Source organism: Arctopsyche grandis, chromosome 2 (assembly GCF_051622035.1).
Source record: "Arctopsyche grandis isolate Sample6627 chromosome 2, ASM5162203v2, whole genome shotgun sequence".
In the NCBI taxonomy this organism is placed as follows: domain Eukaryota; kingdom Metazoa; phylum Arthropoda; class Insecta; order Trichoptera; family Hydropsychidae; genus Arctopsyche; species Arctopsyche grandis.
In genome coordinates, this window is record NC_135356.1 from 36,675,552 (window position 1) to 36,747,640 (window position 72,089).

The window sequence follows — 72,089 nt, forward strand, 5'->3', positions numbered from 1 at the left end:
TTTATTCAGCTAAAAAAAGTTGAATGTAGCCGTGATTTATCCCTGAAAACCCGTATGAGGATAGTAAGATGCTATTCTCAGTTCTCTTATACGGAGTGGATGCGTGGACCCTTACTGACACTATTATGAAAAAATAGAAACAGTTGAAATGTGGATCTACAGAAGAATGCTAAGGATAAGCTGAACATATAAGGTTACAAATGAGTGTGTTTTGTCTCGAATAAAGAAAACAAAAGAAATCGCCGAGAGCATCAAGAGTAGAAAACTTGAATACTTTATTCACGTAATGCGACACCCTGAAACATATCAACTCCTACATCTCATTATCCATGGAAAGATGTGCGAAAGGAGAGGCCCCGGAAGAAGAAGGACATCCTGGCTGAAACACTTGAGGCAGTGGTTCAACCAAAATACCACTGCACTGTTCCAGGCGGCAGTCAACAAAGTCATCATTGTACACATGATTGCCAACGTCCGGTGACGAATAAGGCACTAGAAGAAGAAGACTATATGGATGTGAAACAGGAACTGTGAAGTTTTTTCTTTATGCCAATTTTTGCTACCCCTAGGCATATGCCCAGTTTGCCACCCCCTAGATCAAGGCTTAAGAGTCGGTGCATCGTTTCGTTAGTATATTTTGCGTGCACATTTTCACATTTCGTAAGCCGAATTCGTCGACTGTGTTTGTACAAAGTTCATATTTTGAAATTCAAAATATTGACAAAATGCATTTTTGGTACATTTTTTTAGATCAAAACAATACGACAGTGCATATGTCGATATTTTGCCATATATTCTATTATTCTCCTATTCTATTTTTCCAATATTTTTATACTTTAGTTCAGTTATGTAATGTGCTATTTAATCATATTATAGCTTTTATTCTTTTCCTTTTCATTTGTTTATTTTGTATTTACTTTTTTCATTTGTTTTATATTTGTAAATTTCAATTTCTTCTTATATTCTATTTTATTACCTTTTCCCAATATTTTAATACTATAGTTTAATTATGCAATGTTCTACATATTTTGTCATGCCTTTATTCTTTACTTTTTAATTTGTTTTCCTTATATTTATCTTTTTCATTTTTGTAAAAATCTATTATTGGACTCGGATTTTACATATATATTATTTATTTACTATTTGTTTTTTTATACATATCTATGTACATCCTGTCTGTTGATTTTTCAATTAATAAAATAAAATAAAATAAAATATTGTGAAATTTGCAACAATCGACATTTTTTCCCTATAAATTGCGTAGTACTTGTCATATCAATTCATTACCAAAGTAGCAGTCCTATCGTCTCTGAGGAAATTAAAAAGTGAGTAGCTCTCTTATACCTTTCGTAATAAATATACTTATATACATATATATACATTTAATAATATATTTTATTGTATTTACTTTAGATTTGGCAGTGTTCTTCTCTACCTGAAAGATGGGGATATATACGAAGACCAGATTCGGATCCGAAAAGTCAACTAAGAGTCTTATTTCTTTTGCAAAGGACCCGCCGCCACCCCCTACTGAAGATCTCCCTTGCCCTCCACCACCTAGGCCTCGTTTTATACTTCACCCCACAACTCCTCCTGCTGCACAGTAGACATGGATATATGGAGCCTTACATATGTTCGAAGAAACATTCTTCATTTTAATGATATATTTGCACATAAATGTATAATATTTTTCGAGGCTCAATAAATTTGTGAAAAATTTAAAACATCTATTTTTTAATTAGACCATCTACATACCTTTTCCACTTTTTTCGACACATCTGTACGTGCATATGTGCATATGTACATACTCCCATATACGTAGATAATAGATATTCGGACAATGAATATATACTGGGTACCGTATATATTCAAGTTACGGTGAATGTGTTTCCACCTGAAATATACACATTTTCAATGGTAAAAATATATTTTTGCTAAATCAAACTCGTCTAGAATGCTCATGCAGTTTTCACTGTATTTCGCAATATAATGGAAGGTGAAAATTTTCCAGCTGTACATATGTGGTCTCCATAATACTTTAAGCCTCTTTGCCAACCATCTTCAATTTTAAAAGATGCGCATATGTGATTTAAGAAACACTTGAAATACAATTTAAAATTCATATGTATGTACTTACGGGGGAGTAAAAAATTGAGATTTTGTATTTCTGAGAAATCATGACTTAGCCATCACTTTATTTATGTATTTGCGGAATATAAAAAGGTCACTGAAACCAAATTTGATAATTTATACACATTAAATATAAAGAAAATTAATATAATTTGAAAGGTAAAAATAAAATAATGAAATATTGTTATAAAAAAATACTACTTCCGGCTTACGAATTCTGACCAAAACCTTATCGACTCTAGACATAAAGAATATAAATATAAGTTTTCAGCTTGATACGTTCGGGGGTGTGGAAAGAATCGTGGTCACAGCATTTTTTGTGAAAGCATGTTTATTTAGTCTAAAAAAATAGTGGAAGAAAAATCGAACAGGTGTTACTGCCTCTTTATGCTTTCTCTTTATGCTTACTTAGTAAAAGTACCACTTCAGGTTTAAGAAAACATATATAAAAACTATGGGGGTATAATATTTATAATTTCTAGTACATGTAAAATATTTTCAGTCCGATTCGATTAGCGGTTTGGGAGATAATGGAATTAAAAAACTTAAAAACGAGGACACCTATAAGGGGAGGTACCATTTCCGGTCAACTTAAAAATTTGAAAAAAAACTACGTCATATGGATAAGAATTTTAGTAACCGATACTAAGTTTCAGTTCGATAGGACGAACAGTATTCAAAAGATCCCCAAATATACTGACACACACACCATCACAAAACTGCATGTATTGTTACTACGTACATACATACATATGTAGATAAAGTAATAACAATTGTATAGTGATATTTTTTTGATGATTTTTAAGTGAACATTTAAAAAGTATTCAATATTTATCACTAGCGTGAAATTTCTTTAAAAATTCTTTGTTATTTTTAATCGCGTAACAAAATACACTACTCACTGAAAATTCAAAAACTCATTTCGTAATTTTTTTGCAGCGCAATAAAGCTAATTAGTATCTGTATAATTTCATATTAATTAGTGAGAATTAGTATTCGTATAATTTCAGGGAGAAATTAAAAGTTGATTGAACCATTATCCCTCTTTAGAATTTTCTGACTGCGCGCTATTTTTTATTAAACTAAATGCTTACATTATTCTTCTTACAATATTATTATTATTACAATATTCTAAGAAGCTTTTTGCTTCTTGAGGTAGAAATTTATTTTCTCATTTTATCAAATATTAAACATAAATAAACACAAATACACACAAACACGTCTTTCTAGAATCTTCTAAGTGCGTTCAATCCAAAAACTGAAGTACGCATTTACACTTTATTAATAGTCCTTTGTCTTTTGTCCTTTTCACAATAATATTTGCATGTACCTGTTACGTAAATTGGTTGTTTGTTCCACCTATATGAAATCAATACAGATTACACTCTGATCTGAACACCTTTTCACGCAAGATAAAATATCTTTATTCGTATATTGAAAAACACCCAAAGACGTAAACATCCGTGGGCGAATCACGAGCAAGTGCTTTGAAGGTCATTTATGACCATTTAGATTATTTTTATCTTGCTTCTTCATGCTTAAGAGCATTACAGTGATATTACATAATATAAAAAACTGGTGTTGAAATATCATCGCATGAGTTACGAATTTGATTATAATTGTAATGAATTTAGAAAATTTTTATCGAGCAATAAATGCGAACATATTTTGAAACAAGCTATGCAAAATCTCGGAAATATACTTCTAATAAAACTGTTATGATTGCATATTTTTATTCATTTAAATCAAAATGTAATTCCTGTGATTGTACATACATACATACATATCTATTGTATTGCATTATTTTTTTGTTGATTTTTAAATGCTTTTTATTATTACGAAATTATGTTCACAATACAACTTATATATATTTTAATAGCTATTGATCTACTGATCATTTTCTATTTTACAAAGTAATTTGATTTGGTTAGTAATCATAGTATTATATTATTCTAATGTTAATGTACAGCATAATAGGAAAAAAAATCTCAAATACCTATTTACAATTCTTATAAATGCGCATCATACATCTAATACATAATTTTAATATTAAAGACTCTTTAAAGTCGATTACCTAAAGCAGATTTTATTTAGGTAATCTCTATTGTATTTTAATAACTGTAATTCCTGCGGATTATTATGCGACTATATTTCATATGTTCTCTTATATATACATATGTATTATACGTACATATGTATGTACATACATATGTATATGCCGGGTAAAACTACTAGTATCTTATATAATATATGATTTCGAAAAAGACTTCGTAAGGTATGCGTGGGAGCTTCAAAAACAAATCAAATTTTCTATGGCGATGGTTGAATATTATTGTTTTTTTTCGATTCAAATAAATTTAATAAAAAAACAACAAATGAATGTTTACTATTATATTAACCATGTTCAAGCCAGAGAAATGTTATAATAATAGAATTGCCCTTACGAATAATATATAATATAAAATGAACGATTTTTATATTAATTAAACTTAAACAATAGACTATTAATATAATAATAATTATAATTATAATTGAGTATATTTATATTTATAATTTTAATTGAGTATTCGGCGCCACCAAGAGAAATGTTTTTACATTTATTTAAAAATAATGTTACGTATACTAAAAAGAGCCGCCGAGTAGTTGCAATCGGATTAGCCCGTGTAGCATTCCAGGGACTGTGTGACTGTTATAATTGGTTTCGAGGATTATCGGCAAACTAAGTGCTGTCGGATAAACAATGAATGCGGCGATAGCGGTACTCTGTCGCATTGCCATGGAGTTCTCAGAAGTGACCCATACCGTGGGTCGGAGTGTCGTGGGAATACATATCCGAGTACGTGACACAACAATAGGTAAACAAATCGGAAGTCGAAGATGTCCTGAGAGACCTATCCCTTATAAGGTGATATCAGGACATTCTGGACTGAGCACTGCCAGTGTGTGCATCTCCTTAATCATCAATAAATGCTGTGACACGACTTTGGCCTTTTACTATGATCCTCCACCCACCTCTACGCAACAATAATTTTTACATTTGTCTGGTGCCACCCCTGAAATTTTATGTAGAACGCGGGCGATCACCATGACTAAAGGGCGGATAGGAAGCGTGCTTTTTCCAGGAATCAGTCTATTTAAAAAGCTAGAGTGCAAAAAAAAAGGTTCTTCATAAAATTGGACAAAGCACAGCGAATAATTAACAATGAACGGCACGCTTCCGGTCCGATCTCTAGCCATGACACTTTTAAAAACTGTCATACTACGATGTCAATTGAATAATATGTTACTTAAATGATCAATTTATTTATAAAAATGTATCCTATGTTGTTTATTGTGTGTTTTTGAATGCATTGTGCAATTTTTAACGATGCACCTGCCCATTGCCCTTGCCCGGAGAAGTTTTTATCGAACAAAAGTCGACCGCCAAGCATCTAATACGACTGATACTAAAATTATTTAGGAATGTCTGTGGACAATCGTCACTTGACATCAATATAACGCCTAAATCCACTTCTATTATTATAACATTTCTCTGGTTTGAGCGGTTTATATTGCGAGTTATGTATATTACAAATATCGATCGAAGCCGGGTAAAACCACTAGTATATTATAATTTATGTATTTTTTTTTTTAATTTCTTCCTTAATTCTATGACTTCCCTTTTTTGATCGTTCGAAAATAGTGAATGTTCCGATCTGTGATTTTAGAAGACTGGCAACTCTGGTTGCGACCACTATCAACTGGTATGCATGAGAATTTTATCGTTAGGTTGGTCCTATAACTATCAAACGTCAACTGTCATCTGTCAACTATCAGATATTTTGAAGACAACGCAATGGACCAATATTGGCTATCGCAATATCGGCTATCGACCACCAGAAGAGTCTTCCATCTTCATTTTTGATAACCTTGTCGTTGAAAATCCACAGAAAATCCACAAATGCAACTAATCTGTCAACACCTGTCAGCTGTTTCTAAGTTGATTGTGATCATGCGAATCTTATATGAAATTGTTGAGTAAATTCAATAAAATAGCATGCATTAAGATAGGGTTGCCAGATTTCATCCAATTCAAACCGGAACCCTCGTCCCCACCTGAAAAAATCAACAACATTAGACCACTTAGTTTGTTACTTTCCCCGACAATTTGGCTCGCTTTGGCTGCCATGTAGCTTCTACTTAAATTTTAATTTATATTACTTAAGAAAATAAAATCAACAAATTTTAACTTTAATTATTTATTAAAAATATATACATAGGAATAAAAACAATTTTAAACATCGATTTGTATATTTTTCATTAGATTTGGCCTTCTGCAAGACTGCTTTATTTTAAAGTACATAATCATATGTACATTTGGCAATGATTGAAATCCAATTTTTCAATTCACTGTAGAGTACTTCAACTAAGTCTATTGAACCTCCATTAACGAGAATATTCTCTCCGCATTACCATTATGCCATTGTATAGAGAAAATGTACTCGTACAAGCGATATAAATCTTTATATTGTTCGGGAAATTACATTTTTATTTGCAAAAATTTAGCTACCCATTTTTCCAATGCAATTTTGAGATTGTAATGCTCTAAAATTGATTGAACAAATATGTGTCATTTGTTATAATATCTTTTGTATTTAAATATTCAACTTTTTTTTCAATATCTAGCCATTCTGGTATTTCATTCAAGCTCATCCTGGAAAACACAGAATATTTTTTTGACGGTATTGTCCATTGTTTCAAATAATCAGTCAAATGTTTCATAAAACTTTGCAACATCTTTATTAAATCCATCAATTTGTCCCTTTGAAATTGCTTAAAAAGTATGCATTATAGAAACACTTAAAAATTGAGACGTTTGGGCGTCTCAAGAGGTTCGTTAAGGACACTGGGATACGAGGCTAAAAACCGGTGACAATTCCGATTAATCAGGACGGCTGGCAACTTTGGTTGTGACATCTGCTTATAATTAAAACACAAATGATCTTTAGTAATGCTTCAGATAACTCACACTGGATTAAGACAATTCAAATGTCAAAATCATCCAGGTTTGAGTATCTGTATGATAACCACACTGACTTAAACCCATTCAAGTGTGATACACTGCTTAAAACCATTCCGATGAACAGCTGAATTTGTTATCCATATGAATATTCACACTAAATGTGATAGCTGTTCAAAATTATATGTAAAAAGATCATTTTTAGCATCCCACCAGCGTATTCATACTGGGTTTAAATCATTTAAATATAACATCTGCTTTTCACAGAGATCTTGCTCGTAGAAGCTCGTGAACACCCATTCTGGTTCACGACCATTCCAGTACGATCTGTTTAGAATCATTTATTCGAAAGAAATGAAAAGAAACATGAGACCGACATTCACAATTTGAATGAATGTGCTGTAAAATTTTATTTATATTATGCAATGTCTTTTTCTAATCTCCATTTTCAACGTGATACATTTAAATTCAATGTTACAGATTATAATAAGCTTATTGATATTTTATACTGCGCTCTGTATAATTGAAATATATGTTTTTATATACTTATTTTTATTTTAATGATGTATTTATATATTCAAATTAATAAATCTGATGAATTTAAAATTGTCTTTTTTTTATATTATACCCAATTTCAAATGTATTATATTATGTATATTAGTACTATGCATCCTCAGCAAGTTAAAGTTATGAGAGTGTCCATTATTTAATCATTGAGAGGGACAGTTCAAAGAAGGACGAATTACAGATATCTACATATTATATATATATATATATATATATATATATATATATATATATATATATATATATATATATATATATATATATATATATATATTTGAGTTGTTAATATCATTGTTTAAATCACCCACTTACAACCAATACTTACTAATCTCCCATTAACTAAAAGTTCAAACAACTTCTGACAAACACACCTATTTATTTTACTAGTGTTGTACCCGATGAAATATCAACGCATGGGTGTTGGCATTTTAAGTTATAAATAAAATTAAAATTAAAATAAATGTGTCAGTCCTGTGTTAGATCTGCAAGCGGTCAATATTTAATATTTAATTGTTTAATTTAAAAAAAAATATGGTAAAACTACCTACTTACCTACATATAAACAATATAAAACACCAATAGAAAAATTAATTAAAAAAAATTTCAATAGATGGCGCCATTTGCTCCGAGACTAATTAACCTATAAGGAACATTGGTAGCAAACAGTATATATATGAGATTTTTTATTTCAATATTATATTAGTGTGTTAGCTGTGACGTACCGGTCTCCGTGACGAGACAGAATGTTAAATTACAGAAAACGCAAATATCGGAAGGCAAAGATCTTAAGTCGAAACATCAAAAAAAAAAAATGGTGCATGGTAAACGGTACATACTCACTTAATTTGCGAGAACAGGAACAGGCTTTTCCTCCCGTATTAATGTGCGCGCGCAGAATACGGGAGGAAAAGCATGTTCCTGTTGTATCCTGCTCGCGCAAATTAAGTGAGTATGTACCGTTTACCATGCACCATTTTTTTTTTGTTCTTTCGACTCAAGATCTTTCGATTTTCGATCTTTGCCTTCCGATATTTGTGTTTTCTGTAATTTAACATTCTGTCTCGTCACGTAGACCCGTGACGTACATATGTATGTATGTCGAATCGAAACGACTATTATAGTACGGCGAGCGTTATCACAGATACACACACAGCAATATTATATTTATATGATACTAACAGTGGCGGCTCGTCCATATGGGCTGCGGGCTGCAGTCCTCCCAATAAAGTACAAATGCATGTTATTTTTGTCGTCCACATGGGCTGCGGGCTGCAGCCTCCCAGTATAGTACATATTCAAGCTATTTTTGTTTCATTCGATCACCGGTTTGGTTACTACAGTAGTAGACCCCCCCCTTGGCGGAGCGCAGTCGGCGGCAAAATATCCCACTCCTGTCGCAATTGATCGGTCGATTGCATACACTTCAGTTAGCAGTTAGCTTTACTTTATTTTTATATGTTGTGATTTTATATTAATTAAATATAAAATATATAAACTATTTTGCCTTTTTTGAAAAATCCTGGCTACGCCACTGGCCTGAATAATATCTGCAGCCCCCCCCCCCCCACCCCCCACTGTGAAATCTCACGAGCCGCTACTGGATATTATACAACATGTAATCAGTCCACAATCGCTTAAAGTGCAACGCCGGGTAAATGCCGCTAATAATTTATATAACAGGCCAAAGCAACCAAATCACCTTGTAGCCAGCTGTTCTTGTTTGTTTCAGGGTAAAGAAGAATATTTAATAAAAGGGTAAACGGGTTACATCCCAAATGTGAATAACCGGTTCGGTGATTATTAGTCAAATGTGAACCGGTCACAGGATAACCGGTCGCTCTAGATCGGTCACACGTGATCACCCGTCACCCTAAAACTCGAATTTTTGGGTGTGACCAGTTTTTTCGGGACCAATTTTCGGGTGTGACCAGTTTTCTTGTGACCAGTTTTAGGGTGACGGGTGATCACGTGTGACCGATCTAGAGCGACCGGTTGTCCTGTGACCGGTTCACATTTGACTAGTAGTTCGTTTACCGAATAACCAGGATAACCGCCGCTACAAAAATCGCTCGGGCGAGACAGGACAGGAGACCCGCCCGAGCGATTTTTTAAAAAATATTTTGGACAGCTTTAAGAACAGATTCTCATTAATCTTCCAATGTATTGCTACTGATTCTTATCAATGATTGGTAAACTTGAGCACTGGTGGATTATTACATAAGCAGGGGAGGCTTCAGAGCCCTATTCTTACAGACAACTTTACTGCATGGTAAAGACGGTCCTCGAGTGACTATTGCAATTTCGCCTCATTCAGCTATACATATGTATATACAGGCGCGTATATGTAGCTGTACATACGTGCAGATATACATATATATTGATGCTATATATGCAAGCGCGGCTCGTGCATAGGAACATAGGAATGATTTTTTTGTATTTTTTCTGGGGGTGCTGCAGCGCCGCAGTTCCTATGAACGAGTTACGCTTGCATATATAGCATCAAATATGAACTTGAGAATGCCTGAGAAATCATTGTATTTATCTAAAGGTTAGAAGGTTAACTGATTCAATCTCACGGAGACGCAATCTAGAAGCAACGTGCGAAATTAGCCTCTCTTTTGGAATTTCTCTCTCGTAAGTCATAACAATTAACAAATATTACTAATTAATAAAAAATATTTTTGGGTTACACCCTCCTAGCAATGCTACTGCCAATATAATTATAATGTATACCCATTTAATAAAACTTTTGAAAAATGCCTTCGTGAGCGTGCAGTGTACGCATTCGCTGGTACATATATGTAGTATTTGCGCATAATTCCCTATAATAGAATGTGGGGTATCATGTGTAAATCGAATTTATTAGAAAGGGGAATATTGAATATTGAGGGGAAATGAAAAATCATTGAAATATTTCAGTAAACGTCAAGTGAAATAGTGCATGGACGTTATTTGTCGTCTTATAGCCATTTTATATGTCATCGTTTGACGTTTGATGTGAGCAACATCACAAATAAATTTATTTATTTTATTCGTTTGAACTTTCAGATATGTGATATAATTTGCATTTTATTAAACTTAATACATTTCATACAGATTCAAAGAGGACATTTTTATTTGAAAGTATCTTTTAATAAGTTTATAAGACTACAATTAAAAGTTTATAAACTTGCAAATAAGTAGTCTTCGTTGTTATTATATTTGTAATTGATACTATGTATATAGATACTTTTCACTCACTTTTAATTTGTACAATAAAGTTATACAAAATATTTTTTGTACAATAAAGTTATACAAAAAACTACAAGCGTAGACTCGAAACCCACTCAAACGAGCTGGCAAAAGCTCTTATAAAGTCTAGTGCAAAAGACACTAGACTAAAGCGCCGCAGAGTGCTCGAGTAATGGATAAAAAGCTGGCAATTAATGAATTGCCAAATCTTCCGATAAATAAATTGTTATAAAATCTGCTTATGACCGACGGGTCGATTGCAAATATTTTAAATAAATAAAAAAAACTCACTTTTAATTTGAATTTAATCTTCACTAAGTTCTTTATCCTCATCTTATTAAGTTTATTAGGCATTGTTTGTATGATAAAAATGTACTCTGAAAACTTGTTGAATGTGCTAAATATTTTTTTCTTTTTTCATATTTTTTGATGTATTTATATTGATTTTTCATAAGTATTAATTTTGGTGGTTTTTGATTTAATATATGTATACTGTGAATTTTCATAGTGGACGGGACAACAATCATCTTCACATATGTATTAGAAATGCTTTGTATAAAATTCATCATATATTAGTTGGTTTGTCTGCTACAATACACAAATCTTCAGTGTATATCAATTTCGAGATACTATCTTACGCTATTATAACGTAAATTGACAGTTTTCTGAGCCCGGGATCAAAGTTTGTTTTTCTACTGTGCAAATTTTCAGTTTTCTATTTAAAACCACCAAACTGAATGCACTACATATGTATGTATATCATTGTATTTTAACTAAGGTCGTGCATATTTGGGTTTTGAATGAGTTAGAGTCAAAGGTCTGGTTTCCATACAAAATTTTCTGAAAGAGTTCGACTTAACAAAGCTGAACAATTTTTAACACGCATAACGTCGCTTATTACCAAACATTTTATTATTTCTTTATATTTTTTCAAACTTCAGTATTTTAATTTGTTTATATTATATTATATTTTCTTTACGCGGATCCTTTTCATCAACTAGGGAATGGTTTACAAATCGCTCTGCAATATTTATCAAATTGATGACTCATCAGTCATGGCTAATCTAATAGTAAACGTTTCATTTTTTTTTTTTATTTAATTTGTTCGAAAAAAGTGAACACTTATTTAACGACAACCAATTAGAAATAGGAATTGGGAATCGAAACTCAAATCGGAACCAGGAATCGAAACTGAAATCAGAATCGGGAATTAAAACTGAAGTCGGAATCGGGAATCAGAATCTTTAATCGGAACTGAAATCGGAACCAAGAATCGGAACTGAAATCGGAATCTTGAATCGGAACTGAAATATAAATCGGGAATCGGACTGAAATCGAAATCGGGAATCAGAATCTTCAATGGTAACTGAAATCGGAACTGAAATAGGAATCGGGAATCGGATTGAAATCGGAATTGAAATTGATTTGTTTGTGTAAGAAATTCATACACATATACAATGTACTTCGTATTTAGTTATCTATTGGTTATCTAATTTTTTATATTTTAAAAATCAGTCCTTAAATTTTTTATATTTTAAAAATCGTTGGCAAGAAAAGTCCATCTTGCTAAAATCGTTCAAGTTGGAGTCAGATTTTAGAGTCGGAGTTGGAGTCGGGGTCGGAGTCGGAGTCGGAGTTGAATCATAAAAATTACCACTAACACGAAACCCATGTGAAATGCAAAGGAGGTATGTAAAAAATAGAGCCGGAGTTGGATTCGGTAAATTTTCATCCGACACCACAGTCCTGATTAGATATTCTAAACGGAAGTGATGTACAACATACATATGTATATTTTTTTGCATGGAAAAGTATGGAGATTTCAAAAAATAAATATTAAAATTATCGGAAGTTTATAAAAATGATAGAGATCGCACCGTGACCACTGTCGAAGATACATGATCATTTGTACGCGGACGGCGGGGAGGGCGTGTGGGGATGGAGTGAGGGGACAGCAATACGCAACACACTAAAAATATTATATATTGTACATATGCATGTTTATTTAATAGCCCTCAACATGAGGCCACCACCCCCCCCGACGAATACAGTCCAAGAGACCCTTTCGTCGGAGAACGAGACGGCTGTTCATGAATATCGCACAAGAACAACCGCACATCACTGTTCTAATAAAAAAACCACACTGTACATAACCAAGTACAAAATTAACACACTCACACACACACACATTCACAGAATATAATATAAAAAAAAAAAAAAAAAAAAAAAATCAACACATAAATGCTTTTGCAATTATGTAAGTGGAGTAGTAGCATCCAGGGGAACACAGTTTCCCAAAGCATTCCGCGAACTTTTCGAAAGCTCTAAACGATGCTTTACTCATTATTAGATCCCCATGATGTAGGGGGCCAATGAGAGAACCCCTGACGCTGTCCAGCAGAACCCTCCTCTCAGCCTCCATCCCAGGACAGGACCACAGAATATGATCTGCATCCTGCTCCGGAAAAGAACACGGACAAAAGGATTCAGATACCAAGCCCATAGATGCGAGCTTGCCGTTAAAGTGGCCATGACCAGTTAAAAATTGACTGGTCCAAAAACTAGGCGACAGCCAACCACGCTCAAGGCACGAAGTGACCCTCGGAAAAAACAAATAGGTTTGTCTACCTTTAGAGGAACAATCCCATCTAAGTTGCCAAGCCGAAATAGCACAATTTAAAATAACAGACTTCAAACTTTGCCAGAATCGAGGATCATCGCACTGTGACTGATTAGGAACACGGAAAAGGACGCCTGAGACGGAAGCATCTAACCCACCACGAAGTTTTTCTCGAGCAGCTCTTATTTGGACGACCAAGTCAAGTGGCAATGTACCCGCAAGAATCTGTAGTGAGTCTGTAGACGCAGTGCGATAAGCCTGGGTAAGAGCGATCAGAGGAAAACGCTGACCACTATTTAATGTACGACGGACCGTCTTTAATTCGACACGATGACCCCAAATGCTAGATGCATACGTCAAAGAGTTCACAAACACAGCATCGTATACCAAGCGTTTTTCATGGAAACATAAACCCCAAGAGCGACCACAAAGGCGACCAATACGACCAAAGGAAACCTTAGCTTTATCTAATGCTCTCCCAATATGACCATTGAATGTAAGCCTGACATCGAGAACAACACCTAAATACGTGTACTCGTTGACAAATTTGATCTTATAGTCTCCGAGTTTGATATTAGGGGCTCTTACAAGAGAACCCTTTAATAGTAAGCACTTGGACTTAGAGGGCGAGAAAGAAAGTTTGTTAATTATGGCCCAATCGTCTAGAAGGTGAAGTGCCGCAGTAATTGTGCTATTCTCCATATCCATAAAGCGTCGGAACAGAGGACAATCCGATCCACCAGTCCTATGTTTGGATTCACGTTTGCATATGCATATTCACGTTTGCATATTTGCCTATCACATATGCACGTAGGCTTAGTAAGCCTACATACAGGGCCGATGCGTCGTATTTTTACATACCTCCTTTTTACTTTATCTATGTACGTAGTAACAATAGATGAAGTTTTGTGATCATGCGAAAATTCGAACTCGAGATTTTGACTGATTCGAACTCAGAATCGATCACTGATCACGTTTTCATGATCTAGAAAAAATGTGTGTGTGTCTGTGTGTGTATCTGTGTGGGTGTGTATTTTGGGGATATTTTTAACACCGTTAGTCCTATCGAACTGAAACTTAGTATCGGTTACTGAAATTCTTATCGACACGACGTAAATTTTTTTCAAATTTTTAAGTTGACCGGAAATGGTACTTCGCCTTATAGGTGTCCTCTTTTTTTAAGTTTTTGAATTCAATTATATCCCAAACCACTAACTAAATCGGACTGAATTTTTTTTAAATATGATACAAATAATAATTTTTATAACCTCATATTTTTTAAATATTTCTATCTGTACCGGAAGTAGTACTTTCACTCTAGAGAATCGAAGTTTTTTATGTTTTTTTCAGAAACCTTTTGGTTTATTGAACTGAAATTTCATATCTAGAAGTTTAAGTTTAATACCAAGTTAATTATAAAATTTAGTTAGCATCCGTCAACCGGAAGTAGCAGTTTACTCTTGTTCGATTTTTCTTCCACTATTTTTTTCGACCCCTTAAACATGTGTGTTCGTCACAAAAAAATTCAAGTATAATTCTTGTATAATTCTTGTATCAATTTGATGAAAATAAAAAAAAAATATTATATTTTATAAACCGGAAGTGGGATTTTTTCCTCGTAGAAAGGTCAAAAATGTTGTGCCCACTACTCTGTCCACACCCCTGAACGTATTAAGCTGAAAATTTATATTTCTATCCTTTATGTACTAACTTAGAGCTGGTAGGGTTTTGGTCAGAATTCGTAAACCGGAAGTAGTATTTTTTTTTAAAACAATATTTTGTTATTTTATTTTGACCTTTTAAATTGTTTTAAGCTTCTTGATATTTATTGTGTATAATAAAAATAGTGGTTTTAAGTAAAAATAAAAAAAAAATTACTTAATTTAATGAACCGGAAGTGAGATTTTTTTCCTCGTAGAAAGGTCAAAAATGTTGTGCCCACTACTCTGTCCGCACCCCTGAACGTATTAAGCTGAAAATTTATATTTCTATCCTTTATGTACTAACTTAGAGCTAGTAGGGTTTTGGTCAGAATTCGTAAGCCGGAAGTAGTATTTTTTTTTAAAACAATATTTCAATATTTTATTTTGACCTTTAAAATTATTTTTATTTTCTTGATATTTAATGAGTATGATACTGATAGTAATTTTTAGTAATAAAAAAAATTTGAACACAATCAGACAACCGGAAGTAGAACTTTTGTTTTGTGCAAGTTTCCATACATTTGCGCTCAATTTGTATCGCTATCATAGTCATCAGTAAAATATCGAATTTTGTTTTGTAACCTTCTTATATTCCTCAAATACATAGATAAAGTCATGGGTTGGTCACACCCGAATTTTTTTCTTTTATATGCGGTTAGATTTTCGGCCCCTTTTCTAAAAAAAACTTTGTTTTTAACAAAAACTTAAAAAATGATGATTGTAAAATTTTACCAAAATCGTACATTTACTTAACTTTTGTTAAAATGTTTTCATCCAGCTTTCATTTATAGAAAACCCTGCCGCAGGATATCTAACTTTTTTGATTAAAGATGAAGTTTTTTTTTTATTAAAGATTTTTTTTATTTTGGCAATTCGTTATATTATCAAAATCATTGCAATCTGTAGACTCCACTGCATTTGTTGAATTCACTTTCAGACATTTCATCATGTTCAGTTGCACTTTCAGACATTTCATTCTGTTCTGTGTTACACTTTCAGAAATTTGATTCAGTTCTGTTACACTTTTAGACATGTCATCCTGTTCAGTTACACTTTCAGCACCTTGTCGCTTCACGCTTTTCACATACATATGTTTTTTTATACGCACCCATTACTCCTTAATTTATTGCGTAACTTCTCGTGACCATACAAAAAAATCAGACCCTTTTTTTGCATTATGCAAGAAATGCATCAAATGTATCATCAAAGGAATCTTCGAGTGATGAATGTATTCTTCAGTTCATGACACAAAGGCGTTTGTTTGTTAATTCATTTGAGAGCTATGTACCTACCTACCCTCATGTATCGATAGTACAACTGAAAATCCACCCTAGACAATGCTTTGAGCCGTCATAAACGAAAAAAAAGATCCAGAGTCCATTTATTTCGTTAATGGGTCCATGAATGGGGACCAATATTTAAATGTGCTAAATACACATCTGGTGCCTCACATGTGGTATCCTTGAACCTGACAGCATTGTTATACACGACAGCGCTCTTTGTCATCGAGCTTGGGTGAAAAATATATTTCAAAAGTTTTATACTATTTTGATTTTTGAAATTTTTATGGCGGGTCGCGTACCGGTGCTGATAAATAGTGGCGGGACGCCGTACCGGCTATTCTACAACCCTGGATGCAGAGATGAATCGAGCTCGTTATCCATAATGCAAACGAAAATAGCATGCATATGTAATATAATGTCCCGCTTTGACCGCACTGTCCCGGCTGCATTGTACCGAACCGCAACTTAATCTTAAACCTAGGTAACTTGATCTCATGGGAAGGAGGATGCCAATCTGAAATCCGCAGAAGAGTAGGAATGTCGATAATGGCGATGGTCAGTCTGATAAATATATTCAAGAACCACTATGTTATGATAAGAATGAAACTCCATCTGGTGCGATCTCTGGTGTTCTCCATTGCATTGTATGGAGTCAAGACATAAACCTGAAAAATATAGAAAGGGATGTTGGAGACAGACCGTGGACCGCAAGACGCACGAACATCTCCATCCTCAAAGACCTGGCAGTATTAGAGAGACTCTCCACAACATGTAGGAACAACATATTTCCTGCTTGGGCCATATGGCGAGGAAGAATGTGGAGAGTCTGGAGAGGAACGCTGGAAGGAAGGCGAGCGAGAGGATGCTCTCCCAAGAGATGGAACTTCTTCTTCTTCTTCTAATGCCTTGTCCGCATCCGGACATTGGCGACCATCTCGTCGACTATTTGTAGAAATCAGCATCGGTCTTCAGCGGCTTGGATCAGATCTTCGGTGCTCATATCCGTCCACATGTGCATGTTTCGAAGCCAAGACAACTTCTTCCTGCTAATTTATTTCCTACCGTCTATTTTCCCCCATGGTTATCAAACAGAGAAATTCGTATCAACAAAACAATAAATTATATATTTTGTTCGAAACGTTTTAATGCTGTATTAAAAGATTGTCGTATGTAATCTGTTAGCGAGTTGTCCCCGCGATGAAATTGTGGAACGGTGAAATTTTCAAGAATCAGGTCCCTGGGAAAAGATTAATTCCGGGCTCTATGACAAACTAAAAAAAAGATCTTATAGATATATTTTCAATATGCAAAAAATCTATCAGAACTATTAGGGAAATACCCACTATTATTTACTTTATTTAAAATAATTGAATAAGAAAGTATGATATAATTGAATAAGAAGGTATGATTTAACAACGTGATAAGTGATTCTAAGTTCGAATCAGTCAAAATCTCGAGGTTGAATTTTCGCATGATCACAAAACTTCATCTATTGCTACTATGTACGTATGTACATCAGTGTTCGCCACGCGAGCTATATTTGGGCGTGGTTCATTTTTATAGTCTTATCCTATTGGTCTCTTTTTTCTATAGATGCAGTTGACAACGGGTTTTCAATGTAAAATATAATATTTATTTTAATAAAATAAATACACAAGTGCATGATATATTGTAATAAAATAAATCATCAACAATGAAAATGTTTTTGATAAGATCTGTCTTTTTCTTGTTCTCTTTGCCGGGGAAGGTTTATACCTACTGTTGTATTTAGGCTTGCACTTATGTATACATATAACGACATCTGTCGTTATATGTATTCATTACTATTTTTAAATTAAATGAGCATCCCCTCTGGCAGCTAAATAATGTCTTGCTTAGAGAAAAAAGTAATCCATAAAAAATAGTCTCAATGAATGGGTATTAAATTCCTAAATAAAGGTACTAAAATTCCAGGAAAAAAATGTATTTTTTGCAGTTTTTTTTTTTAAAAGTATCAGTTTCTTGACTGGCATTCGTCCTTTTTAGTCGAAAAAAAAATAAGTCAAACATATCCGAAAACACCAACTTGGTGTTTGAAAACACCACTTAATCCGAGCACTGACGTGCATGGATTAAGTAAAAATTTGCAGCTCAGTGACGGATCACCTGCACCCGAATAATCAAGAGCACTCTTGTATAGGTCTGTTACCGAGTTCGGTTCAAGTTAAATTACCTCTTTTTTGCCTTCTAGGGCTTCGCCCTCGGTGCCCCCCTGAGCCTTTGCCTTCTAGGTCTTCGCCCCTCTGCACCCCCTTAGCTATTGCCGTTTAGGGCTTCGCCCCTCTGCGCCCCCCTTAGCTAATGCCTTTTAGGGCTGCGGCTACGCCCCCTTCGGGGCCCCATGGGGCTGCGCCCCATAAGGCTGCGCCCCCTTTGGGGCCCCATGCGGCTGAGCCCCATAATACTGCGCCCCATGAGGCCGCGCCCCCCTGCGACTCTTCGGGGCCCCATGCGGATGAGCTCCATAAGACTGCGCCCCATAAGGCTGCGCCCCATAAGGCTGCGCCCCATAAGGCTGCGCTCCCTGTGGCTGCGCCCCTCTGCGCCCCCTTCGGGGCCCCATGTGGCTGAGCCCCATAAGACTGCGCCCCCGTGGGGGTGAATCCATTGAATTGAAAAAAGTCAAATCGGTGCCTATGAATCGAAAAAAAAATAAATCGAATCATTTGTTCGATGACGGCTGCACCCCATGAGACTGCGCCCCCCTGGGCCCCCTTCGGGGCCCCATGCAGCTGCGCATCACAAGGCTGCGGCCCCATGGGGCTGTGCCCCCTGTGGCGCCCCTGGCGGGGCTCCATGAGACTACACCCCTTGCGCCCCCGCGGGGGTGAATCCATTGAATCGAAAAAAAACAAATCGACGCCTAAGAATCGAAAAAAAAAAATCGAATCACGTGTTCGATGACGTCACCGATCTACGGACGACGAACCAACCATCCAACGAACCAAGGATACATACATATATATATATATATATATATACAAAGTCTCTTTCCAAATTATATATTAGATAAATAATCAAAATTCCTAACTTTCTTGTGAAATGGAAAAAAGGAATAATATTTTTTATAGGAAAACTTTCACCAAATGGTCATCTGTTAAACGGGAGCGATGTTTGGTTTTGATTGCATTCATGGTAGAAAATGTTGCTTCGCAGAGGTAAGTAGACCCGAAAAAAGTTATTAACTTGCCGCACATCTCCAAAAACATAAATATTTTTTTTCACAAATTTAATTCCAATAACTATTTTGAGAAGAAGTTCTTGATTTCAAAAATATATCACATTTTAATTTAAGTACTTCATCCTCAACTAGTTTTTTGTCCACATCCAAAAAATCTTTTAATTTTATTCATACTTTTATTTGTATTTCATCATTGAACGGGAATGATACGAATAGTGTTAAACTCATTTCGTATTCATCATATTCGTGCGAGTTTCTGTCTATAGATATGGCAGCCATATTTTGGAATTGTTTTAAATCCTCTCTCCTCAATTGTGCTTCTAGGAGGGAAAATCTCCCCTTGAATGCATGTACATACGTCGCCAACGTTTTATTCTTTCCCTGAAGTTGCACATTTAATTCATTTAGCTTTCCTGTCATGTCAGATAGAAAAGCAAGACCACGCACCCACTTATCATCTTTCAATTGAGGATGTGATTTACTAACAGTTGCCATAAACTTTTTTATTTAAGGCAAAAGATTCAAGAATATTTTTAAAAACTTAGCACGGCTTAGCCACCTTACGTCAGTGTGTACTAGTAATTCCCCGAGATCAGATTCACATTCCTTTAGTAATGTTCTGATTCTGCGTCTTTGCGAACTGATTCCACGAATAGAATAAATTATTTTGAATGCGACATTCATCACATCGTCTGGATTTAATTATCCATCCAAATATCCATTTGCCATTACACTATCCATCTTTGAGCACAAAGATGGATAATGTAATGGTAGTTGGTAAAACTTGGAATATCATCATAATTTTTACAAATAGTTATAAATAAACCCATTATGATTCTCAACCATCGCAGGAGCTCCATCAGTCACCAGTAATTGACACCAGTTTATGTATTTGAAATTCTGTTTTATTAATAAAATACTTAAACGAAGTATATATGTATGTATGTATATCTTGACCTCTCGTTTGTTATCTTCATCGGTAAAATTGTTTACAGTTCTTCTCTAACAGACCAGTCGACCGCGATCGAAGCTTTAGCCACCCCTGGTGGCCAAATACATCTATATATGTATGTAAAATTGAATGTCTGTCTCTGTGTCTCGTATAGGCTCCTAAACCACTGAACCGATTACGATGGAACTTTCAGGATTTGTTGTATGCATGTCCGGGAAGATTACTGTGTAAAAAAAAAACGAGAAAAACCCTCTTAATAATAATATTCGTAATTACGATTTTACTGACGCGTAAGTAAAGCTATCCCATCCCGCCTTCAACTCGAATGTACTGACCATTCAGGGCTATATACCACAAACACAGCGGATGGCCCACGTCAACAAATTTATCTATGCCAATATATAAAATTGAATGTCTGTGTAAGGGGAACGATAACGGGAACGAGAATTGCACGCGTTATTGTGGAATTGCAATGCATGTCTGGTTCAGCTAGTATGTATGTACCGGTCTCCGTGACGAGCCAGAATGTTAAATTACAGATATCGATGGAGAAGTCTTCATACCATACTTTTTCAATGGTCTCTTTTAATGATTGATGGCTAGACACATTTGTTTTACTAATCCTATATTTAATAGCCATCCATACATTTTCAATTGGGTTTAAATCGGGACTATTCCCAGGCCATGTTAATGTATTTACACCCAATTCCTGCAAATAAACCCGAACCTAAAAAAAAGTAACAAAAGTATTTCAGTATTTTGACCGAAATATTATTAATTACATTCAATACCATTAAATAAAATTAATACTCACTAATTTAGCTCGATGACAAGGGGCAGAGTCATATTGGAATATGACATCATCAGAATTTGAAAGATGATTTTCCATTGATGGGATAAAACTTTCTTCTAGAATTTTTTATATGCTATTCCGTTAATGGAACCTTGCAGAAACGGTATTCCACCAATTCAATAATAAGAATATTCAATAAAAAGCTTCACTGTTTTCATGGTACATTTTTGGTCGAATCTTTCTCCAACTTTTCTTCGAACATACGGAAAACCATCGTAACTGAAGAGGTTGAATTTCAACTCATCAGAAAATATCACTTGTCGCCAATCCGATGTTGTCCAATTTTTGTGGTATTTCGACACTCTAATCGATTTTTCACCATTTTCTTCGTAAGTAATGGTTTTTTCGCAGGTTTCCGATCATACAGTCCAGCTTCTCTGAGTCGTCTTCTTAAGGTTACATCACTAATTTCAATTGAAAATTGATCCGAGATCTCTTTTCTTATCTCTACAGCAGTTTTGAACCGTTTCCGTAAAGATAATTGAGTTATCAGGCGATCTTGTCTCTCGGATGTGCATCTTTTCGGTCCCGTCCCCTTGTTACGAGCAAAACTTCCAGAATCCTTTTTCTTTTTCATTATTCTTGACACAGTAGATACAGAACATCCCATTTGTTGAGAAATTGATCGCAATGAATATCCAGAGTCTGCTAAAGCCGCAATTTTTATATTCTCCTCCAATGATAGTTGAGTGTATTGTCGCATGGTATTTTTATTTTCAACGATTTCGATCATACACCTCGAAAACTCACACTAAACTGAACTCAAATCGTAGAAAACAATCATATGTAAAAGACCCGATCGTTAAAAACCACACACCTAAAGGAACAATATTTTTATTGCCCAAAAATCGTAAAATCACAAGTGCTCCGGTTTCCGAAACCGCGACGGAAGCTTCTTAAGAATACTCAAATACTCAAATGAGAATCCGCAAGCCTATTTCTGTCAGTTCTAGGCTCTTCTTCGATTTTAATTTTCAATATATGGAATAATTCATCGGTAAGGTCAAGTGCATCGTATTAAGATTTTCTCAGAATAGAATTACATGTAACGATTTTCGCCAAACGCACAGGACCAATATGTTCATAAAACTTCCATGTTCTGGGAACGCGCAATTAGGGAACTGCTAAACAACAAACCTTTGAGAATATTTTGATTTATTATTTCCCTTCGTGCAGTCTTGAAAATGTTGTATATTTTCAAGATTTTTTTAATCCAATTCCTGGGATTCGAGATAAGAATTACCGGCACACGGGACAGCAAAAGTTTCGTGAATTCCCGGGAATGTTTGTCCCGGGCCGACCCGGGTCAGAAACCCTAGTATGTACATACATATATACAATTGAATGTCTGTCTGTGTGTCTCGTATAGGCTCCTTAGCCACTGAACCGATTACGATGGAACTTTCAGGATTTGTTGTATGCATGTCCGGGAAGATTGCTGTGAAAAAAAATCACCCAAAACGGGAACGGTCATTTCAAATGTGTTCGTTGTCTGCGTTATTGTGGCATTGCAAAGCATACCGGGTTCAGCTAGTTCAATAATAAATTTAAAAAATGACCACTGACACGAAAGCCATGTGAAACGTAAAGGAAAAAAAAAAGACGCACAGTTTCTTTCGCGAGCTTCTATGCGATTACGAAAACGTACCAACTCTCACTAATCTTACCAGTGTACATAATTGATCATATTTTGCGCTTTGACAAAATTTTACAACATATGCAATAAGCGCCCGACACAGAAGATGAACCCTGTTTCGCGCAATACAAAGCTTCAGGCATGCTCAGTGCGGTATCGCCACATTTGAGGGGGCATCATACATTTGCCACTAGGCATTCGTCACTTTGGTTTCGAACACTCAACAGTGCCGTGTCGTCTACTGGTGTTCGTCTACCTTGGAGTCGACCAGCTCTGCCTAGCCGAGAATTCGCCTCATTTGGTAAAAACTATTCTTTACTTTAAAATTTCAATGTGCTACAATGTTCATCGAGAGTTATTTTGAAACCGATAATATTTTATATAGTTGCTTTTATTAAAGGTGGCCATTTGTTGAAGAGCTTTTATATAGATCGACATCTAAAATTCGTTCGTCGTGGTTTTTCAAATTCAATACTAGGACATTTTTTCTAAAAATATTTTTTTTAATGCTTCGTTTATTATAAGCGCTAATATTCATTGTCTTGAACGCTCTTATAAAATCTTACTTTTTTTTTTATTTTACCAACATTTTCACGTTTCTACGTTCAATCGCTGCGCTGCATCACTGGACCACATATTGTTCATCAAAGACTTTAGTCTTATAGCATTTGTTCCTTGTTAACGGTGATAATTAGAGGTAGAATAGTCACAGTGTTATCCATTGTTCGGCAAACCTTTAACAATGCATTTACAACCTTTAAAGAATACACGGCCCCCTCAGACTCCGGTGACTAGTGATAATATTCGACTAATTTGCTGATAATTTTCCGTGGATTGATCTGCTAAATACTATTATTTAAAAAACATTTATTTAGTTCGACATCCAAATTTCGTTCTTTGTTGTTTTTCAAAATCAATACTATGCCATTTTTTCTAAAAATAGTTTTTTTTAATATTTCAATTATTAAAAACGATTATTCATTTTCTTGAACGCTCTTATAAAATATTACTTTTTTTTTATTTTACCAACATTTTAACGTTTCTACGTTCAATCGCTGCGCTGCATCACTGGACCGCATATTGTTCATCAAAGACTAAATAGCATTTGTTCCTCGTTAACGGTGATAATTAGAGGTAGAATAGTAAATGCATTGTTCGGCAAACCTTTAACAATGCATTTACAACCTTTGAAGAATACACGGCCCCCTCAGACTCCGGTGGCTAGTGATAATATTCGACTAATTTGCTGATCATTTTCCGTAGATTGATCTCGCTGAAGGCTTTAATTTTCCAAACCATCTGCTAAAAACTATTAGTTAAAAAACATTTATTTAGTTCGACATCCAAATTTCGTTCTTTGTTGTTTTTCAAAATCAATACTATGCCATTTTTTCTAAAAATAGTTTTTTTAATATTTCAATTATTAAAAACGCTAATATTCATTTTCTTGAACGCTCTTATAAAATATTACTTTTTTTTTTAATTTACCAACATTTTAACGTTTCTACGTTCAATCGCTGCGCTGCATCACTGGACCACATATTGTTCATCAAAGACCAAATAGCATTTGTTCCTCGTTAACGGTGATAATTAGAGGTAGAATAGTAAATGAATTGTTCGGCAAACCTTTAACAATGCATTTACAACCTTTGAAGAATACACGGCCCCCTCAGACTCCGGTGACTAGTGATAATATTCGACTAATTTGCTGAAAATTTTCCGTAGATTGATCTCGCTGAAGGCTTTAATTTTCCAAACCATCTGCTAAATACTATTAGTTAAAAAACATTTATTTAGTTCGAAATCCAAATTTCGTTCGTTGTGGTTTTTCAAAATCAATACTAGGGCATTTTTTCTAAAAATAGTTTTTTTAATATTTCGATTATTAAAAACGCTAATATTCCTTTTCTTGAACGCTCTTATAAAATCTTACTTTTTTTTCATTTTACCAACATTTTAACGTTTCTACGTAAATATTCATTTTCTGGAATGTTCTTATAAAATCTCAAGATCACGAGACTGGCTAGAATAACACTCATTGATTTTACAAACATCTTAACGATTCTACGTTCAATTGCGCTGTATCACTGGACCACATATTCTTCACCAAAGATCAAAGTTCATTTGTTCCTAGTTAACAGTGAAAATATTCTACTAATTTTCTTAGATTGATTTCGCCGAAGGCTTTGAATTTTCAATCCATCTGTTAAAACTACTATTAGTTAAAAAATGTGTACTGGTTTTATCTCAGCTTTGTACTGGTAGAGCCAGTACGAATGGTCGAAATGGACGTTTTTATCTTCAATAATATGTTACTGTTTAAATTGCACATAATGTAATCATCATTCTATCGTTCATATCCAAGCTCTATTTATCATTACTGATTAATTATAATTTAAAAATTTATGTATTTTAGCACAATTGTCGATTTGTCGATCAATTTCCGTCCAAATAAGGTTTTAGCGTTCCCCCCGTAATCGCGGAGTGTCCAATTTTTTTTTCTTTGTGGATTGCGTTTTTTTTATATTCAAAATTATTTATTAAAGAATTTTGAATATAAAATTTATCAAACTATTTTTTTTTTTTTTGATAAATTTACTACATCATTGATGTAATGAATTTTGCAAACTGTTTTCGATTGGTTTTAAGACCGAAAACATTATGTGTAAAGGCAGTGTTTAAAAGATTTTTAAAATTATTTCAATATTCGGAAACGTACATTGTAACAAGGTATACATAAGTACATCTCGATAGGATTAGTGATGTCTTAAGAAATGCCACAAATTGTACCTAAATTTAATCTTTAAAATATTTACCGTCAATATGTTTCTTATATGTATTGTAGTCAACTATAATATTTGACTAAAATTAATCTCATCGCGCATCTCCCCCGAATATATGTCTTTATATTCTTGATTTTTAGTAAGAATATAAAGATTTACTTGCTCTAAAACAATAATTTATCCCATAAAGTTGTTGTCCAAACACGCCTATACGTCATAGGTTAATTTGCCCACAGGTTTTTCAAAGTTGTTTTTCACAGTCCCAAACTTATATAAGAGCCCATTTAATATTTTAGCCTTCAAATGAAATTCACCTTTGCACTTTCCAGCAACTCTGTTGTTTGTATAACGGCCCCTACATTTTTGTAAGGATTCTAATACGATTCGCTCGAGATATTCTTATTTTTTAATTTAACCCCAAATCTCAAGACCAACTGGTCCATATGGAGGTGAGTCAACAATATTCGAATAATAAAATGCTGCCTGAAATTATACGTTATTTTACATTACGTTGCTTCGAAATAAGACGTTACTTCGCTGCCTATTTAACTTAAAAATTATCGTATATGTACGTACTTACATATATCGTACGATAAATGACTTTCAATAAAATTGTCAAATTTGGCAAAGTATTCGATACGACTTAAATGATTCCCCTTTCGATTTGACAATTCGACCTTTCTTTCTTTTAAATTACGCCTTATATGTTCCCAATCGATATGTCCAGTTGACAATTTAGTTTTTGCTTGTGAAAATAACTAACGCGCATAACAATACATTGATTTGCATTTTTCTGAAAATATCTGACAATATTGGAGGCCCCTTCCGCTGTGTCTTATTCCAGCACTGATAGTTTTAACTGATAGTTTAACTAATAGTTTAACTGATAGTTTAACTGATAGTTTAACTGATAGTGTAACTGATAGTTTGACTGATAGTGTAACTGATAGTTTAACTGATAGTTTAACTGATAGTGTAACTGATAGTTTAACTGATAGTTTAACTGATAGTGTAACTGATAGTTTAACTGATAGTGTAACTGATAGTTTAACTGATAGTTTAACTTATAGTGTAACTGATAGTGTAACTGATAGTTTAACTGATAGTTTAACTGATAGTGTAACTGATAGTTTAACTGATAGTTTAACTGATCGTTTAACTGACCTCCTCCACCTCCCCACCGCCACAATTAGGGTCGCGAAATGTTTTCCGTGATCAATTAACTATACTTTTCATTTTTGATCCATGTTCAGATGTTTAAATTATATTTTTATACATTATAAATGTATTTTTCAAATGAATTGGGTCATGAGGTCGTTCGGCTCTAACATACATACATATATACCAAAGGTGTTTCCACCCGAAAAACTTTAGGTACTCAAGATCTACATATATATGTAAAGAATAAAGAAATATGTAAAGACTTACATAAAACTACTAAATGCTAAAATGAAAGAAAAAAAACGGATCTTCAGCAATTACCTGACCACTCTATTGACAAAGTAGTTTGGTAAGTGTAAGTAAAATAAATATAATAACGTATGGAAATCGCCAAGGCTAGCTTAGTATTAAAATTTATTTAACGATAAATAAGTCAATTTTAAATCCGATAGTAATAATAAATATATGTATATAAGGATAGTGAATGACATCATCACGACTCGGTGGTAATCTTCTCTAGTTTTAAAATGCTCCAGCAATTATGTAGAGGGAATTCTGCCATTAGACATATACAAATAATTCCCCCCCGTCCTCCCACAAAATAAGACAACCATCTCGTATGAAGGAAATCTCATCAAAGAAAATGTTAATGCGCATAAACACAATATATGTTTCGTCCGTAGAATCAGCAAATCTACTTAACCGAAAAATGCTCGACAATCAGATTTACACGGGACCCCGCAAATACTCCCACCTGTCCACGGAAATGTCAGGTCCTTCGGTGGTCGGCTATTTCAGTGTCGACAAGGACATGGAGCTCGTGAATGACACGTCCCGGCTGAAGTACATGGTTGGCGCGACCGGTGTCACCCATATGGATCTGACCCACGGCACGTACCACAGAGTGGATAAATGCATCGAAGATAAGCGCTTGCCGTTTTTTAAATATCTTCTGGATCACAAGCAGCTGCTGGAGTCCGTCCAGAGCTCCGTATTCTACGATGTCGGTTTCGTCACCACTCGCAGCACCTTGGTGGCCATCGCCCAGATGCCTTACTCAAGACAAGCTGTGTTGCTGGGTGCCCGGATGATCAACGGGGCTATTTACATCTATAACACAGCTGATTACATCGATAGGCCTGTTGAATCGTACGCTACGAAGTTGTACTCCAAGTGGGGGTATAAATTTCGCCAGCACATCTTGTCAGGTGAGTTTTGGCTGTCTGTTATTATTACCTATGTATGTGTATTATCCCAAACTTTTTCTGCAATGAAACACTTGGCCTATTTTTTAAGTCGGTTAAATCATCATTTACACCCATTCACCATTCCTCTACAACACGTTTCCACTCGTTTCTGATTTGCGCAACTCTCATCACATTTTCCGAATTTCGTCTACTCATCTTCCCTGCGGTCTTCCTTTTGCTCTTTTGCATTCTCTCGGGTACCATTCAAGCACTTCTTTTGTCCACCTTTCGTCCATTCTTTTATCCACTATATCATACCCACGTGTTCCGCTTCCTGTCTTTCCTCGTTATTTATTTATTTATTTTATTCTAAACAGACCATTGTGGCATACAATGTATATGGCATTGTATGTCGAGCATACAGCTTTCCATACTTCTTTGAGTGCATTGGACTTTGTGTCTTGGCGTTCAGTGTCCAAGTTTCACATTATTTATTTCTTAACGACTTATTATTATACTCTTTACGACTTTGATTATTTTGAGTCCTTAAATCGCAAATCTTTTTGATATCAGACAAAATATAGGTGAGTTTAATTATTATATCAGCGGTGTAGTCGAGCCTGTTCCTGTACTTTGATCGCTGCAGCATAATAAGAAAATTCTGATTCGCATAAATAGGATGTAGAAAACGGAAGTAAAAGAAAAATAGCTTGTTTTTACATATTGGGTTATTCTTTTGAAAACTCGCTCAAAAATCGTTTAATTGCTGAGCTTTGTATTTGAGTCACCGAGTAAATCAATTAAATTTTCATTATCACTCGCGCTTAAGTCTAATGGTTTAGTCCTAACTCGGTTTGGGAATATTTTGCAAAAGAGTTGTTATCAAGTTGTGTAGGTGCTCAATGTTTTATCATTCATCTAAGGCAGGAAAACAATCAAAATTTTTTGATTCAATTGATGAAATCCAAAATTAAATTTTATCACTTGTATTAAAAATCATATTACTTTTACCTTATATTGTGAAACTTTTTCCACATTTTTTATTTCCGTATCCAATTTCTATTCAAACTCTCCGCCTGCATGTACTTAGATTCATGACGTCATAAACATCAGTGGAGATTGACCATCACTCGCCTTTCAATTTGAGGTAGAAGTTGGTTAAATGTGTTGCAGTCCTGTCCTGTTTGGGAAACCCTGCCATAGACGTTCAATCCAAGGTCTCTATGGACACAAACAAACAGCGAATCTTATTTGTTGGTTTGCGAATCGAAAAAAAATCTCACACCGATAATCCGCATCAAATATATGTACATCGGTATCTACCCACCTCGTTGCATCGCGTTATATTTTAAGATCGTGTTCACATTTTAAAATACATCATCTCTTTAAACTTTTATGTATGAAGGACCCAGAAGAGTGCACGTATAAATTATTAAGTTGGCATGCTTGAGTCAATGATGAGTCTCGTTGATGAGTCTTGAGTAATGATGAGTCTCGTTGACTACTGTACCGTATGTCCCTTCACGAATTGAATCCTACATTTATCATTTAATCCAGCGGTTTCCAAACTGGGAGGTGCGCCTCCCGGGGGAGGCGCGGACTATCGCCAGGGGAGGCGATAGTCCGGCAAATATAGATAGGCAAAACTTTTTAATAAAAAAAAAATTTTCATACCATAATATCTACAAATAAATAAAAATTCATATCGTAGCTTAACAGTAAAAATTCAATGCATGAATGTTTATTTTTATTTTTCTTTCATTTTTATATATACATTTAATTCCTATAAAAAATAATCCGGAGAAAAAGATTTTAAAAATTGCGCATTTGCATACGCTCTGTTGTTTGCTAGAGATGCCCATTTAATTGCATATGTTCGATATGTCGCGGATAATAATATATTATTTTGCAAATACATTCTTGGGAAGACCACATCCATTGAAATTTTTAATATAATAGACAGGTTTGTTGAAGAAAACGTCATAAAGTGAAATAATTGCGTTGTGAACGACATACAATAATAATTGGACTGTACCGACGGAGCTCACTCAAAGTCATTGACACAAAGAAGGTCTTAAAGGATTGATCAAAACGAAAGCACCACATGCTATCTAGACACACTGTATGATTCTCAGAGTTGCTCTATTGTCATAAAATATGAGCGAGAAACAGCATTTTTACAAAAGTTATAAAAATCATAAACAACATTAAGAATAGTCCTTTGAGAGCAAAGCTGTTTGCAAAGCTGTGTGCTGATATGGAAGCCAATTATACCTCACTTTTGTATGACGAACGATAATTTTATTGTTAAACTTACCTATTTGGTTGAAATTTTTGGGAAATTGAGCGGTTTAAATAAATCAATGCAGGGATCACAAATACACCCACTTGTTCGAAAAGACAAAGTTAAAGCTTTCATTAAAAAATTAAAGTTATGGAAATCAAATTTACAAAAGAATGGGTTGGATAGGTTTTCACTTTCCAAAGATTTCTGGGCCACAGCCAATATTGAAGCAAGTAAAAATATTTTTACCGACCACTTGGATGTTTTAGTGCTGCATTTTTCCAATTATTTCAAAGACCTTGATTTCTCAAAGTTTTTGTGGATACAGAATCCATTTAACTACAACGAAGAAGACGAATTCGAGCTGACAACCATCAAAAAATAAAAGTTGATAGAATTATCATGCGATAGCTCACTAAAACAAAAGTTTCAAAATGAAACCATAATTAAATTTTGGATGAATCCTAGTGGAGAGTATGAATCTTTGTATTGCAAAGAAATGCAAGTGCTGCTACCGTTCGTAACGTCTTATTTATGCGAAACGGGCTTTTCGGCACTAGCTGCAATGAAAACCAAAAAACGAGCCAGGTTAACAGTCGAAAAGGAGTTACGAGTGGCACTCTCCATATTGATAAACTCAAGATTTGATAAACTTTGTGCCAATAAACAAAAACATGCTTCGCATTCAATTTTGATGTGTTAGATGTAGTTTAATTAGTAATTTAATATAAAAATAAATATATGTACGTGTTCGTATAAATTTATGTTATAGCAAAACCTTTTTATTACTCTGTCTATTGTAGAGTTCAGTATTTTATTTTTCAATAAAGGTTTATTATTTAAAACGTGTCTATATTATTAGATCTATTGAAAAATAAAAGGTAGGGGGGCGCGGAAAAAAAAATTTTTTTTAGGGAGGCGTAGTAGCATAAAGTTTGGAAACCGCTGATTTAATCCAAACTAAAGCAATTAATAGGTTATTGTAAGAGAGATTTCAAACTGGCGTAGTATTACGCGTACTCGAATACCTGATGCAACAGGTGTTGACAAGATTACGATCGCATTAATTATAAATATCGCATTCTGCTAGTAAACAATAGCCAGTTTACGAAAACTTCTCGATCGACTCGATGTGTACGCTTTTTAATACATACATACATATTATTGTTTTATACAGACAGCGTGTTGAATGAGCCTGACATAAGCGTACCGATCATGGAACACGAAGAATTCGTAGGCGTGTTCAAACTGGAGTTGAAGAAGCACAAAATCCTATACAGGGCTGAGATTCAAGGGCTTCTGTCTACCGAAGATATACCAACCGGGTTGGATGAGGCTGGCAATATCGCCGAATTGAACCAGTCTGAAATAATCACCGTGAAAACCAAGAACCGATTTATCAACGATGTCGCGTTCAGGTGAAAGTTTAACTCGTATTATTCCATTTAATTTACATATGAATGTGCGAGGCGCTGAGATATTTATACTTTTACACGTCAATGTCTGACCTTTCCCGAGTGTGTTTTTATCTATTGTTGTATTTGAACTGTCTTCCTATTGTTTATCATTGTTTAGCAATTGCGCTTGAATGTCGCTGCGTTATGTATTACTATTTTTTTGATATTTCCCTACATATGTATGTACATATGTACTCCTGGCGAAAGGATGAAAATCAGTAGTAGGGGGCGCGACTTAGAGCCCGGCCACACCGGGTGACTCTGTGGGTGCCTTTGTTTGCCGCGACCAGATCAAATGTACGCAGTTGTATGGAGCGTGCCACACCAGGCAACTCACCGGTTGCCTACGTTCGGTCTGGTCAAGGTGATTTTATTGCGATCCCTCAAAATGTATGGCGTTTAGGGGTTTCAAATCCGAATATTCGAATACTTTTTATACGAACTTATTTTAATATTTTCAATCTGCAGCACATTTAGTTCCATTTGATGTTCCAAATTATGATTTTCTTCAAATTTTAATAATATCTTGACCTTCTTAAAACTACAAATAAAAAATTTAAAGCTCAACTATTCGATATTTGAATATATTCGAATATTTGGAATCCCTAATAATAGCGTTGTATTGAGGGGTGCCACACACCGGGACTAGTTGCCGGCGACTACATAGTGAAAAAACTATCACTGTATCTTCACTTATTGAAAACTCTTAGGCCTTATACACACTTGCGATTTTATCATTTAGTCGCAAAAATAGATCATACAGTTTTAAGCGCGACTGCGCGAATATGCGACCAAATAATCACAGCCACTTTCTATAGGTTCTGTTGCACAAGAAAAGATCGCGCGATCGAAAATCGCAAGTGTGCACGGGGCCTTATGGGCATGGGAGGCTTTAAGTGCAACCGGGCACTTCCCCACACACATATTGCTTTTTGTGAATCGGCAAGAAATGTTTCTTTATCCCATATTTATCATTTTTTTGGGGAAAAAATATGTAGGAGGGGGGGGTGGTGACTTAAGCCTCCTTGTGCCCCATCTGTTTTTAAAGTCACGAGTCGCCCCTGATTATAAGTATTAGTTGAGTGGATTCTTGGTAGTTTCTGGTTGCCCGAGTTGCGTGATTCGACACTTGGGGCCGAGCCGCACCGTGCAACTTTGTCGGCCGACTAGTTGCGCGACACGAAAAAATGTATGAAAATGTGTGCAACACATGTGAAGTTGACGGGTGTGGCATGTCCCATCTACCTGCATGCATTGGTCTGGTCGCCCTCAACCAAGTCGTACGGTGCGGCCCGGCCCTTGGGCAACACGTCACTTGAAAGTCACCCGGTGTAGCCCGGCTCTTACATACAGCATGCGGACTGCAAAATTTTAACCTTCCTTTCTACTTGCACAGTAGAAGTGATGTATGTACCGATGTATATTGCAGTGGCGTAGCTGAGAATTGTGAGCACTCATGGAAAAATTATGCAAACTTTGATTATTCCTTTTTTTTAAATATGGAATTGAATTATTCAAATCAGTTGTTGTGTCTAGGTATTCGATAGAAGTTTCCGACTTTCTTCTTTTGCAATTTAAGATTTGCAAAAACACTTACTTTAAGTGCTTGCGTAACCATTGCTAGGTTTTCTGCATCGCAGTCTATTCGAGAGCGAGCACGCCTCGTTGCAAACGGTGCACACCGAGTTCTGTAAATATACCCGGTGAAAAAGGGGATCGGTCACGTTTTATGAGAATTATTACATTGTTTTAAATTTGAATAAACACTCGGAGGCTTTAACAGCGTCCCTCCGAATGCCTGCTGCGCGTGAATATCATTGAAAATCGAACTACTGCATGCATATGAGTCGGGGTATTAGTTTTATTTGTTCTCGGATAAAGCTCTGTCCAATACATGCATTTGATGACAGACCTGGGCTTTGGGGATGCACTCGAGTGGTGAGTCGGTGTACAAACATACACTGGCAGCTTAATTTAGCAAAACAAACTACAAAATATGGTGCTATATGACATGTTTGGCCTCGAAGTGTTTTGATATGTACCGTCATTGGCATTGATGTATAATACACTAGATAGGCCCTGACGTGTGATTTTGGTCGGAGATCTTGTCTTCACTAACTGAGGGGTGCGGGGGGTTTAACTAGCGGGGAAGTTGGGAAAAAAAATCGGATCTATGTGTATTATATACCTATGGTCATTGGATTATTAGTCACTTTGCGATCGCCCAAAAGACAATTTGTGTCATGAAAATCGCGAATACGGAATATTTGGCACTCGATTTCTCTTTAGTATGATGGATTTTTCTGCTGCCAGATCTTCCGTTGTAGATATTTTAATGACTTTTAGGCGCGCGCTTTGTGACCATACATACTGCGGCCATATATTCGCAATATGCAGGCTTGCTTATCGATTCAAGATTTGCAAAACCACTAATTAAAGTTATTCAAGCTCCACTTCCACTTTTTAAACAGCCAATACGTCTTACGAACATATTTTCACTCTTTTGAACATATGTACATACATATATTCAAAGACGTCACATTTATAGCCTAATCACAAATCCGCTCGGAAAAAAATCCTCTGAACAATCAAAGCTTAAGCAACATAATATTTTTATATGCTAAGAGTGTGTGAGTGCGATTTAGCTCCTTTGGGCTCTGAAAAAATGTCGTAATAGATATCGAAAGAAATCCTTCCTTTCTTTCTGGGTATAATAACTTTCCATTCGGTTCATGCTGGATAGGTATGAACAGGCCTCAAACGATGCTTTGATGCGCATTTAATTTATTTTAAGTTGCTTTATATTTCTCTATTGTAAAACTAACTTGTCAAATGCCCACATTTGATATAAAAATGCTGACCTATATAATTAAAACAATGGATTTGTAGTTTTGCAAACGATACCGACCGCTATGAACAATGTTGAATTTCTTGAATGCAATGCGAAACTGAAACGAAATGTAATTGGCTATCCGCTGTAGGAAGACACTAAGGCAAAGCGCACATATTATCCCTTGTAACCTATTTCGATCAATTGCATTTCGCACGTACAATGTTCTACTGTCTGTACGAAATGCCATTCGTTGGAGGCGGTGTAACGGACAGCATGTACGTTTTTCTCAAGTGTCTTCCTAAGTGGATCAACTATAAATCTTCATTTTAATTTTTATTTCAATGAAAAACTGATTGTTTTGTTTGGGTTGTGACGGTTAGTGGTATTGTTATATTTGTATTTAGCGGATTTTGATACCATTTTATGAGCATGTGTGTATACATATATATACAATGTAGAAAGTTTCATTATAGTATTAGTCATTATATTATGGGGCGTATGGAGTGAAACGACGGATATGTTAAGACACGACTGTTTAATCTGATGGGCGTGAAGAAAGTAAGGTAGCAACAGATAACTTGGCCGAGTTGGTCCCAACTCGCAAGGATGGTGACCGAAACTCGACCATGTCGTATAGCCGCCACAATATTATATTTCATCGAATGGCTACGTCCACACTACCGATATTTGTTCGACATCAGTTCATATCCGTTCCTCATATTGTCCGATATCAGTTCCCATATTGCAACCACAGGTTGCAATATGGGAACTGGATATGGAAAATTCGAGAATATCGGGTGTAGTGTGGACGTAGCCAGTGGCTTTTCCCACATTTATGGTACATAATCAATACAAAGTTGTTTGTTAAAGGATTCACAAAGCGCGCAATGTTGGATTGCATGCCTTATTCGGAAATGCGAAGAAGGTGTTCATGGGAACCAGAGATGATGACGGATTCATTAGCGAAATTGTCAAATATGAGTTGAAGGATTTGGAGGATCTGGGATTTGTAAAAAATAATACACATTTAATAATACGCATGCTCTTATGTATGTGTGTGTGTTTTAAATTAAAAGCTAACATTTTGCAGACCCATTGGAAAACCGATGTCATGATGACGTTCAGCGAGGCATTTTTCAACTTTGTGAAGAAGAGCTTTGCTATCAAGTACATGGAACTTCCTGGCCTCGAAACGGATCTCAAGAAGCTGCCCCATATTCAGTTGTACTTTAAGAAGGTCCCGTTACATAATCTGATGATCGTCGATATGCCGCAGGAGATGCATTACGATTGGGTGCCCAAGTGGTACTCGGATAGTCTGTAAATTGGCCACTTCGATTATTCCCATTCACAAATAACCGCATGTCTCAAGTTTATCCGGCTCTCCTGAATTTATCTACATATATGTATAATCAATTTGTTAAATGTTCCTTGTTGTCTTGTATTAGATATAATTAGATATAATATAATAGATATAGTCTATGTGCATTGGTTGAAGGTTTAATTAGTTAAAAAATATTATCATCGATGCGATGCTCTTTAAATGTTTATATGTATGTATGTATTTCGACAAATTGTCACGTTTTGGAAGAAGTATACAATTTTCGTTCATTTTTCGTTGAAATATGTATGTATATGAATAATAAATCAGTAATATGTGGGTTCAATTATGGCAAAAGTGTTTTGTTTTTTTGTTCTTTTTCTTTCATCTTTTTATGCTATGCATATTAGACTGTGGTTAAATTTTACAATGAAACTGTATTTGATTGCAAAGTGAGCTGACTTCACAATATCTGTCATCTTATCCCATTAAAATAGGGATAGGAAAAAGTCCATGAAAAGAGTGGAATTTACTTGACTCACATTTACCTGATAAAGTTTTTCTCAAAATGTAATAACTTAATAAGCAGCTATTACTTCCAACTTACATATTTAATTCGTCACATTTCATTCATAAATTATGTACATCAAAAATAAGTGGTGCGGAGACTTTTGCCTCACTTGTATCTACATATTATACATATACATATACACATATGTAAAACTAAATTAAATGGTAAAGTTAGAGTTGTTTTTGTATTTTTTTTTGTAATTACAGGCTTGAGACGTTAAAAATTCCAAAATAAATACTGTTTGATTGTAGTTTTATTATTGAAATAGAGACAAAATTAGCTAACAAACCAATGCTGTATAAAAATATGTGTAAAATAAATTTTATAGCAAGAAAACAAACCAATATAATGTATAAAAATATTTTAACTAGTAATAAAAAGCTGCAGTGACATAATACAATAATAATGAAATAATAATATACATAGGATAGTTCGTTTCAGTTTTTTTTTTTATATAAGCCATATGATTTTGTTGCAATAAATACGTTGCAATAGTCTAATGATAAAAATATATTTAATTAAGTTTTATTTATTTTAAATTTTTTCTTCTTTGTTTTTTACTTTCAAATATTAATAATTAGAATTTAATAATTTCAAATAAATTTCATGTCATAATAATAATAATTTCAAATAAATATCAAGTCATAATAAAAATAATTTCAAATAAATATCATGCCATAATAATAATAATTTCAAATAAATATACTGTCATAATAATAATAATTCCAAATAGATATCATGTCATTAAGATTGACTTTTTTTTTATTAATTTTAATTATATAAAATCTTACTTGATCTAAATATATAATGAAATATAGAATAAATATTGTCTTTATTGATGTGAAATAGATTTATATTGTGTCTCATGTTAGAAGAGATTTCAATTATTTCAATGTAATTCTTGTGCTTAATATATCTACGTGTATACCTATGTAATCAAAAGCATGTAACCTTTATATATCAAGTCATAATAATAATAATTTCAAATAAATATCATGTCATAATAATAATAATTTCAAATAAATATATTGTCATAATAATAATAGTTCCAAATAAATATCATGTCAAGATTGACTTTTTTTTTTTATTAATTTTAATTATAATTAAATATAGTATAATTATTATCTTTATTGATGTGAAATAGATTTATATTGTGTCTCATGTTAGAAGAGATTTCAATTATTTCAATGTAATTCTTGTGCTTAATATATGTACGTGTATACCTATGTAATCAAAAGCATGTAACCTTTAATACATGTATCATCAATAAAGTATTTAATCGGCAATGCTTTATATTTTTATTATAATATTATATTTTAATTAAAAAAACACCACTTTATCCACTAACTATAATACATACATACATCCAGGGCCACCGAGAGAAATCCGGGCCCTGGGAAAAATTCATTTCGGCCCTATAACAAACTAAAAACAAGATTTTATATAATGCATATATTTTTAATATGTGAAAAATCTATCAGAACTATAAGAAAAATTACTACAGTATATTGGATGCTATTTTTTTTAAATAAATGAACTACAAAATATGGTATAACAGGTACGATGTCCAATACGGGGCCCCTCGAGTAGTCAGGGCCCTAAAACTTTACCCCGGCTCCCCCCCCCCCTCTTATCGACCCTGCATACATCATTACTTTATATTAATGATATTCCATATATTTTTAAACACTCTTCTATACACTATTCTATATGCTGATGATACAAAAAATTATAAACCTATTTACAACTCGATTTCTTTGAACATATTTCCTTCATTACTAATAGAGCATATGTTTATTTTTATTTTTTACATACATATATACAAATATACGTAAATCTATATTTGTATATATGTAAAAAAATACCGATATATGTAAATCTAAAAAATGTCCGACATCTATGGTCAGATATTACAAGCATCGTATGAATACGATAAATAACGATGAATTTGATTTTTAAATGCTTTTTATTATTACGAAATTATGTTCACAATACATCTTATATCTATTTTAATAGCTACTGATCTACTGATCATTTTCTATTTTACAATTGAATTTAATTTGGTTAGCAATCATAGTATTATATTATTCTAATTTTAATCTACAGCATAATTGGAAAAAGAGCTCAAAAATCTATGATGAATAACGATGAATAACTTTCATGTAACAATACGAATTTTTTTATATTTGATAAACAACTAAAGAGACATCTATGGTGAGCAATATGGTGAAACCTAAGATATAACAATAACTAAAGGCTTGCAACAGAAAATTGGGAAGGAAACGCCAATTTTTACAGGAACCGTTTCAATGAAAATCAGAAAAATTGGCAAATTCTGATAAGAACGAACTCGACTTCGCGGGAATCGAACTCGTAACATCGAGTACGAAATAATTTAACATTCACCACTAGACCACGCTGCTGATTATTCTATGGCAACTTGTTGTTATTCATGGCCAAATTGGCAAATTATTCATGGCCACTTTAACGGCGAGCTCGCATCTATGGGCTTGGTATCTGAGTCCTTTTGTCCGTGTTCTTTTCCGGTGCAGGATGCAGATCACATTCTGTGGTCCTGTCCTGGGATGGAGACTGAGAGGAGGGTTCTGCTAAACAGCGTCAGGGGTTCTCTCATTGGCCCCCTGTATCATGGGGATCTAATAATGAATAAGGCATCGTTTAGAGCTTTCGAAAAGTTCGCGGAATGCTTTGGGAAGCTGTGTTCCCCTGGATGCTACTACTCCACTTGATTGCATAAGCATTTATGAGTTCATTTTTATTTATTTATTATTTATGTTGCGTAGGGGTGGGTGGAGGATCCAAGTAAAAGGCCAACAGTCGTTTCACAGCATTTATTGATGATTAAGGAGATACACGCACTGGCAGTGCTCAGTCCAGAATGACATGATATCGCCTAAGTACCTGCTTATAAAGGGCAGGTCGCTCACTGCATCTACCTCGACGCGTTTATTTACCTATTGTTATAGTCACGTACTAGATATGCAGTCCCACGGTCTCGGCACGCCGTCCCACGCTTTCGCGCTGTCAGATGGTAGATCTCTCAGGACGTCTAATCTGTTTACCTACTGTATAGTCACGTATTCGGATATGTATTCCCACGGTATGAGAAGTGCAATCATTGTTTAGCTTACTTGCACTTAGCCTATCGCTAATCCTTGAAACCACTTATACCAGTCGCACGGTATGCACTTAGTTAATCCGTTAACAGATATCCGTTAAACAGATAATCCTTGAACGGTCACACAGTCTCTGGAATTCTATTCGCTTAATTCGCGGCGTACGTAACATTATTATTTTTATTCTGTGAATGTGTGTGGGTGTTAGTGTGCGTTTGCTGTTTAGGTGTGCGTATGTTTTGTGGTTTGTGTATGTGTGTGTGTGTGTGTGTGTGTGTGTGTGTGTGTGTGTTTACTTGAAGTGTGCGTGCATTCGCACGGCACATTTCAGGTATTGTTTCCTAACGCATGCGCGCTTTATGTGTTAATGCGTTGTTGTTTATTTTGTTTATTTGCACAAACGCTGAACTGAACGAAAATCTTTCTTACGCAAAAACCGCTCGAGTAAGTACGTTTAGATAAAAAAAAAATATTGAGATAAAAAACCAATCCTTATAAACGTGGTGAAATAAAAAATTTGCCAAATAAATGAAAAATAGCACGGAAAAAAAATCCGTAAAAAAAATATATTTTTGACTTTTAAAATTCGCTAGACAATTAATTAGAAGTATTTTAAAGCAATGAAATATAAAAATTAATAGGAAAAATATCTGACTATTGATTACAATACTCACTTTGAGCGTAACAATCCTAAATTTTGAGTTAAAGACCGCAAAAGCTAAAAAACTGTAAAAATCGCGGATTTTCGCGAAAACACTCATATCTCGTAAACGATCACCCACCAACAAAAATCAATATCATATTCGAATTCAGTGGGTCAAACTTAGTAAAGATTGGCTAGTCTCCGCTCTGGTATTTTTTTTTTGTTGCTCAGTGTTATTATAAATTCTGATCATTTAATATTTATTCTAGTTTTAGTATTCTGACCGTTTAATATTAATTCTGACCAATATAATATAAATTCTGACCAAACACGAGCCATCCCAGTTAGGTGTTCTAGACACGTTCCACTCTTTTCGCTTAATCCTTTCAAAACCAATTTCCTAACATATTCCTATCTACAGCGTATTAATCGTATGCGTAATGGAGAGCAGAATGAGGTAATACTATTCGGTATTTCCTTACATCAATTCAGGACTACCACCAGGAGTGTTTTGATTGACTGATCCATTTCTTTTTCTATTTTTATTATATACTGAACCCGGCATGCGTTGCAATGCCACAATAGCGCACGCAATTCCCGCTCTCGTTCCCGTTCCTGTTCCCGTTCCCGTTTCCGTTCTCGTTCCCGTTCCCATTTGTCGGAAAAACGCAGGCAGCGTACACATTTGAAATTATTCAATTATTTGTTTATTTTACCGTAAAAAACATTTGAAATTATTGCCTTGCAATGCCATTCATTCCAGTTGTTCCCGTTTCCGTTCCTGTTTTTACACGAATGGTTTTCCGATGCGTGAGCATACCACATACTCCGGTTAATTTCATAAACTTTCCAGTAAAAGAGTTTCCAGTCTTGCATCTCGTTGCTCGTCTGTTTCTTTCGTGCTTCAGGTGTAGATTGACCAATCGCTTTTCGTTTTGGTGGCATAATTAATTGAATGTTTGAATTGGTATTGTAAATATTTCTTTGTTTCTGTAAATTTAATTGTTCGTTGGTTTTCATTGATCGTCTGTTTTTTCAGCGACTTACGCGAATACGAATTTCTTTCTTCAATTGGCAGGCGTCGCGTTTCAAATAATGGTTGTAGTTGGCAGACTTGTATATCGCGTTTCAAATAATGGTTGGAGAAAACAACAACTTTTCAAAACCGTGTCCAATAACGCATGCAATTCCCGTTCCCGTTTCAGCTTCTCGATACGTTTCGATAAGTGAATGTTTCAGTTTCAAATTAATCTTCAAAATAAGGCTTCGCTCGGTATTTGTAATATAAACCGCTTAAACATGTCTAATCTAATATAAAAAAATAAAAATAAATATTTTTTATTTTTTTTAATAAAATACCGAGTGAAGCCGGGTAATACAGCTAGTACTCAATAATCAAATTAAATTATAGTAAAGTATAGGAATGCATACGTGACAGACAGACGAACATTGATTTATATATGTAGATATGTAGGATTGGTATGAGTGGTACGTAATGTCAGGTTGGTATGAGTAATGTATTTGTACGTTGGCAATGCTTGCGCGCAAGTTGGTTGCCAACGTAAACATTTCCATAACTACACTGGCGCTTCATACTTTCGCGTCGATAAAATTTAATTACGAATATTATTATTATTAAGAGATTTTTTCCGTTTTTGTTTTCACAGTAATCTTTCCGGATATGCATACAACAAATCCTGAAAGTTTCATCGTAATCGGTTATTTGGTTTAGGAGCCTATTCGAAACAGACAGACATTGATTTTTATATATATATATAAGATTCTTTATCCAATTATATTAAATCACTTTATGTTTAATTATGCATCGTCCTATTTAGTCATATTTTAGTTTCTATTCTATTCTTTTCCATTTGTTTATCTTTATGTACTAGATATGTACATATATTTTGTAAAAATCTATAATTGAGCTCAGATGTTATTTTGTTATATGTTATCTTTATTTTTTATTAATTTCTACATCTGAGGCCTGTTGATTTTTCAATAAATAAATAAATTACTTTGTCTGTGCATTGTTTTTTGAGTAAAAGTATACCGTATCATAAATAAAATTTCCACGTACTAAAACACATATGTACATATGCAGACTTACACCCACATACGTGTACATATAGGTACATGCGCAGAAAGAACAATTTATCGCCCATTTTATTTGAACCTTCAGTTAAGCACATTCTTTAAATCGAATCGGATGTCTTATTTATATTTTCGATTCGGTCTTCGAGAATTTCTAACTTTATTTGATTTCTGTTTATTTTATTATTTCGTTGATTTTAAATTCTTCTTGATTTGTTAATAATCTAGTTCTTTGGTTTCTATTTTGTATATGATTTCAAATATTTTAATCTTAATACGTATGTATGTAAATTTGTGTTGATTATAGTGTTTAATTAAGTGCATATTAACTTTATTATTAGTGAAGGTGAACACCTTGAATATTTGTGACACCTTGTAAGTATTTTTTCAATATCTACATATTTATTTCTATTTCTACAATTTATTTTTCTTTTTCTTTGGAAAGCATCTTTTTCTATACACATAAAGTTTAAATTAAAATGTTTTAAACACACATCTTTATGCGAAATCTCGATAAATAAATTAAAAAATACATATGTATTTCGATGGTTTAAAGCTTGCGTTTGTTTCCAAGGAATTCATCGACAATCCAAAATATATAATTATATTCAGAATAGATTTCAAATCTCCCGATGCTGAAATTGACTGGTTTTTTTTCGCGTATTATACATATTTCTCAAATTGAATCTTTTATTCACATGAATAAAATCGTGATTATAAGATTGATCTCGTTTATTACGTGAAAATATATTGAAGTGTTTATGAATTTTACACAACAATCACTACGGCTTGATTAATACTGATCTGATAATTGCAACTGACATATTTATGTACGTAAATACACGTTCACGTGCTATGAGAGCACTTTAGTATGCACATACACCGGCTATGAGAAACTCACACAAGGCAAAAGTTCTATTTCCGGTTGTTGGATTTTGTTCAAATTTTATTCATTACTTAAAATTACTATATATATTATACACATTAAATATCAAGAAGATAAAAATAATTTAAAAGGTCAAAATAAAATAATGAAATATTGTTTTAAAAAAAAATACTACTTTCGGTTTACGAATTCTGACCAAAACCTTACCAACTCTAAGTTAGTACATAAAAAATACAAATATAAATTTTCAGTTCGATACATTCAGGGATATGGAAAATATCGTGTAGTTAACATTTTTAGTAACATTTTTGAGTAACATTTTTGACATTTCTAAGAAGAGAAAATCCCACTTGCCGTTTATTAAATTTGATGATTTTTTTTTATTTTCATCACATTGGTACAAGGATTATACTTGATTTTTCTCGTGAAGAACACACGTGTTTAAGGGGTCGAAAAAAATAGTGGAAGATAAATCGAACAGAAGTAAACCGACACCGACACCGACGGCTCACTAAATTTTATACATAACTTGGTATTAAGCTTAAACTTAAATTTCAGTTCAATAAACCAAAAGGTTTCTGAGAAAAACATAAAAACCTCGATTCTCTAGAGTAAAAGCACTACTTCCGGTTCAGATAAAAATATTTAAAAAATATTAGCGCATAAAGTTTATAATTTCTATTACATGCAAAAATTTTCAGTCTGATTTGGTTTAGCGGCTTGGGACTGTAGGGTTTCTGAAAACCCGGGTTTTCAAAACCCGACGGATCCGGGTGCAATATTTTGAAAACCCGACGGGTCCCGGTTCTAAATCAAAATTAAAATCTTTCAGATTTTAAATTATTCATTATGTAAAAGGCGATAACAACATATAATAAAGAAATACAAATACAAATATATAATAAGGAAATACAAATACAAATTCAAATAAAAGTATGTATATCATAATATAAATATGTATAGACAAAATTACAATACAATTAAAATTTTATTTTATTCTCCTAATTTTAATATAATAATATTTGAAATACACTAAAGCATTGAGAGACTTATCCCTCGATGCCGATCTAAGTTTAGTACAAAAATTATTCGATACCGAAAATTTTCTCTCGTTATCAGTAGATGTAGGTTTAACGGTGCAAAGAGCATTCTAAAGGTTATTAAGATTGACGGTACTTGTATTAGGATTGGTTATACTTGTATTAGGATTTTCTGCGTTTTTCGGAATTAAATTTAATTCCATTGTCATTGCTGTATCATTATCTTCGATTAATATATCTAGATTCTTGAAAATTCAGTTTGAATAACTGAATTTTCAAAAAGTCTATTCATTAGCGCTTCAGCTAAATTTAAATCTCGTCTGGAGGGAACAAAGTTGGGTTCTTTTAGCGCCTTAAATAAATTGATGAAATCAAAATGCACTATTTCGTTTAATCGTTTATCAATATTTTGGAGCAATTCACTTGATAGTAGTAGACTTTTGTTATGTGCGATCTTTTTTTTTTCATATAATTTAACGTGATCTCAGCTGAACACAAAGTTGTGTGATTACGGCTCAAGCCTTCGACTGGCAATTTAGTAGGTTCAAATATCACTATGAAGTTTTCGAGCACTTCAAAATCTATTGAATTCCTAGCATTTGTGAGCAGTTTAATTCTAACAAAGCCTGTTTAATGAATCGTTGATATTTCACAAAAACACTGATCATATTTGAAGACTCCGTTTGAAAAACAGCAAAAAAGTCCACTTTTTTCGAAATCGACTTTATTGTTGCAAACGATAGTCCTGATCATGGACTACATGCTCACTTTTTATTGGATGTGGAAAAAATCTCTTTGCCATTAAAAATGAGCGTCAAAAAAAATAGCCACTTTTGGAAAAACAACACTTGTCCTCAAACGATGCATGTATGTACGTCATATGTTTTATAACTTCTTCTAATGGTATAATATTCTTTTTTAAAACTATTGAATGGCACAATTTTATATTAAAAAAAAACGTTTTTTTATATTATATATGTATATATTTTTTCACATTTCATACCTATGTATATATACATACATTATATGTGTGATTGTGATTGTATGCATATTTACCTCTTATTTCATACCTTCCACATGTTTCTTTACAAATATATAATAACTAGTCACCGGAGCCTGAGGGGGCCGTGTATTGTTCAAAGGTTGTAAATGCATTGTTAAAGGTTTGCCGAACAATGGATAGCACTGTGACTATCCTACCTCTAATAATAATGAAGATTGTAATTAGTGGGTAATAAAAAGTGATGATTTGTATGCTAAGGATGAAATGTCACCCTTAGCTTATCCCACTTTTGTAGAAAGGACTGCTACAGAGTTTGGGATGGGTTTGTTTGGGTTACTTGCAGTCTCCTTTATTATCGGAACACATTGATTTTCTGTTTAATATTTCTAGAACAATGATGGAGAACCTTTTTCTAGTTTAAGAGCCAAACCAAGGAAAAAGTTGCAAAATTGGAAAATTTGGGAGCCACAACATAATAGTTTTGGAATATATTTTAAAATTTAATATAGATCCTACTCATTTATGGGCTGAAAATTGTCGAGTTTTGATGCAAAGAGCCTCATGTGGCTCCGGGGCCACAGGTTCCCGACCACTGTTCTAGAAAGATCAAGTGGCGGAACTTATTAAGTTTAAATATTGTATTTTTAAATATTAAATAAGGTATTTTTCAATTATTATTTTTTACGTGTATTTTGTAACTATTCTTATTATATATTGTACTAGCTGTATTACCCGGCTTCGCTCAGTATTTATAATATAAACCGCTTAAACATGACTAATCTAATAGTAAACATTTTATTAAAAAAAAAAATTCACCCCCCAGAGCCTTTGCCTTCTAGGGCTTTGCCTTCTAGGGCTTCGCCCTCGGTGCCCCCCTGAGCCTTTGCCTTCTAGGGCTTCGCCCTCGGTACCCCCCTTAGCCTTTGCCTTCTAAGGCTTCGCCCTCATGTGACCTCATGCGACTGCGCCCCCTTCAGGGCCCCATGCAGCTGCGCCCCATAAGGCTGCGCCCCCTTCAGGGCGCCCCTGGCGGAGCCCCATGAAACTACACACCTTGCGCCCCCGCGGGGGTGAATCCATTGAATCGAAAAAAATCAAATCGGCGCCTATGAATCGAAAAAAAAATAAATCGAATCATTTGTTCGGTGACAGCTGCGCCCCCCTGGGCCCCCTACGGGGCCCCATGCGGCTGAGCCTCATGCGGTTTTTATTTTTTACGTGTATTTTGCAACTTTTATTTTTAAACTATTATTACTGTATATTGTATTTTTAAATATAAAATGTATTAAATAAATTATTTTTCAATAATTACGGAAGATAAATCGTTTTTTTGCTCTCCTGCACAATTCGTATTTTGTGACATGTGCTGTTTTTCAAACGATGTCTTCATTTATCAAAGAACTCCAACGAGTTTTGCAATCTAAAATTAACTCTTTAGTGTGATTGAGCTCTGCTTTGATTTTGTCTTGCAGGATTCCATTTCGAATAGTAAAAGATTTAAAATATTTTACTACCTTTCCACATATTGCGAATGGAATATACACGCATTCGTTTGTGGTTCAATACAAATGCATCTACATAAATATGAATCAAAACGGGCACGCGTTGTGCCAAATTGATGCTTCATCTTTCTTTTCACACGCATCCACATATTTTCCACATTTTGCGTATGTATTTCACTATCATTTGGATCCACGAAATTATCCTGGTGAACCACTTTTACCGGAATTCGGAATATTCCCGTATGCTGCCCAACCGTCCGAAACTATGTATATGCGGTGGTGTATTTTGAAATATTTACATTAAGGTAATAGTAATTGACAACGTCATATTATGGACAGCAAAGCTTGTTTTAATTTTTCAATAAAACACTATTAAAACAAAAGCAATATATTTAAAAAAACTTTTTTTTATTTCAAACAGAATACAATATAGTACATAGATAATACTATAATAAAATAAATTCAAATTTCTTTTAAGCTAGTCTTTACGAAAGCCGTAGCTCATCCAATGGTTAGGATAATTTCTGACGAAATACTTTCGCAGCTCTTCGAATACGATGTTAAAAAGGGCAAACGGGAGAACCGGAATGATGCACCGCAAGGGAACTGCCCTGGTCCAAAAGATCCTGTTGCAGAAAGGTGCATAGATTAAAACGATAGTTATCGTGACAGTGGCACACACGCCTATCAAAGTAGCATGGTTGTCAATGTCGTGTTTGAACAGCGAAATGACCCTCGTCCTGCAGCTCAGCAGATTGCCCAGCTGCATGATGACCATGCTGATGAAGAACGCACTCTGAGTCAGACCCTCGAGGTCCGCCCTCTCCATCAACGTCCACTCCTGACCATACCAGTCTTCGTAATCGTTCAAAAACTCCGAATACCAAAAACTATTGCTAAAGAAGAGATTGTAAGGCAGGAAGCCGTACAGAGCCATCGTGTAAAAGTACGTGTTGAATCCGGCAGCAGCTTGAATCAGACCGGAATGACCCAGAGCGATGAAGAGCATCTTGGCGATCCTCACTTGCTTGTAGGGACCATTCATTAGGGCAGATTCTGGTTTTTCAAAGGCCAAACTAACAGCTGGGATTATGTTCGTGACCGTGTTGATCAACACTGCCAATAATATCGACAGAGGCAAGGGCAGACCCAAGATCCCATGAGCGAAAAAGGGGAGTATCTCAGCTGCCAGCGGTGTGATGCTGTAAAAGACGACTTTGTTCAAGTTTTCGATGATCAGGCGACCTTTTTCTACACCCAAAACTAGAGATGTTAAATCGTCTTTTTCCAAAAGGATGTCGGCAATATCCTTCGTCAGTTTGTTGCCGGTGTCGTTAAGTGTTATACCCAGATCTGAAGCTTTCAGAGCTGGAATGTCGTTCAAGTTGTTTCCGAAGGCAGCTACAACGTGACCAGCTTTCTGACATGCTTCCACGACGATCATCTTCTGTTGGGGTGACACTCTCGCAAATATCAACTCTTCAGTTTCTTTGATCACTCGGATTATGGTTGAAAATCTCATGTCTTTCAAGTGTTGACCGGTGATGACTGCCGCTGTCGACGCCAGGTTTCCTTTGACCACGCTGTCGAAAACATCAACTTTATCATTGGACAGTGGATCATCGTAGATGGTTTTGTTTCCCTCTGATACAATTCCGCAATCTCTCGAGAGTGTCAATGCCGTCAACGGAAAGTCACCCGTGATCATCACTATTTTGATTCCAGCCTTCTTCAATGCCATAATTGTATTCTTAGCAAAGGAGCGCAACGGATCTTTCACAGATGCGAGACCTAAAAATCGCAAAATTTTAGGCGGGAAGTCGTCGTCCTCTTCAAATTTGTAATTTTGTGGATATTTACTATGGGGCAGTACTCCATCGCAGAATGCGACGATTCGTTGTCCTTTATGTCCCAAAAGAGAGCAACTGTTCTTGACATTTATCAGAGCCTCGCCATTCAATGGTATTTCCCCAGTTTTGGTCAAGACCGTAGAGCAATATTTCAGTACTAGTTCAGGCGCTCCTTTCATCACCACGAGGTATCTATCATCAGTCACTTGCTTGTGGACCAAAATATGATACTTATCGACGGAATTGAACGGTATTTCGAAAACTTTTGTATTTTGATTCCGTACAAATCTGTCGAGGTAATGTTTCATTAGAAAATCGATCAAAGCAGCATCCATAGCGTTTACGAGCTTTTTGGTGGCAAGACTCGGCAGTTGGCTCGGATCTAGAGAAAGACAAATGGCGTGTATTAGAACTTTGAACTGATGACCGTACTTTTCAGCAACATTGCGAAGATCCAACAGCTTGTTGTAATAATACAAACTGGATACGACCATTTCATTTCTGGTCAACGTACCAGTCTTGTCCAAACAAATCGCAGTCACACTACCCAAAAGTCTCACGGATCGAGTTCCCCTGCATATGCAGCCTCTATTCGAGAGCATTTTCATAGTAAACGCTAAACACACCACCAGAGTGATGGGAATGCCCGATGGAATTATTGCCACGATGAGACCATACGTGTGATAGAAGGCATTTTTGTAATCCATGCCCAACGAGAGGAAAATCCCGTACACTATGCATCCTAAAATCAAGTTAGTTCCAATCAGCAGTTTAACGAAGGCGTCTACGCGTTTTTGAAACTTGGACTTTTTTGTTTTGGTCATCGCAGTCAATTCAGCAGTTCTTCCCACGAAGGTTTCCATGCCCGTTGCTATGACTATTCCTCTTCCAGTACCTTCGACGACGCTACACGAGAGGAATGCCAAATTCTTCGATTCCAGTGGATTGTAGTTGGTGCACTCCACACATCTTGAACGCGGTGAAACTTCACTGCTTATGGAACTTAGGTCGATTCTCAAATTATCCGATTTTACTATTTGGACATCGGCTGGAACTATATCGCCCGTGTGCAATTCGACCAGGTCTCCAATGATGAGACTTTCTGATAAGATAACCATCAACTTTCCGCCGCGAACCACTCGAGCATACTTAGGAATAACGTTGTTCAAAGACTTACTAGTAGGATAGTGCTTGTAAGTGTCATAAAATAAGTAAACGGTAGACACAAAACCAGCAAAGAACAGTACAATGGCGACGTACAAGTTTTCGAAGGGCATAGCAAGCTGGTGCCTCTCAGCCCGATATATAAAGAATGCGGAGAATACGCTGATCCAGATGAGTAGATGCATCGATTCGAAGAAGCTCGAGACGAATAGTTTGCATTTCGGTGGTTGATCTAATATTTTAAGCTCGTTTGGTTGGAACTCTTTCAAAATTCGAACGGCCGCCTTGAGTGAGAGTCCATTTTCTATGTCCGTTTGGTAGATGACTTGTAGATTACGCAAAGTTCCACAGTGAGTGTCCGTGTCATACTCCCTTTTCAGTTTGGTTAATTTGTCTTCTTTGGACAATTGTATAATTCGAGATATTTGTGAAGATCTAATCTTCTGGTCCACGCTCATCTCGACAGTTCTTGGCTATTCAATAATAACAAACAAATGAATTCTAAAAATAAAATTTTCTTTTGGTAACAAAATAAATTCAAAAATAATGTATCGTAGTTTATTTAAAATTGAATTCACGGTTTATTTACATACATGTACAAATTTACTTGTGCTGCTTTTTGAGATATTGTAAGACCAAGTTTTGTATCATATTCAAGTTCAATTATCCAAGTTTAAAGCAGATTTATGTAGGTTTTTCATTCTAAAAAAGTTTCTACCATTGTGGAATCGTCAATACAAGAAGGATTCGTCAATACTCGCTTCATAATAGTTTCACCGTAGGATACACATTTGCTTTTATTACAACACTCAAGAATGTTTTGTTAGGTATAAAATTAGAATTATTTAAAACTAGCTGTATTACCCGGCTTCGCTCAGTATTTATAATATAAACCGCTTAAACATGACTAATCTAATACTAAACATTTTATTTAAATAAATAAAAAATAAAATTTAAAATAAAAAAAAAATCAAAAAAAAATCTAAAAAAAAATAAAAAAAAATCAAAAAAAAACAATTTTTTTTTGCCTTCTAGGGCTTCGCCCTCAGCGCCCCCTGAGCCTTTGCCTTCTAGGGCTTCGCCCTCGGTGCCCCCCTGAGCCTTTGCCTTCTAGGGCTTCGCCCCTCTGCACCCCCCTTAGCTATTGCCGTTTAGGGCTTCGCCCCTCTGCGCCCTCCTAAGCTAATGCCTTTTAGGGCTGCGCCCCATAAGGCCTTATGGAGCTCAGCCGCATGGGGCCCCGAAGGGGGCGCAGCCCCATGGGGCCCCAAAGGGGGCGCAGCTTTATGGGGCGCAGCCTTATGGGGCGCAGCCTTATGGGGCACAGTCTTATGGGGCAAAGGCTCAGGGGGGCACCGTGTTTTTTTTTTTTTAATTTTTTTTTTTTTAATATAATGTTTACTATTACATTAGTCATGTTTAAGCGGTTTATATTATAAATACTGAGCGAAGCCGGGTAATACAGCTAGTACATATACATATATATATATATACAAAGTCTCTTTCCAAATTATATATTAGAATTGTGTTACAAAAATAAGTTTCAGGCTTCCTCTCTCTGTATTTTGTAATCTTCAATTCTCGGAATAATTTATCGGAATGGTTGAAGTCCTTTGGTATTGAGATTTTCCAAAAATAGAATTATAAGAAACGATTTTGGCCATTGTGCTCAGAAAACTTCCACTTCGGGGAATGCGCTGTACTTAGTGCTAAATAACAATCCTTTTGAGATTCTTCGTGTATTTGATTTATTATTTCAGACGTGAAAATGTTGTATATTTTCAAGTGTTTTTAAATCCAATTCCTGGGATTCGACAAAAATTCCATGAATTCCTGGGAATGTCTTTCTTAGGTCGACCCGGGTCAGAAACCCTAATATGTACATACATATATGATACCAAAATATAGAATTCAAAATTTGGTCATTCTAAATTCAAAATTGTACATTTTGATAGTGGACAATCAAAGATACATTCATGTTTATATAGCAAAAGCTACCCGGCTTTGTCCACATGTTAAACCTATTTCTCACACAAACAATTATAGAAACAAAAATAAACACAAAAATCAATTTTTATATATACATAGATATATAGACTTCTGGTATTTATTTGAAATTGAATAATGATAAAACTTGCTTAAAAATAAAAATATACATATAAGGCATACAAGGAAACTGGCAGTTTTCCCATTACAATTTTTAAATACTACCATTATAATTTTTAAGACATAATGCAATCTGCGTTGTGGTTTCTTATTGTAGTATTAAATATTTGTACAAGAGAGGTTAAAATACCTTTTCCATTTTATTAGCATCACAAGAAAAACAAAAACAATGATTAAAATGTTTGTTTAATTTAACTGTATTTAACCTTTATTCCATATATGTATTTTTACATTTAAATGTAAATGTAATAAAAAAACAATATATTTATTTGAAATCAAAATTATTCTACATACAAATCTATATTGGTATGTATGTATATTCATCTTCCAAATAAATCACAATATAATATAAGACTTCAGGTATAAATGTAGAGCTATATAGTTTTTTTCACGGAAGGATTTCTTCCATTTTGCCCAACTTATGTTCTGGCCACATGCATTCACACTTTGTTGGCACCGTGAGAGTTACAGGTTCCCAACATCCACTAAAATTATTATTAGATTAACTTAAAGCAAACGAAGATTTCTAATAATATTGAAATAAACAAAGTATGTGTGTATTTATTTGTAAGAAGAGCAAATCACCCATTTATCTTCCTTCTGCTCAGATAAATAAAACCAGTCCATTGCGTACATTGATATCCATCTCTTGAGCATAACTGAAATGATATAATATAATATCAAAAATAAGGAAAATTTATATTTAAACAAATGCAAACTAAAATTTCATACTGTATCCGCGTCGCATCCGACTGGGTTGCACCGTCTTCGTAATATGGTGGTAAATACTCGTATTCGTTATCATTTAACCAGATTACTATTCTCTCATAGGGGCAGACTGGTTGGTATTTCTGGTATTTTAATGTAAACATAACAAAATGATATTATTTTCATAGTAAATATGTATGTACTGTCATGTATACTCGGCTAACTATACTATTTTGTTAATTTTATATTTACCAGAGGGCTGACTTCTCTTTTAATTCTATGCAAGGTAATATTTGAATTGCCAAATTCGTGTGAAACGGCTCCATCCTGAAATTGTATACGAATCAATTGGAAATATTATATTTTAACTAAATAAATGTGTCCAAAAGATTTCGATAAACAAAATTTGCACGAAGAAGTAAAAATTATTAAAGCTGGGTATATGTATATGCGAACATATGTAATATAAGTACATATATGTACATATGTATTGTATATATTTTCTATATTAACCTGATTTCTTATAGTTTACCTGAAAAAAGTACATAGTGAGAAGCAATCCGAAGAACTTCATCCTTTTTTTTCAAACTCTCTATTGTATTTTTCACGTCTCAGTTAATATTTTACGGCATATACAAAAATTTCTCGCATGAAAATAATAAGATGCAAAGAAACTTGCTCCAGTGTGGGGAAAATCGATAATTCGAACATTAAGTCTCTATTAAATATAACCACATATGTATTTATGTCTTAATTTATGCAAAATGGTTTTTAGAAATCATACATTTTTTTGAACATACATAGCTACATATGAGTTTTTCAAACTCTTCAAAATATCACTATAATGTGCAAATTTAATAATTAACACGTTTATAATGAGTGATCATAATGTAGGCAATCGGGGCAATACCCGGCAATTTATGTCCCGGGTCGACCCAGGCAGAAACTCTATTATGTACAAATATTTATATATGTATTTATAAGTATATATATACATACATATGCACAATACATCAGATATCGGTATTCGGTTGATTATACATACATTGAGTAATTAAAAAAATATAATCCAAAATGTGTCAGAATTTTGAATTTTCATACAATATTATGTATATATGTACATATGAATGCTGATTAGCCTATCTTGGGATATGCCCAAAGCCTTCAATGTAGATTTAAGTATTCTGGCATATATATTATATATAGAGGACAGCGGACAGGGAAGCCAGCCTTTTATTATAGTATAGATATATATATGGTTTTCATACTTTCATACTTTCTTTTGTGATTATTTACATTCGGTTTTTGGGTATGAAGTGAAATAGTATTAATATTTTGGTATGTTTTACAGCACATACTACAAAAAAATCAAGCAAAAATTGAAAATTTGCAATATTACAAAAATTTATTTGACATACACCCTATATTTATTTTTTTTTTTATATATATATATATATATATATATATATATATATATATATATATATATATATCTTAGCTATCAAGCTAATTAAAAAAAATACATCTTAATTACTTAACTCTAAAATTTATAATTATCTTATATGTACTGTCCGTCACAGAGGTGTCTCTTTGCACCTCGCAAGAATGCATCCATGGTCTTAGCAGACCTGATGCACTCAGGATGGACATTATACATTAGCACACCCCTGTGAAAAACACCCCCAGCTGTCTTATTTTTTCTTACTCTACTTACAACTAGTTTGTCTTTATTTCTAGTATAAAATTTATCTCTATTCCTTATTATATAATCATCAAAGTACTTAGGCAATAACTTATGATCTATGTAACTTACATATAAACAAAAGACAATGTACTAATATTTAGACTAATTCTAATACTCATCCATCTAAATTCATTTAACATACTTCCAATACTCTTAAATCTACTCACATTCAAAATACCTCTCGTAGCTTTATTCTGTATTTTTTGCATTTTTTCTAAATCTTGGCCACTAAACAAATTAAACACAGTGGCACAATAATTACACACTAAAATTTTACTTATATAATATATATTTACGTTGTGATGCTGTTTGTTTCTGTTTTTTTAAATATATTTTCGAATTTGCCGAGATGATGTTCTGGCCAAAAACATTCACATCGACAGCTACGGGTTTCCAGCATCCTCTGAAATAATGTTAAGTGTTTGGTTTGCAATGACACCAATGAACCATGTAACTATAATGGGAAGTGACCCGTTTCTTTTCCTTCTGACCATCTGAATAGTGTCGTTCCATTGCATACATTCGAATCCGTCTCTTGAGCACAACTTAAACAGTAATACGATATAATATAATATAAATAGCATGTAATTTACAAACATATAAAGTTGAATACTGAATTCGTATCGCATCCAATTGGGTGACATCGAATTTCTTGATAGTACGGCGGTAGATATTCGTACTCGTCATTGCTCAAATAGACAATAATTTTCTGTGAGGGGCAAATCGACTGGTATTTCTGAAACTTTAATATTTGTTAGCTTCACACATCTCAAATATGTCAACACGTGAATGAAAAAATATATGATAATATTCCTCAAATGGTGCAATATATCAATTTTCGTACACAATAGCTTAAGCTACACAATTGTATTACTAAGTATTCAAATAAATTTGTTATTTAGTCATATTTACTTTTTGATTGACTTCTCTCGTACTTCTATCCAGTATTATTTTTTGGGTTTCAAATCGTTTTGAAATAGCTCCATCCTAAAAATGCATAAAGTGGTTGAAACTACCCGGGAGTGCTTAAAAAAAAAGATCTTCGATCAATGTATCTTATCAAATGATAATATAGGTATATGGATGCGAAATTTAGGCACTGAACGCCAGAATGCTTCACAAAGTCCAGTGCAAAAAATAATGGAACACTGTATGCTGGGAATGACAATACATGAGTTAGAAGTATGACAAAGGTAGTTGGTATAGTGGAAAGAGTAAAAATTGCAATGGGTCGGACGTATCTAGAAAAACAGATGATAGATGTAAGGAAGAAGTGCTCGAATGGTACCTGAGATAGTTGCAAGGAATGCCATCTTATCCCATACATTTTTCATATATGATATATAGTATATATTCATATTGATTATCACAATATGAGAGCTCAAACCAAACATATGTAATTTAATACAAATATAAACCTATCAGGCTAAGGGTTCTACATATGCTTAAGTTTATTCAAAACGAGCTTTATTAAGGTGATCATTTTTCCAAATTGAAAGCCAGGACATTTTGTCCAAAAACATATTTCTAAATACTTCGATAAAAACGAAGGTTAAAGAATCTATAAAAAAATGAATTCATTTTCGTGAATGCTCTTATAAAATTCTACCCAAGACTGGTTCAAATTATACTAAGTGATTACAAAACATTTTAAGGTTTCAACATTCAATTTCATTTTATCACTGGACTATATATTGTTCATCAAAGTAAAAAAATCCTTCGGCTGGTGCATTTGTTCCTGATAAATGGAAACAACATTTGACTAATTTCCCAATATTTTTGTAGGAGATATCATTTTCGCCGAATTATCCAACTATTAGATAAATAGATAAATTCTATTACATATAAAAAGTGTACTGGTTTTATCTCACGACTTACCTGGACAGTACTGTCCTCGTAAAATCAGTACGAATGGTCACCTTAAGCTATACATATAAACATATGTATGTGTATACTCCAGTAGATTAAAAATATTATTATAAATCTTTTGTGTTTTATATTAATCTAATTTTTTGGTTTACCTGGATGAATAACACAGTGAGAAGCAATCCGAGGAACTTCATCCTTCACTTTCTGATTCAGATTTAAATACTATTATTTATGCTTCATGGTACATATATATGTGTTAAAAAAATCGCTGGAAAATTCTAACCCGTGAAGAAATTTTCTCTAGTACAATTTTTCTCGAGTCAATTTGGAATGAAAATCCTGTATTAAAATTTCTTTCATTTTGTATTTAGAAAATGATTTATTTTATTGACAGTTTCTGTATACAAAAATTTAAATAATTTCATTACTCGGGCGTGGATAATTATGAATTGACTGTATATATTATTTGTGGTTTATGAATTGACTTTTGTCATTTTTATTAAGAACTCATTTTGACCTAAATAATGTCAGATATGTTTGCTTATTAATTCATCAAATGCTGTAGTTGTAAGTCGAATAATAATTTCTATGCCATCAGAAGAAAAAGAAAACAACGATATAGCTTGCAATATTTATTTGGTAAATTGTTATTTATTTTTCTATATTTCGTACATAGACATAGCATATATGCTTATTACATTTTAATACGCACAGAATTGTTATATAAATACATATTCAAAGACATAATTGACAGGTTTACGCTTGATGATGATGATAGGTTTCGAGTTTACCAAGTTTGTGTTCCGGCCACATGCACTCGCATCCCTTTGGCACCGTGTATGAGTAAGTTTTCCAACATCCACTGAAATCATAATAAAAATAGAATCAAAAGACGGTTCAACACGACAATGTAATCACTAGTGACTTGTACGTATAGAAATTTACTCATTTATTTTCCTTCTGGTTACGTGGATAGTCTCGTTCCATTGCATGCATTCGAATCCAGCAGTCGAGCAGATCTGCAACAGAAACACACACACACACACACATTTTATCACTGAAATATTACACGTAAAACATTTAAAAAGATGTATGTAGCCAGAAGCAGATACCGTTTTATCAGATCTATCATTGTAGCCGTTTGAGATGCAACGTATTTCTTCGTAGTGTGATGGTCTGTATTCATACTCGCTGTCCGTCAATGTGACTGTAGTTCTTTCCGTGAGGCAAATCGAATAGTATTTCTGTAATACACAAATACATATTTGAATAGATTCATCTTTGTCGTGAAAAGGTATTAAATATATACATATGTGCAAGATATTTTTACTTTATCTATCTATATATATATATAAAAATGAATGTCTGTGTGTGTGTGTGTCTCGAATAGGCTCCTAAATTACTGAACCGATTACGATGGAACTTTCAGGATTTGTTGTATGTATGTCCGGGAAGATTACTGTGAAAAAAAACGGGAAAAACGGGAATGGGTGTCATTGCAACGCAATAATTTCAAATGTGTTCGCCGCCTGCATTTTTCCGACAAATGGGAACGGGAATTGCATGCGTTATTATGGCATTGCAACGCATGTAGGGTTCAGCTAATAATATAATAAATAATATTTATGTACATTCATAGTAGCAATGGATGATTTTTTTTTTACTTTCTAATATAAACTATTGCTTAAATTGTAGTATTTTATAATAACTTGTAATTACACTTGGCGTTTCCCAAACAGAATTTATTGAATCGTTTATAAATATTATTTTTTTAGTACACGTCTTATCTTCAAGCAAAAAAAAATATTTTAGTTTATTTATGCACTATGAAAACTTGTTTTTTTTGTTTTATTTAAAACCAAAATTAAACTGTAGACTATAAAATTTTCTGTAAACGTCTCTTTTTTACTCGACCTAGCGATGTATTATTCAAAGTAAGACTTAAATAGTATTAGATATGCATAGAATGTTTGTTTTGATAGGTTTTTTACCATTAAAATTTATCCGTACTCCTTCACTTTAATCCAAATAGAATGTGTTTATGTTATATATTACGATTACGTTTTATATAATAAAATAATTTCTTGAAAATGCGTCGATAAATCAATGATATTTTTATATATTCACTTTCAAACAATGTAAAGATGTGATTCCCTCAGTTACATTACAAAACGGATACAAATTGTTTTCACTACTTCACAGTGCTATTATTTACCGTATAAATTGCTTAATATAAAATAATTTATGACCTTTTTTGTTATTATACATATAATATGTACATATATACCTGACGACCAACTTCCCTTGCGCCTCTGTCCCAGGTTGCTTTTGAACTTTCAACATAGTCAGCAACAGCTTCATCCTGAAACTGCATTAATAAATAATAAATAATAAACTTAAATGTATCACTGCATCTTAAACTGATGATTGATTAACATTTGTATAGTAATATGTAATATCTTAAGCAAAATATGTACATATGTCTCAACTGGTTGACTTGGTTTCTTAGAGGAATTTGAAAATCACACTTAGCATAACTTAATAATGTACATAGATGAAAGATCCAAAGTATCCAAATCATACAATCTACTGAAGGCTGTATTAAACATATTTACTTGGTTCTCTTCGACGTAGGTCCTGGCACTGTCAACATCTTCGTTGGTCCACGGCTGGGCGACAGGGGCTACGGGTCCGCTTCGAAGTTGCGAAAGCATCGTGTTCATAATGCGATCCCTTTTGATCAGCTGTGGCCAGGAATTATCGTCAGTTTGCTTTTCTTCCGGTTGCAACTCAGCCTCCGGCTCCCGTCTGTATATGAACGGCAGTTTGTTAGGTTGCTCTCCTCTGGCCACGTCCTTGATATGAGCATGTTCTTCATTCGTAGCACATAGAACCATCACACCGGTATGCAACGCCACCAATGCGAACACCTGAATAATGAAATGTAATTAATTATCATTATCTTGTGTCTCCGGTGTGCAATTATTCTAAAAAGTCAATACTTCTAAAAAGAATGAAGTTACAGGTAAGGTTTCTCTAACTTTGATTGATTCTTACAAGCTTTTATTAGAAATAGTCGAGATGTATGTAGGGTTGCCAGGGGTCTCGATTAATCGGGATTATCACTGGTTTTAAGCCTCGTGTCCTAGTGTCCCGAATGAACTTTTCGGGACGCCCAATAGTCCCAGTTTTAAAGTTTTTCTATTATGCATACTTTTTAAGCAATTTTAAAGGGAAAAATTGATGGATTTAATAAAGAAGTTGAAAAGTTTTATGAAACATTCAACAGATTATTTGAAACAATGGACAATACCGTTAAAAAAATATTCTGTGTTGTCCTGGATGAGCTTGAATAAAATACCAGAATGGCTAGATATTGAAGAAAAAGTTGAATATTTAAATACGACAACTATTATAACAGATGACACATATTTGTTCAATCAATTTTAGAGGATTACAATCTCCAAATTGCAATAGAAAAATAGCTGTAGAAAAATGGGCTAAATTTTCGCAAATAAAAATTGAATTTTCCGAACAATATAAAGACTTATATAGCATGTGCGAGTACATTTTCTCCATACCATGGCATAATGCTAACGCGGAGAGAATATTCTCGTTAATGGAGGTTCAATGGACTAACGACAGAAATATACATTTTATAGATGTAGTTGAAATTATTCTACAGTCAATTGAAAAATTTGATTTCAATCGTTGCCATGTACATATGATTATGTACTTAAAAATAAAGTAGTCTTGCAGAAGTCCAAATCTAATGAAAAAAAAAAACAAATTGATGTTTAAAATTGTTTTTATTTCTACATCTATATTTTCGTTTATTTTTAATAAATAATTAATGTTAAAATTTGTTGATTTTATTTTCTTAAGTAATATATGTAAATTAAAAACTACGTAGAAGCTACATGGCAACCTAAACGAGCCAAATTGTCGGGGAAAGGAACAAACTAAGTGGTCTGATATTGTTGATTTTTTCGGGTGGGTGGGAGGGGGGTCCCGGTTTAACTTGAAAGAAATTTGGCAACCCGATACAAATTAGAAAAAATATGCTTTCAAATTCCTCTGAAAAGGGCTCCGTTTTTTTTTATACGTTTTTCCAACCTTCAAAAACCATAGCAACGCCGGACAATTCGACGAGCACAGACACAATAAGAAAAGAACCCCATCCCCACCGTTTTAAAATAAAATAAGTCTGTACCAAGAAAAAAATGTGGTAAGCTTATCAAAGAAAATATTCATACCCAGCTACATTGTATGTTATTTTAATGTGAGAAAGCAATATTTCGCAGAACTTGTCGATCCGCTTATTTCCTTTCCTTGGAATAAATATGGCAACCCTACATGTAGAGACAGTCCGATTTTAGCTCAATCATTCAGTTTTTGTTTGGGTCATTGAAGATTTTTAAGAGAAAGCATTAAATAATAGTTTAAAGCCCGATTTGAAATTGCTGTAACTCATCCACAAATTAAAATCCTCACTTGAAAAGGTGAATTGTCGAGATTAAAACGATTGCCGCTAGATATTTCTTTCGTCGCATAGCCTGTAACGCGTTAAGGGCGAAATCACACAGGGAAGAACGGCACGTCGTGTGCTTGGCTTCCCGCTGTGGGGGTTCTCCTACATTTCTTCAAATATGGAATACACCGTTATCGATCACTGTCAAGCAAGGATAAATACAAGGATACAATTTTACCGAAAACACTCCAGGGGGTGATTTTGGGACGGTGTGTGCTGGGCATGCCACATTTTTGTCGCATGTTTAGAAGTTTCTAAAAAAAACCATGTGCCACGTTCCTTCCCGTATGATTTCACCCTGTGAACCACTTAATCGCCACGCGTTTATAGAAACCGATTAGATTATTTTATTATACATATGTGTTTAGCAGTGGCGGCTGGTCCATATGGGCTGCGGGCTGCAGCCCTCCCAGTACAGTACACATTCATGCTATTTTTGTTTCCATTCAGTCAACGAGCTACTACAGCCCGATTCATCACTGCAGGCCCTCCACTGTGAATTCTCATGAGTAGAGTACGTACCCAAAGCGGGCCCGCTCATTGTTCAATTGTTGTAAATGCTTTGTAAAAAAGGTTCGGCAAACCTTTAACAATGTATTTACAACATTTTAACAATGAACGGCACCCTGGTTATCCGGGCTTTACTCATGAGCCGCCACTGGTGTTTAGTGCAAACCCTTGACTGCACTACCCCTTGAATATATCACAAACTAACGAAAAATATTGCCTTTTTTCAATTACATTAGTATCACAGGATATTTTTAGATTTCACTGTGAAGAAACCAAAATCAGTTTCGAGTCATAGCCTTAAATGTCTGACCGCACTATGCGTCTGCGACACGGACGGCAGCGTGCGGCCAAATATTGTTTGTATGAAATTGTATGAGATATAACGCACTACGCGTCACGCGACATAGTTGCCTTTTGTATCAACTTTGTTGTGTCGTGCTGTAGCAGCAGCCTTAAAGGTCTGACCGCACTATGCGTCTGCGACACGGACGGCAGCGTGCGGCCAAATATTGTTTGTATACAATTGTATGAGATATAACTAGAGGTAGGATAGTCACAGTGCTATCCATTGTTCGGCAAACCTTTAACAATGCATTTACAACCTTTGAACAATACACGGCCCCCTAATGCTCCGGTGACTAGATATAACGCACTACGCATCACGCGACAGAGTTGCCTTTGTATCAACTTTGCCGTGTTGTGTCGTGCTGTAGCAGCAGCCTTAAAGGTCTGACCGCACTATGCGTCAGCGACACGGACGGCAGCGTGCGGCCAAATATTGTTTGTATAAAATTGTATGAGATATAACTAGAGGTAGGATAGTCACAGTGCTATCCATTGTTCGGCAAACCTTAAACAATGCATTTACAACCTTTGAACAATACACGGCCCCCTCAGGCTCCGGTGACTAGATATAACGCACTACGCGTCACGCGACAGAGTTGCCTTTGTATCAACTTTGCCGTGTTGTGTCGTGCTGTAGCAGCAGCCTTAAAGGTCTGACCGCACTATACGTCTGCGACACGGACGGCAGCGTGCGGCCAAATATTGTTTGTATGAAATTGTATGAGATATAACGCACTACGCGTCACGCGACATAGTTGCCTTTTGTATCAACTTTGCCGTGTTGTGTCGTGCTGCAGCAGTCGACGGCCGCATAGTGCGGTCAGACCTTACATGCGATGGAGCTCGCACCGGTGCGCTTATGGCGATGAAGTGGTTAATTGAAATGTTGCAGAACTGATTCGCTCGATCGTTCCATAGCAAATTTATACTCGTTCTACAAAGATTTTGAGTTACAATATTTTTTTATGACTACAACAAAATGACACACTTAAATGTTTATCATACATTTAAATGAAATACTAAAAATATACAATGCAAAATGCCATTGTTTGCCTTTATATGAGAGATAAGTACAAATGTATTTTACGTCTATATTTGTCAAGACCATTGAACCTGTCTATGATAGGTGATACTTCTGTTGGGTAGGGTGTGTGAAATACACCAGGTGGACACGTGTATTTTTTACATGTTTTTTACCATCCACCAGAGCTGGGATTTTTTGAAATCTCACCAAATGACAACAGTGAAAATGTGAGAGACATAACAGTGAAAATGTGAGAGACATAACAGTGAAAATGTGAGAGAAATATTTCATAATATATGAAATATTTCATAATGTATGAAATATTTCATAATATATGAAATATTGACAATTCCTTTGATTTTTATTTAAATCTCTACAACCCCACCCCCCAATCATAACAAATCACCCCCCCAGACTACAAATGCCCTCCATAAAAGGCTTTTACCTTTGTGTGGGTAAATTAACGATACTCACCGAGATGTACACTTGTTTCAATACCGACCAGTTTATGTTAAGTGATTAATTGAGACTTTCAGGTAGTCTTTAATGACATATGTACATATGTACGTAGTTAATCGATTGCGCGTGCAAACTCTGAAAAAGTTCCCAGTTAAATCGATAGTCTGACATATCACGACATAATTGAAATTTCCCTGATGTATTTATAAGATACGGAAAAGGAAAATGAAGGCGCTGAAGAAAATTTTCTACTGGTCTGAATTTATTTTCCAACCATGACTTTATCGATGTATTTTGGGAATATAACAAGTATAAAAATCAAAATTCGATAGTGAAACATATGTACATACACGTTCACACATGCTGGCTATGAGAGCATTTTTGATGCAAATGTAGAGAAACTTGCACCCGACAAAAGTTATATTTCCGGTTGTCGGATTATGTTCAAAATTACTTCATTACTTACGATCACTATATACATATGTGGTTCGGTGATTACTGGTCACAAATTACTAGTCACAAAGTCACTAATATCTCTATAACGGAACATCTGGCAGCCGAAAAGTCCATCATACTAACGATAACTATCATAGTAACGAGAACTTGAGTGCCAAATATTGTGTATTCGCGATTTTCATGGCAAAAATTGTCTTTGTGACCACCCCAATGTGACGAATAGTCCAATTACCATACATATGTACATCTAATTACACTGTTCGACAGATGACGACTTTTTTTTGGTTTAGAAACGAGATATGACTTTTCTTATAGATCTATGTATGCCCAGTGAATACGAATCTGGTATTAAAAAATGTTGATTGGCTCGAGATTCGGAGATATATGTATGTGTTTTTAAAATCGCGCGATTTTTCTATATCTTCGTGTTGTTCGGTCGATGTTTCTAAATCTGTTAATTTCCTGTTCGAAATGAATATTGGAATCTATAGTCGGGTATTTTATCTTTCATTTGTAGTACTTTTCAGCTTTCAAATCTCTCTAAGTAGTCGTCCAGTTCAAATCAAAAGTCAAAAGTACGTATTTTCACTTGGAATTTTTTCCCACTGCTAATACTATTTTATATTGAGTATTTTCTATTGAAATATGTTTATTGGGATAGTGTTCTGGCTACAATATTTTTGGTTTTCGTTTAAAAGGGTTAATTGGAAGTGTGCTGAATTTTAAATCGGAAAAATTGCGAGCTATAAGCTCGTACTAGTATTTACTCGTATTTACACGAATCTGAATTGAATTAATAGGGATAATATAATAAATTGTCTTTATATGATAATTAAAAGGCGAACAGTGTTATTAGTATTTATAATATACTAGTGATTTTACCCGGCTTCGCTCGATATTTGTAATATAAACAGCTTAAACATGGCCAATCTAATAGTAAACATTTTATTAAATTTATTTGAATATTCATTTGTTTTTTTTTTATTAAATTAAACGTCGCGGAAATTATGTATTAGAATTATTCTAATATATAATTTCGAAAGAGACTTTGTATGTATGTTTGTTCGGGTCGTAGATTCCGTGACGTTCAATTTAATAAAAAAAACACAAGTATTCAAATAAATTTAAATAAAATAAAACTATTCAAATAAATTTAATGAAAGGTTTACCATTAGATTGGCCACAGAGAAATGTTATAATAATAGAAGCGCCCTTTCGAATGCATTTCTTGTTTCAATAGCACGCGTACCGTTTCCATAACAACGCAATATTGTACGCGTTCATGAAAACTTTCATATACGACGTTAATTGAATAATATGTCACTTAAATGATCAATTTACTTATAAAAATGTATCCCATGTTGTTTATTATGTGTTTTTGAATGCATCGTGCAATTTTTAACGATGCACTTGCCCATTGCCCTTGCCCGGAGAAGTTTTATTGTGGCTTGGCATTTAGATTGTGAGCATTGCATTTTAACAACAATGGCGAATTGGATGGAATTGGTTTTGGAAAAATACATTCATCAATAGACTTATTTTGTTTATTTTATATTGTTACAAAATATATTAAAGTCTAAACACACCTTTACAAAACTCGAAATCTTCGGCGGTAGTTATTTAGGGTGTTTATACTTGCTTTCTTTTTAATTTCTAAATAATTGTGGTTGGAAATGTTGGCGAAATTTTCAGCGTGGCGGGCTTCAACAGAAAAGACGCCAGGACTCAAAGGGTTAAAATTAAATATCAAATAACAAAATTCATTGTTATTTGATATTTAACTTCATTGTTATTTGAAATTTAGATTGACATGCGAACTCGAAGGAGTGCCTCTTTAGAGAGTCAACAAGACCATATATCTGGGTTCGGTGACCGTCACCGCATCGAAAAGTCAAAAAATCTAAAATGTTCATTTACTATGAATATATATGAAAAACGGATAGTATATATATATATATATATATATATATATATATATATATATATATATATATATATATATATATATATATATATATATATATATATATATATATATATATATATATGTATATATCAGTGGCGTGCGGTAAAACTCTCTTTCCCCCCCCGTTGTAGAGCCTCACTTAATTTGCGCTAGCAGGATACAACAGGAACAAGAGGAACAGGCTTTTCCTCCCGTATCCTGCCCGCGCACATTAAGCAAGGCTGTACGACAAAAAGAAAGATAATTTCACCGCATGCCACTGAAATATATGAAATATATCGGTCGTTAAGCTTCTGCCTAGCACCGAGAGGCGCCGGGTTCGATCCCATGAGCTGACCTCGATTGAAAAAATAATTTTCCTCCCGTATTCTGCGCGCGCACATTAATACGGTAGGAAAAGCCTGTTCCTATTGTTCCTGTTTTATCCTGCTCGCGCAAATTAAGTGAGTATGTACCGTTTACCATGCACCCTATTTTTTATCTTTCCACTTAAGACCTTTGGTTTTTGATCTTTGCCTTCCGATATTTGCGTTTTCGGTAATTTCACATTCCGGCTCGTCACGGAGACCGATATATTATATAAACATAGTACCGTTTACCATGCACCCTTTTTTATCTATCGATTTTCGATCTTTGCCTTCCGATATTTGCTTTTTCGATATTTTGACTTTCGGTCCCGTGAGGTAGACCCCTTCCTGGTATGGGTCTACCTGACGAGCCGGAATGTGAAATTACAGAAAACACAAATATCGGATGGCAAAGATCGAAAATCGAAAGATCTTAAGTCAAAAAAAAGGGTGCATGGTAAACGGTACATACTCACTTAATTTGCGCGCGCACAATAATACGGGAGGAAAAGCCTGTTCCTCTTGTTCCTGTTGTACCCTGGTCGCACAAATTAAGTGAGTATGTACCGTTTACCATGCACTCTTTTTTTTTTGACCTTTCGACTTAAGATCTTTCGATTTTCGATATTTGCCTTCCGATATTTGCGTTTTCGGTAATTTAACATTCCGGCTCGTCACGGAGACCGATATATTATATGTTTACCTGACAACTCGTTCACAGATTTTCCGTAAACCGAGGATGCACTCCAGGCATTACGTATACGGCCATCTCTTTCTCACCCCGTCTGTTCACCAAGATCTCGTTTACTATGCCATTACGTATGTATATATATATATATATATATATATATATATATATATATATATATATATACCAGGAAGGGGTCTACTTCACGGGACCGAAAGTCAAAAGATCGAAAAAGCAAATATTGGAAGGCAAAGATCGAAAATCGATAGATAAAAAAGGGTGCATGGTAAACGGTACTATGTATAGGTACATATATATATATAATATGGTGACACGACAACTCGTTGCCATCTCTTTCTCACCCCGTCTGTTCACCGAGATCTCGTTTACTATGCCATTACGTATGCAGCCATCTCTTTCACAGACCGACTGTTATCGGTGAAATTTCACGCAGAAACATGTTTCGCTTAAGCGTTCCGTTTTATGTGACTGCAGCTGTATATATATATATATATATATATATATATATATATATATATATATATATATATATATATATATATACATACCAGGAAGGGGTCTACTTCACGGGACCGAAAGTCAAAAGATCGAAAAAGCAAATATTGGAAGGCAAAGATCGAAAATCGATAGATAAAAAAGGGTACATGGTAAACGGTACTATGTATAGGTACATATATATAATATGGTGACACGACAACTCGTTGCCATCTCTTTCTCACCCCGTCTGTTCACCGAGATCTCGTTTACTGTGCCATTACGTATGCAGCCATCTCTTTCACAGACCGACTGTTATCGGTGAAATTTCACGCAGCAACATGTTTCGCTTAAGCGTTCCGTTTTATGTAACTGCTGCTGTATATATATATATATATATATACATACCAGGAAGGGGTCTACTTCACGTGACCGAAAGTCAAAAGATCGAAAAAGCAAATATTGGAAGGCAAAGATCGAAAATCGATAGATAAAAAATGGTGCATGGTAAACGGTACTATGTATAGGTACATATATATGTATAATATGGTGACACGACAACTCGTTGCCATCTCTTTCTCACCCCGTCTGTTCACCGAGATCTCGTTTACTGTGCCATTACGTATGCAGCCATCTCTTTCACAGACCGTCTGTTCACCGATAACATATATACATATATATATATATATATATATATATATATATATATATATATATATATATATATATATATATATATATATATATATAAAATAAGGTTACAAATGAGTGTGTTAAGAATTGGATTTCTAAACAATTCTAGTTGGAAAACGTTGGCGAAATGTTCAGCGTGGCCGGCACCCAACAGAAAATACGTCAGCGCTCAAAGGGTTAAAGGTCCATTGCGACCCAGCGAGGTGTAGAGGTGTAGAGGTGTAGATTTTTGGATCGCGTCACAATGACACGTACCGTGAAGTGAATCATTACCGACGATTGCGGTAATTTGTCAGAATTGAGGCAAGCAAGCCAGCAAGTACCATGTGCATGTACCCAACGGCGTGCTCAGCTCGTTATGGATCGTCTCCTGGCTGTTTGGGGGGGACTCGAGTGGGAGTTCACAATGTGACGAGTCCTCTACGGATCGCCGTGTCGAACGTTTCACGTCTACCAATTCACTACTCTCGTCTCGTCTCGTCTCGTCTCGTACTAGACAACTTGACAACTTGACACTACCTACTGTGTGCTCCAACTCCAACTCGCTAAGTGCTTCACTTCGACTCAATTGCTTCGTTTTCCTACTTCACTTTCGCACTCTCCAATTTCTCCCTGGGGCACGACGACGGACAGCCCCCCCGTCTGAAAACTACGACACCGGTCATGTGGTTATGTACGTATTGTTTTTGTTTTTATATTTCCGGCCACACTGCTCGTCAGTGGGGGAGGTCGTGGGTTCGAATGCCAGCCAGAATCGAAAAATTTATTCATTTTTCTCTATGATTAGTAGAGCTCGACAGTGATCGATAACGGTGTATCCCATATTTTAATAAATGCAGGAGACCACCCACAGCGTGGAGCCAAGCACACGACGTGCCGTTCGTCGCTGTGTGTTTTCGCCCTAACAGTCAAGAAATTGATATTGTAGAAAGCGGTCGTCTCCGTGACGAGACAGAATGTTAAATGACAGAAAACGCAAATATCGGAAGGCAAAGATCGAAAATCGAAAGATCTTAAGTCGAAAGATCAAAAAAAAATGATGCATGGTAAACGGTACATACTCACTTAATTTGCGCCAGCAGGATACAACAGGAACAAGAGGAACAGGCTTTTCCTCCCGTATAAATGTGCACGCGCCGAATACGGGAGGAAAAGCATGTTCCTCTTGTTCCTGTTGTATCCTGCTCGCGCAAATTGAGTGAGTATGTACCGTTTATCATGCACCATTTTTTTTTTGATCTTTCGACTTAAGATCTTTCGATTTTCGATCTTTGCCTTCTGATATTTGCGTTTTCTGTCATTTAACATTCTGTCTCGTCACATAGACCCCGTAGAAAGCTATGTATGTTCGGAACACGAGACTTTAAAAAAGCTCGTTTAATCAGTGGCAAATATGTATCATTTTTTTATTTGAAAAGCTACCATTGAGATCCGATAGAATGTGAAAACAGGAACAAAACTTCACTCATAACTAGAGGTAGGACCGGAAGCGTGTTTTTTCCAGGAAACAAGGTATTTTTGGTCTATTTTCTAGGAGCGCAAAGCTAGAATGCAAAAAAAAGGCTCATCATATAAATTAACAATGCACGGTGAACAATAAACAAAGAACGGCACGCTTCCTAACTCTAATGATTAGTATAGTAGATCCGATGCGGCGTGAAGCTTGCGAGAACCGAGCATGCTGTCGCATTCGTGCAATGTGTTGTAACATTGTAAGGACTTAAAATAGTTTGTTTATTATTTTTAATTATTTCTTATTTAATTATCTTATATATAATTTCGAAATATGTAAATATTGTTGGTTAACAACATGGGGACGGGGGGGGGGGCGGATTCTTTTATAATATATGTATAATACATCTTTTAATGTAATATATAATTTCAAAAGAGACTTTTTGTAAGTTTGTAACTATAGTTGGTTGGAAATCGAAAGCAAGTCTATGTCTCTATGACGATTCGAATGGTTGAATAATTTTTTTTTTATTTCGATTAAAATAAATTTAGTAAAAAAACAAATGAATATTTATTATTAGATTCGCCATGTTTAAGCTGTTCATATTACAAATGCTGAGCGAAGCCGGGTAAAACAACTAGTATAATATAATTACAATATAAGTCAATGCAAGGTCTTTAATATTTACATTATAAGGACGTAAAATAAAGTTTATTTTATGTAACTATATAATATTATTACAATATAATTCAATGAAATGTATTTAATAATTTTACTGCAAGCTTTGCTGTCCACAACATGACGTTGACAATTACTTTTATCGTCTAAAATATATAAATTTCCATTAATATAAAATATATACGCATTCCGTAAATAAATTAATAATATCAACAACTTACGTATTTTATATTAAAATTTTATTAATGTGATAATGATCAAAATACGAACTCAAAACTAACAAAAAACAAAAGTCAAATTCTACCGACCGGCTATACGCACGAATAATGTTGTATTTCTTGACCAAAATGCAATGCGAAAGTGAAACGAAATGTAATTGGCAATCGTGAGTCGAGTACATTTTACGCATGTACATTTTACGTATGTAGATCTCTTGCCATATCAGTTCGAATATTGTACGTCTATCGTTGCTGGCAAGATTTGGATGGATATTAAATCCAAATCTTGTAAGAATTTGCCGTTTTATCTAAATAAATTGTTGTGATGGCTTCCCTCCCCCTTCCACTCTGACAAATTTTTTGATTGTTGCAATCATACATATCCATGCGGTTCGTATTTGCATATCTACATGTATAATACGTACATATAATGTGTAACTTTTCATGACATACATACATATGTATATGAAAAATACATATATTGTTTGAATATATCGTTGACTCATCTCGATTGGTCGCTTTTCAGTGGAAATGTCAAAGCATTCTTCAACTTGGTTCAGAAAAATGGTTCCGCGAATGTTTTCTTTTAACAATATTAGTTTTAAATATAATAAATGAAACAAATATTGTACGATGTATGAAGTATATTACACATATGTATGAGCCGTTATAATAGAAAGTGGCATAAGTCTACTTTTCTTCATTTTAAGAAATATCTCCTCGCAAAACATTAAATATAATGTTTTGCGATTAACAATATTTAAAATTATTCCTGGTCTATAATACGTTTATTCTGCTATTTCAAAATTCTAGACATATCGAATTAAAATAAGTGATAACAATTTGTGAAATAGTGGTTTTGGAATTGAAAATTAGACTCCCGCCACTTTCAAACATATCGGCTCATATATTGAATGTACTCTTGTTTATAAGAGAGGCACAGATAATTGAAAAATACCAATAATTCGTTTTAATATACGATAATATATTTACTCCCGACAAAATACGTATTATTTTACTAAGAAAATCTGCAATTCTGAGACTGTTTTCTTCAAATTTTCTTCTATCAATAAAATTTTACTAAGAGCTATTATACTGTTATATTCGAATTTAATTCTGCAATGATTGATTTACTCTAACAAATTGTCAACCGAAGTCAGTGCCGTAATATGATTAGTCCAATTGGTGATTCCTCAATTTTTCCAAATCATTATAAATTTTCCATAATGTTACTTGAAATTTTCAGAATTTTAACTTGTATTAGGTTCATTAGAATCCAATAAATCTCTTTCAACGCCTTGTTATTTTTCTCCATGATTTATTTTATGAATAAAATTATTTTTAATTTAGAATTACTGGATCATCCCCAGATAATCCGCAATCGGAATATCGGAAGTACACTGTATGTATATTGATTAAATTTTACATGAAAAAAATCGTACTCACTAGAATCGTTATCGAAAAACAGACATAAGAATGTTTTCAAACTCGAATTGACTTTTAATGTGATTTTTTGATGAATAATATTTCTCTTCGAGAGGAAAACATCAACATCCAGAGTGCAAAGTCGAATAATTGTCCCCAAATTTAAATTTTGTGCAAGTTAGATTTCGAATATATATTCTGAAT

The 72,089-nt window shown here is 34.5% G+C and overlaps 3 protein-coding genes and 1 long non-coding RNA gene across 5 annotated transcripts in view; 2 read left to right on the top strand and 2 right to left on the bottom strand.

Moving 5' to 3' along the window:
• Nucleotides 1-629: 629 nt before the first annotated feature.
• Nucleotides 630-1,720, top strand: LOC143922889 (uncharacterized). Its single transcript, XR_013261661.1, has 2 exons — nucleotides 630-1,325; nucleotides 1,414-1,720. It is a non-coding gene; the product is annotated as an uncharacterized LOC143922889 (long non-coding RNA).
• Nucleotides 1,721-10,264: 8,544 nt separating this feature from the next.
• LOC143922751 (decapping and exoribonuclease protein Rai1-like) lies at nucleotides 10,265-32,611 on the top strand. The gene is made up of 3 exons (XM_077446091.1): nucleotides 10,265-10,330; nucleotides 27,822-28,346; nucleotides 31,787-32,611. Exons 2-3 carry the CDS (start codon nucleotides 27,848-27,850, stop codon nucleotides 32,029-32,031), a joined length of 744 nt encoding a protein of 247 aa, XP_077302217.1. The 5' UTR covers nucleotides 10,265-10,330; nucleotides 27,822-27,847; the 3' UTR covers nucleotides 32,032-32,611.
• A 12,090-nt stretch (nucleotides 32,612-44,701) lies between these two features.
• On the bottom strand, nucleotides 44,702-55,415 carry LOC143922411 (sodium/potassium-transporting ATPase subunit alpha-like). Its single transcript, XM_077445637.1, has 10 exons — nucleotides 55,342-55,415; nucleotides 55,249-55,273; nucleotides 53,237-53,311; nucleotides 53,009-53,127; nucleotides 52,911-52,935; nucleotides 52,723-52,761; nucleotides 47,781-50,583; nucleotides 47,633-47,722; nucleotides 45,015-45,217; nucleotides 44,702-44,836 (listed from the first exon to the last, which is right to left on the bottom strand). The coding sequence occupies exons 1-10, from the start codon at nucleotides 55,413-55,415 to the stop codon at nucleotides 44,702-44,704; spliced, it is 3,588 nt and encodes a 1,195-aa protein (XP_077301763.1).
• A 1,802-nt stretch (nucleotides 55,416-57,217) lies between these two features.
• The window catches only part of LOC143922537 (uncharacterized), a 71,619-nt gene continuing 56,747 nt past the window's right edge, over nucleotides 57,218-72,089 (bottom strand). For both annotated transcript variants that reach the window (XM_077445805.1, XM_077445804.1), the window contains exons 2-6: nucleotides 59,213-59,527; nucleotides 58,885-58,965; nucleotides 57,710-57,841; nucleotides 57,543-57,616; nucleotides 57,218-57,459 (exon numbers count right to left, since the gene is read on the bottom strand). In XM_077445805.1, coding sequence (XP_077301931.1) covers nucleotides 57,354-57,459; nucleotides 57,543-57,616; nucleotides 57,710-57,841; nucleotides 58,885-58,965; nucleotides 59,213-59,494 — 675 coding nt within the window. In that variant the 5' untranslated portion in view covers nucleotides 59,495-59,527 and the 3' untranslated portion in view covers nucleotides 57,218-57,353. The remainder of the gene's footprint in view (nucleotides 57,460-57,542; nucleotides 57,617-57,709; nucleotides 57,842-58,884; nucleotides 58,966-59,212; nucleotides 59,528-72,089) is intronic.

Excerpts from the sequence above, each read along its gene's own strand:
- LOC143922751 (XM_077446091.1), top strand. The coding sequence starts at position 27,848 with ATGCTCGACAATCAGATTTACACGGGACCCCGCAAATACTCCCACCTG. Across the intron at positions 28,347-31,786 it reads TCGCCAGCACATCTTGTCAG|ACAGCGTGTTGAATGAGCCT; the intron begins GTGAGTTTTGGC and ends TGTTTTATACAG.
- LOC143922411 (XM_077445637.1), bottom strand. The coding sequence starts at position 55,415 with ATGACGAGTACGAATATCTACCGCCGTACTATCAAGAAATTCGATGTC. Across the intron at positions 53,312-55,248 it reads CTCAAGAGACGGATTCGAAT|GATGGAGCCGTTTCACACGA; the intron begins GTATGCAATGGA and ends ATACAATTTCAG. Across the intron at positions 53,128-53,236 it reads AAAGAGAAGTCAGCCCTCTG|AAATACCAACCAGTCTGCCC; the intron begins GTAAATATAAAA and ends TTAAAATACCAG.